At 38.4% G+C, this 72089-nt stretch overlaps 1 non-coding gene across 1 annotated transcript; it reads left to right on the top strand.

Annotated features, from left to right (window-relative positions):
• Positions 1 to 41398: 41398 nt before the first annotated feature.
• On the top strand, positions 41399 to 41500 carry LOC132541055 (U6 spliceosomal RNA). Its single transcript, XR_009552245.1, has one exon. It is a non-coding gene; the product is annotated as a U6 spliceosomal RNA (small nuclear RNA).
• Positions 41501 to 72089: the final 30589 nt, after the last annotated feature.

The raw sequence follows: 72089 nt of genomic DNA, 5'->3' as shown, positions 1-72089 counted from the left end.
AGATGAGATATTTTTACTTAGAATGATTATTTCTAATACCACCCATGTTGTAACAAAAGATATCATTTTTTCCTTAAAGCTTAGTGGTAATACAGAGTGTTTATATCATCTGTATCTATTCATCTGTTATTGGAAGCTTGAGCTATTCCCAAATCCTGTCTATTGTGAATAACACTGAAATGAACTTAGGTGTATGAATGTCTTTTCAGGCAAGCGATAGAGAAGCTGGGAATGGATAAAAAATTTTCCCACTGTGAAACTGAAAATATTCCCAGAAATAAATTAGGTCTAACGTTATAATGATGGCATGTGTTTACATATTACTTTTACTAGTTCTATGCTTTATTACTAAAACTTAACTCCACATTTAAATTGAAAATTAATTATAATTACTTTTTAGGACTGCTGAGGGGAGAAGGTTACACATTATTACTTTGTGTCTAATAAAAAATCTCTATATAGGGGCTGGGTGGTGGTACACCCAGTTAAGTGTGGATAGTACTATTCACAAGGACCTGTGCAAGGATCTGGGTTTAAGACCCCAGTTTCACATCTGCAGGGGGGGATGTTTCGTAAATGGTCTGCAGGTGTCTTTCTTTCTCCCTCTTTATCTCCCCCTTCTTTATCAGTTTCTTTCTGTCCTATCCAATAAAATGGGAAAAATAGCCAGCAGGAGTAGTGAATTCATATTGCTGGTACTAAGTTCTAGTGATAACCCTAAAGGCACACACACACACACACACACACACACACACACACACACACACATATAAACACACACATGTATATTAATTCCATTAATATATATTTCCCTTTCAAAAAAGAATGAACATGCTTGCTACATTCTGCAGGTGAAGGTGGAGTAAACTACACTTGTTAAATAATTGATCCAGAAGCACAAAGCAAGGCTTAGTACATTTGCTTTGTGCATTTCCTATTGATTCTCATATCCATTTCACTGAAATAGCTTCAACACAGCCATCTAATCTGTACAAACAATAGCTGCTAGTAGATGGTCTTTAGGTACATTAGGTACACACTTCACTTGAAAGCTAAAGAAAACTGGTTTAAAATGCAGAGACACTTTGTCATAGCTAGTAACTAAGCTATGCCTAACTCCATGAAAAGCATTTCTCCTTCATTTCTGAAACTACTATCCATGGCAGATACTTGAAGTGGGGAGCACTATATTTTCACCTCAAAACCAGTAGCCCACTAACCATTACTTTCACTTTCACCAACTCCTCATACATTATTTTAAATCAATTCAGTCTACAGTCTGTAGGTGAAGTTTCAACACAACATATTAGATGAAATGTTCTTAGTGAAATCATCTAACAAAATGCCTAATATGAAGTAAAATAGAAACTTATGATCTTTTTGAATCTTGGTAGAAGATCCAAAATGCTTATTTAAAATCATAACAATAATAATCTACATGTGTAATTTACAATACAGAAATCTATAAGGTATATTATTTTCAGTAATGCTTAGGCGTGTGGCATTTAAAGGAGGCCAGCAGACTTACGGAGAGCAAAATCATGTAGTTAAAGGACTGTTAACCAGGGATTTGTATGCAGGCCTTCTCACCCTAAATTCAATAATGCCCTTCAATCTCAGCCACTTCTTTTCAGAAGTCAAGTTTATGATTTAGTCTAACCTGATCACAAAACCACAGAATAGCATGATATAATTCATGCACTACTACCACGGTTTTAGGAAAGATCAGCTATTTTTAAAAAATGCAATGTGCTTTCACTTATCAACATAGCTCATTGAGCAGTAAGGGGAGTGTAACACCAATAGGGAGAGACAAGCTTGACAATAATTTAATAAAATTTAATAAAACATTGTTTTAGATAAACTTGCAGAACTCTGGTGAGTTTGGGAAATACCAATTATGATCTGCAGATCAAGTTCCCATTCTAATTGAAAAAATATATGCATTGTGTGGAAAATGTGATTCTTTCATTAGTATGCATGCATTTCATGCAATAAATGGTCTAGATACTGCATATAAATTTTACAAACACAAATTATTATATGCATACACTGTGACAGCTTGAGGCTTTATGCAATCAACTAAATCTGAAAACTAGGAAAAGTCCTCAGAGCTTTATGTAAAGTTCCATTTTACAAAAGAACATTCAGACTCAGAGAAATCAAGGGAATGGTCCAGGTACACAGTAATAAATTAGAATCCTAGTGTTTTGTACTGTTGCCAAGTTTTCTTCTCAACTGTGCTAAGATGAAAACAAATGAATAACAATCTTTATGATAAATCATTTAAAATAATTTGACACTTTGCATATATTTGATATTAAGGTACTTATTCTGATTCTTGATGTTATAAATTGAATTGCTTTTAAATAGCATGTACTTGCATATACAAATACATTCATCTGTATTTATTATATTCTGATTTCCACAGTAGCTATTTGCTTGTCTCAAATCATTAGATCCTCTGCAGCATGAGCTAATTTTTTTCTAATCCCCAACAGTCCCCAGCACATTTATGATATTGCCATATGCATACTGGGTATTTAATAAATATTTGTGGCTGTTGATGGAACTGCCCCTGCTGATAAAGTACTGTTGGAAAAGCCTGAGGTCTATATTAGAGAGAAGCTTTTCTCTTCTAAACTATTGATTGACTCTTGCATGACATTTAATAAAACCTTTCCATTACCAGTTGCATAACAGCAATTAAAACCCTCATCAAATCTATCTTAACTGCTTAGAGTCTTCCACTGGGGAACATTTTCCTTGGCAAACATCTGCAATAAAAGGCTATTTAATCTTCATAACTGAAACAGTCAGTTATGCTAATTCGTCGCTTTTATTGTCAGTTTACATTGGAATCACACACAGCTCTGGTCTGTTGAAAAGGTACAGAAAAAAGCACAGCTCCTCTAGGAAAAACAGCCAGTAGTGAAGACCCTGTCACTGGATTCAGTCACATATCTCACAGATGATCATTTGTCAATAACACTATAGAAAAGATTTCTCACTGGGAGTAAAGCTGGACTAATGAAGATCTATGATGCCTTCTAATTAGAAATCCTTTATATCTAGAACCTCCTAATTCAAAGAAATGCTCTAATTTACTGAACCATTTCTTCATAAGATTCTGAACTGGGGAAGCAGATCAGTGGTAAATTTACAAGGATGAAGATTTAGGTTTGGTCCAAGAAATCAGAATATAAACAAAATCCAAAACATTATTCTAGATGCTGGGACCAGCTTTCAGAGATGGGTGAAATTCTGAATTTACATATCATTTCTCCTTTCTTTCTTTCTGTCTTTCTTTCTTTCTTTCTTCCTTCTTTTTTTTCCTTTCTTTACCAGAGTACTTCTCAGTTCTGGCTTACAGTGATGCATGGGACTGAACTGAGACTCCAGACCCTCAGACATCAAGAGTCTCACTGCACAACCGTTATGCTATCTACCCCTACCCTATATATCATTTCTTTAAATTAAATGAAATTTGTTTTATTCCATAATATTCTCATTGTTGAGAATTTAAATGAAAATGAGGCAAGGTATAAAATGACATATGAGATAACTTTCAGGAGGTGTGTGTCGGGCATTAAGTCAGCCCCCCCCCATTCTGCATTGCTGATAATATGGCCTATTTGCATAATCATTGAAAGATTCCCACCCATTGATCTATCTTCTTTCTACCTCGAAACTCGCCCTGCCTGCTGGGTAACATTGATCCCACCAGTTAAAACCATCACAACAGTTGCTAAGGAAGTTCCCAGCGTGCCTTTTTCCTTTCTCCACCCCCTTTCCTAGCCATTTTTGTTTCCGACTTGCCACTTCTGGTTTTATCCTATAAAAGTCACTTCTGTTTCTGGTTTCTCCCCTTTTCCGTGTCCTGACCTGGAGGAGGGCAGGCGTGTAGACTGGGAGGTGGACACCAGCCATTGCAGTTTTTGGCTCGACCAGCAGTGTTCATGCCTGACTCTGGGGCTCCCGCATGAATAAAGGATTACCGGGAGTCAGGCTGTAGCACAGCAGGTTAAGCACAGGTGGTGCAAAGCACAAGGACCAGTAGAAAGATCCCGGTTTGGGCCCTGGCTTCCCACCTGCAGGGGAGTCACTTCACCAGAGGTGAAGCAGGACTGCAGGTGTCTATCTTTGTCTCCCCCTTTCTCTCTTCCCCCTCCTCTCTCCATTTCTCTTTGTCCTATTCAACAATGATGACTACAATAATAAAACAACAAGGGCAACAAAAGGGAATAAATAAATAAACTAAATATTAAAAAAAAAGAATTGTATTACCATTCCTGGTCTCTCTCCCACAACGCTAGCCCGCCATTCTGGCGCACCAACATGGGGCCTACCCCCCCCATCCCCCAGATAAGTATATAGCCACTTGTCTCTCTGCAGCCTAGTGTTTTACGAAGGCACTGTGGTTCTTTTTCTCCCTCTTCTTATTTTCCTGAGACCCCTCTGTCATAGGCAACCTTCCTCCTTATCAAGAGGATTCCCAAACCCTCTACTCCTTTTTTCTAGACAGTTTCTCTGTCTCTGGGACATTTTGCTCTGGACCACACTTGGTTCATCTTGACCGTGATTGTAGTGCTTGGGAGATGCGTGGGACCCCCTCCCATATCTCCCATGGAAAAGGGTGACTCTAACTTGCAGAACCTTTTCCAGAACCGTGGCACTCCCTAAGACTGGAGACACGTGGTTTGTTCCACCCTCCCAAGTCCATTCTTCCATCAATGGGAAGCAATTTTTGGGAATGGGTGCCTGCAGCAATCCCACAGGAACAGTCAGAACCAGCCTAACTGAGAGTTTGAGGCTCTTTTTGGAGTAGGTGTCCTAACCTGGAGGAGGGCAGGCATGCAGACAGGGAGGCAGATGCTGGCCATTGCGGTTTTTGGCTCCATGTGGCTTAACCTGCTGCACTTATGCCAGACTCTGGGGCTCCCGCATGAATAAAGAATTGTATTACCATGCCACCACGAGTTCCTGGTCTCTCTCCCATGACGCTAGCCCAGCAGCTTGGAGATGGAGTAACAGGGACTGATTGGCTCTCCCCCCAAAACAACAAATAAATACAAGAGACACAAACAGAAGTCACCAAGTAGAGCTGAAACACCTACAGCCTTAGGTGGGTGCTAGTGCTCAGTTGGGGAAAAAGGGGGCTCTTACTGAAAGTTCATCACAGTCAAATCAGAACTTCAGGCATTGTAGTGCTGAGCTGCACCTGTCATTTTGCGCTTATATGCAGCAAGCAGTGAGGGTAGTTCCTAGTGCTGGAGGAAAAGAGAACAGAGCTCAAAACCTCTGTCTTTGACTCAGGTTTTTTTAAACTTTCTGAACTTAATGCAAGAGCACAACAAAAAGCAGAGACCATGTGCAACAAATCAACCCCCGCTTCATCAGAGCCCATGGTTCCCCACCCACAGGGGAGTTGCGTCATAAGTGGTGAAGTAGGTCTGCAGGTGTCAATCTATCTCTCCCCCTCTCTGTCTTCCCCTCCTCTATTTCTCTCTGTCCTATCCAACAACAGCAACCAAATGGAAAAAGAAATGGCCGCCAGGAGCAATGGATTATTGTATCTGTAAGATGATCAAACTCTGACAGATCAAAATCATAGTTTTTTTTGGCCCTGTCAGTATCTAAATTACAAAGATGTTCAGATACCACTAAAATAGCACAAAGCATAGTGAGATCAAGTATATTATTATAGATGATAACCATTGGGTTATCATAGAAAACAAACCCCCAGCTTACGTGGTTATAAAATAATTAATTATTGCTATTATAAACTTTTTCTAAGACTACAAGAAACTCCTTGCATTCTCTTTAAGATCCTCATTTCTCCTAGTCCTAGAACCTCTAGGACCATGCCCATATTTCTTGATATTTTTTCTCTCTGATTCCTTACCAGCATATCACCTCTGTTGACCTCAACCAAATTGCTTCTAGTGCTTCCATCCACATCATGCCACTGGTGAATTCTTACAGTGGACTGTAACCAGAGATACCAAGCCTGAGATGTCAACCTTGCAAGTCTTCAAACCTAGTAAGATCTTTCACAACACATGGGACTACCTTCATCCACATTAGACAGCACATTATTCAAAAAGCTACAGATACTAGATATAGGTAGAGTTTAGGGTACTGGGTAAAGGTGTACATATATCCATAAGCAAGGGGAGATCATATAATTCAAAGTAAAATTCACTCAATAGTCTTCGATGATTAGTCTTAGACCTAATAAAACCTAGAATCCTAGTTGAAGTGCCTAAAGGAGGCAACATAAATTCTCTAATGGATTAGACTTAGACCAAATTAGTTTGACAGTCTAGGAGAAAGGCCTAAAGAAGACAGATCCCAAAAAACTAATTCTGGTTGGGTTCAAAAAATGACACTCAGTGCTTAAACAACTAAGAGAAATTCTAAAGTCATTAAAGAGAAGACTATAAAAATTAGATAAAATAAAGACACTGCTTACTTAATAATTCTGGTCAATATCAAACCACCTCACATCTGGGGCCCTAGTTAGGAAGCCCTTCAATTCCCACACACATATACATGATGGGCCTAGACCTCTAATGGACTCCTCTTTGCACCACAACTGGTCACTTCCATCAAGAATGTCATCATAAGTCCTCTTGTGGGCCTTCCTAGGATCTTGCCCTCAACATAAAGCAGTAATGGTAGGGACTTCCCCAGTCTCCGAAGGGAGGCTGGGTTATCTTGTCCTGACACTTGGGTAAGATTGGTTCTGAAATGAGTGCAGCCTGCAATAAGCTTATGTGACCATAAACTGGGAGCTTAGACCAGTAGAACCTTAGATATTACACAGGCTCTGGTGCTAAATACATATATATATATAAATAAACAGGCCCTGGGTCAGGTGGATAAGGGAAATAGTTAATTTTTAATTTTATCCAAATAATTTTTTCAGGAATGGGAACTACTCATTACCTTAATCCAAGTTTTTAGCCCTTTTCTCTAATTTGACACCATTATCTCAGACAATATTTTTATCCAACTTCAGGATAGCTGTCAAACTCAAGCAAAAGCTAACATAGTTGTGGGTCCCTAGAAATATGCCTAAAATGGACTTCCTAGCTTTCTTCTACCATAGTCCCTAATCTCACCTGCTCTATTCCTGCTTTTTGGTTTCTGTTCATTAACCATGTTATCTCACTTTATGTCCTGCCATCTTCCAGACATCAAGTTTCAGAAGCTACCATGATTCCATCCTGACTTCTCTGGGCAGATAGGTTGACCTCACCAATGTGTCCTGGAACCTCACTGCTCCAGGGCTCTGGGCCACTACAGAAAGATGGAAACAGGTTGGGAGTGTGTATTATTTCTAGGATCTGCCAACACCTACATTCAGCAAAGTAGCAATATAGAAGCCAAAACTACTACCTTCTGCACCTCAAGAACAGTCTTGATCCATACTCCCAGTGGGAGAAAAGTGAAAAGGACGAAGAACATGAGACCCCTGAACTCTAGCTCCATCAGGACCTGCAGAGAGAGGAGGAATGAGGGAGGAACATTTGGATGTAGTAATAGGGCCATAAATTACTTTTTCTGGGGGGGGAAGAGAGGACTGAACCTGGAAGAAAAGGGGGCAATATGTACAAATGTAGACAGACAGTTGTAGAGATGATAGTTAGCCCATGTTTGCAACCTTGGGAGAATCGTGGTGGTTTATAATAGAGGTATTGAGTATTCAGAAGTCTGGTGATGGGAATCGTATAGAATTATATCCCTGTTGACATGCAACTTTGTAAATTAATATTAAAATTACTAATAAAATATAAAATTCAATATGCAATACAGTTTATAGTAATGGTAAGAGTGTACATATATTGAACATGGACTATTGAACACAGTGCTGGGGCCTCTGACTACTTGTCCATCCACACATTATCATACATGTGCCACTGAATCTTTACAATCCTGGAATAAGTGACATTTAAGTAATTTTTAAATATTTGTATGTACTTACATATATAAGTTTATTCATGTATACATGTGTATTTATCTACATATATGCATGTATGTGTATATACATATACTGGGATTGGCGACTAAATTGGGATTGTATTCATCCTTGTTGAACATGATATTTATTTTCCATTGTGTGTCTTTATGCATACTTATTTATCTCAGTTTATTGATCTATTCACCCATCCATAAATTTCAGTTCCATAGCTTGGAATCAGTTTGTCTCCATATTTGGATATTGTAGCAACTCTTCAGAAGGAGTACTTTATCAGGAGAAAATTGTGGCACCACTTCTTCCCAGTGGTAGGCTCAGGCCTTAGTCACACCTTCCTATTACTACATATTAATGAAAGGATTGGCAGTCCCTTTAGGGTCCAGTAGCTACAAGCCTTCTCTAGTGCAAATGTGGTGCTGCACCTCCATCCCCAAAGTTTCATAGCTTACACAAATAGGGAGATCATACAACAGTCCCCACAGTATTGTTCTTCTCTACTTGGAGATGCCCAACCTTGCTCCAGCTCTACCTTTATGTTTGCAAGGTCTTCTCACAATAGTTGACTGTTTGCTAACTCTGCAGACTCGCTGGAGTGACTTACTAGCTTTCCTTGGTCATAATTTCATAATTTCAGTCATAGTCTCACTTCCAGTTACTCACTCCCAAGTAAATAAGCTGGTACAGCCCTAGACATGATTATCATAGCCCAAACTCTACACCATTCAAAGATGGTGTGACCCCAACCAGATGGCTCCAAGAAGCAGTCTCCCACCCCTCTCCAAATTGTTTTTTATTGCCACCAGGGTTATTTTTGGGGCTAGTTGTCTGCACACCTGGAGGTCATTTTTTGCTTCTCCCACCCCTTATTTCTATTTTATTAGATAGGATTAAGAGAAATTGAGAAGGGAGAATTATATATAAATAAAGAGAAAAAGATAGACACCTGCAGATGTGCTTCACTGCTCATGAAGTGTGCTTCCTGCAGGTGGGAAGGATAGGGTGATGCCTTCAACTCAAGTTTTTGAGCATGGTAATGTGTATGCTCATAATGTGTGGGTTCAACCCAATGTGCTACTACTGCCTGGCCTCTCCAAGAGGCTCTTAAACTACTTTCAGTACTACTACTTTAACAGCTTTTAGTTATTATTCTTGGGAAAACCTCATTTCTACCCAAGATTAACTCACCCTTCACAGAAAATTTATCCCTAAGTCAGTGGTCCAGAGAAGACCACCAAAAAATACCAACCATACTGTGGAGATAGAGAAAATAATCCTAAGCAATGAATCCAAGACAGAAGCCCCAAACACACTAGAAATATGTAGGCCTCTAGAGAAGACTTCAAAGTAATAGTACTGACTAAAATCAGATCAATTGAAATAAAACAACAGCAAGGAGAAAGCAAGTATGCTGGTAGGATATGGAGAGAAAAGAACCCTGTGGTAATGTAAAATAGTTAAATTCCCATGAACACCAGTAATTTTCTCAAAATATCAAAAATAAACAGATATCTACCAATTCATTTCTTAGATATTATTCCAAAGGACATTAAAAAAAAGTTCTTATGGACATTAGACCAAAAACCATCAAGTACATAGAATAAAATATTGGCAGAACACTTCATGATCTATGCTTCAGAAATATCTTCAAATCCTCAAGTCCAACAGCAATTAAAACAAAAACAAATCAATGGGAATACAACAAACTAAAAAGTTTCTGCACAGCAAAGGAAACCATCACCAAAAGAGAAAGACATTCTATAGACTCTGATATATTCATACACCATCATCATATATGAGATAAAGGATTAATAATCAAAATATGAAGAAAACCTCACTAAAATTGTCAATTAAAATATTTAAAATGAGGAGAGAACAAGGACAGACTCTTCAAAGAGATCCAGAAGTTCAACATACATACAAAAAAAATGCTCAAAGTCACTGATTATCAGAGAAGTGCAAATAAAGAAACTAGAAGATAATCACTTTACACCTGTGAGAATGTCTTACATTAGAAAAGAAAGACACCCTTCTGCATTGTTGTGGGGCTGCAAATTGGTATAACCTCTGTGGAAAACAGCCTGGGATGTCCTCAGAATACGAGAAATGGACCTAGACTATGACCCAGCAATTTCTCACCTGGGGATTTATTCAAGAGCAGGGGTACACCTATACAAAGAGATTTATGGACATCTATGCTCATAGCAACATAGTAGCCCAACATTGAGAGCAACCCAGAAGTTCAACAACAGGTGAGTGACTAAGAAAGTTGTGGTATACATACACAATGGAATGTTACTCTTCAGTTTAAAATGACGATGTCTCTTTACCTCATTTTTGAGAAACTTGAAGGAATCATGCTAAGTGAGATAAGCCAAAAAGACAAGGATAAATGCTGGATGGTATCACTTACAAGTGGAATTTAACAAATTAGGACAGAAAGAGAAAATACAAAGTGAAACTTGAACTGGGTGTGGTGTACTGAATGAAAGTAAACGATTTTGGAGGGGAAGTGAAGGGGTGGAAAGGTATTGGGGCCTTGGGGCATGATGGTGGAAATAGACCTAACTTGGAGGTGAGAGTGTATTACTGACACCTATCACAGGGAGATGTGAAATAGTCATGTGTCAACAACTGTATTGTAAATAATTAATACCCCAATAAAATAATAAAAAAAATCACCTTATCAGAAAAGACATATGTACACCTACATTTATCTCAGCACTATACAAATAGCCAAGTTTGGAGCAACTCAAGTGCCTAATGGCAGAGAAAGGGATAAAGAAATGTGCTCTATATATTTAATAGACTATTATTCAGTTGAAAGACAAAAATGAGATCTTGTTTTCTTACAACATGATAGAACTGGAGGACATTATGCTAAGTGGAATAAGACAAAAGGAAAAATACAAATACCGGATTATCATGTTTCTGTGTGGTATTTAAGAAACAAATCCAAGGGAAAAAATAAGATAAAACACTAATATTATTCTGTGATGATGAAAGTAATGAGAATAAGACAACACTGGAAGATGGGGAGGGGGAGGAAGAACTCTGTTAAACTTCTGGTGGGAATGCAAATTGCACAGTCATTATGGAAAACAATATGGGGAATTCTTAAATCAACAAAAATGAAAATACCTATGGTTCAACAATACCTTTCTTAGGCATTTAACTGAAAGAGCTGAAAACACTACTTTGAAAGAACATATGCCCTTCCATGTTCATAGCTACATTATTCACAGTAGCCAAAGAGTGGAAATAGCCTAAGTGCCCACTGACAAACAAGCAGATAAAATATATTTTTATCTTATTTTTAAAATAAAAAAAAAATTATTTATATTTATTTTTCCCTTTTTGTTGCCCTTGTTTTATTGTTGTAGTTATTGTTAGTTATTGTTGTCTGTCTTTGTTGTTGGATATGACAGAGAGAAATGGAGAGAGGAGGGGAAGACAGAGGGGGAGAGAAAGAGAGACACCTGCAGACCTACTTCACTGCTTGTGAAGTGACTTCCCTGCAGGTGGGGAGCTGGGGGCTCGAACTGGGATCCTTATGCCTGTCCTTGTGCTTTGCGCCACATGCGCTTAACCTGCTGCGCTACTGCCTAACTCCCTAGATAAAAGATCTTATGAGGCACTATTCTACAATTAAAAGATGTTACTGTGTCTTTTTGAACAACATGGATGGATCTGGAAGTTATTCTACTTGATGGTTTCACTGATACATTGAATATAAAAAGTTGAGATCCACTGCAGCCTATAATAGAACATTAGAGAAGATCACCTAAGACCGCAACAAGACGTGACTAGGACTACTTTGGGAACCCACCAAGTCACCAGTGAGTAAATACACGTGTGGCTCTGGGCAGAGCCTAAGGAGAGATTCCTGGGGGTAAAGCCCGTATCTATTCCCAAGCAGCTAGTAATAGTCCAGCAGTTTGCCAGTTGAGGAGCCACCTCCAATCTGGTTCACCAGCAAAAAGACCACTGAAAGAAGGAGAGAATTTCCCTAAGGCTGACCAAATGCAACTGCGAGTCTCCACTGCTACTGGCCAGGGAAGTAGCTCCTCTTGTAGTGCAAATGTTTGTATGTGTGGGGCCTCAGGTTAAATCCCGGAACCACATATGACAAATGATTCTCTGGTCTTTCAGTATCTCTATATATATGTTTATTTCATAAAATAAATACATCTTTAAAAATCTATTACAGAAAGAAACACTTTCCTAAAGAAATCCACATCTTTAAGTATTAGTTGAATAAAATTTTAATGGCAAGAATTTATTGAAACTGCTTGGATAATTTGACAGTTAACTTGACATTGTAATACATACAATAGATAATGCACGTAGTATTACTGAAAAAAATCCCAAAGACATCCTAAAAATGTAAGAATACATAATGATGTCATTTATATGAAATTTAAAGCAGGGCTAAAAATTTATATAGTAACAGATTACCAAACAAGATAAAACTGCTGATTTAACTAAATGAGAAGGTGAACACTGAATTCTACTTCACTTTCTATTGATCTATGTGATAGAAGGAAGATAGTCTTATTTCACTGTATGCCTTCTCAGATGTAACTAGATCATCTTTTTATCCTTTTGGTCTTATTTACATTCTCATAACTGAACTGTCCCACCTCATTTTTCTCTCTTAACTAATTAAAACCTGTACAAAGAAAACTAGCATGTATATCACATGACTAGTGTGTTGTTTTTCTGAGGAGTTCCAGATAAGCTTTCCTTGTCCTTTTTTCCTTCCCATCACTTGATATTTAAAATTGAAAGTCAATTCTTAACAAACCTCAAACTCTAGATATAGACCGGGGCCCTTGAGATAGGGCATATGTACATGTATTTATAAGTTAGGGGAAAACATATAACTTAAAGCAAAAGCGCACAATAGTTTGCAGTGAGTCAATAAATGTAGCAAGCAAGCAGAAAGACCTAAAAAGACATCATAAAGAACGTAGTGAATTAGTTTCTACTTAGTCCTACATACCCTCCTCACCTAACTCCTATTTCACATACCTTAATCAGTCCAAAGCTAACCTTGTCAAACAAAGTAAGGACTACAAAAGCTTAATAAGGGAGAGGGACTAGTAAACTTTAATGATGACTCTTTAGTCACTACCAGGCCACCCAATCACCTAGGGCCCAGGTCAGGGAGTCCTGGGGTTCCCACACAGACATGGTGGGCCTAGACCTCTACTGGATCCATCTCACCACTGTCACTGGTAATCTCCATCAGGAGCAACATAATGGACCCCTTTGTGGGCCCCTATAGGACCTTGCCCTCAGTGTGGATCAAGAAGGGTAGGGAACATTTTATTCTCTGAAAGGAGATTGGATAATATACTCTGAGGATAATGGATCCTGTAATTAGTGCAGCCTGGAATGTTCCTGGCTGTGACCACAGAATACCAGCTTAGACTTACAGAGACGCAGAGGTTACCACAGGCTCCTGTGTTAACTATGGGCCCAAGATCAAATCGATGGAATTTACAGTTAATTATATTTATATACTTTTCCCCTATTTGGTAGCTACTCTCTACCCTGATCCATCTTTCTAGTACCTTTTCCAACTATGATACTATCTCCCCAGACAATAATCTAGGTCACTTGCATGTTAGATGTCAAGCTAAGGCAAAAACTAGTAAGGTCATGGGCCCCTTGGACTATACCTAAAATAGACCTACTAGCTTTTTCCAAAATGGAGATCCCAAATCTTCATATGCAATATTCTTGTCTTCATGATTAGTCAACAATTTGTTCTGATTTATATCTGAATTATTTTTCAGCCACCAGGTTCCAGATGCTATCATGATGCCAACCTGACTTTGCTGGGCAGATAGCCCCACCAATGTGTCCTGGAATCCCACCTCCCCAGATCCATACCCCACTAGGGAAAGAGAGAGACAGGCTGGGAGTATGGAACGACCTGTCAATGCCCATTTTCAGCAGGGAAGCAATTACAGAAGCCAGACCTTCCACCTTCTGCACCCCATAATGATTCTGGGTCCTTACTCCCAGAGGGATAAAGAATAAGAAAACTATCAAGGGAGTGGATTGGATAAGGAGTTCTGGTGATGGGAATTGTATCCCTCTTATCCTATGGTCTTGTCAATACTTCCATTTCATAAATGAAAAATAAAAAAAAAAGATGACTTACAAAAAATTGAAAGTCAAACAGCTTCATAGATGAGATCTAGGTAGTGCTTAACAATAAATAAATTAATTAAGGAGATTCGAAGAAAAGAGTGAGACTATGTTACTAATGTTTTTATATAGATAAGAAAAATCAAAATGGTTTTACACTTTAAATAATGCACTGAATGTTTCTGTACTGTAAACCCTTCATAGCAGATCAATACCATTTACAACACTTACTAGCAGCAAGCAGTAAATGTCTTTCACCTCACCTGTTTCTAAGCATTTAGTATTGTTAAAAAGATGGCTAGAAACATCAATTGAGGTGATTTCTCTTAAACTGAAAATGGGTCAATTAGTCTTGGTGACATTCACTGCATGAAAACAGAACCTACAGAACAGAAGAAACAGAGAAGGGAAAAAAATCACACAATGAATGGAAATACATTCATTTTCCAAGTTCATAAAAAGTTAAGCTGGCCTTCAGGGTTCAGGAACACATGCTGGAAAAAGGGGGCAGGACATATATGTGCACAATATTCCTAATTTGTTTGATACATTTGTATTATGGATTGCCTAAAATATCGACTATGCTATAAGTATGTCAAATTAAACAACTTTGAACCTCTAGCCCTGGACATTTGTCATGTCAAATCTCCTCAGCAGCAGTGGAAATTGGTGATCAATGCCATTTAAAAAAGAACAGATATTCATTATTAATAAACATGGCAAGGCTAAAATGAGGTAATTAAGTAGAAATAAATTAGGTTCTACTCTATTCCAGAGAAAAACCTGCCAGGATTGATTACTACATTCATTTAATTAACATTTTAGTAGAATGACTGAGGAGTTGCATATGCTGTATAAAGTTCCAAAAAGGAAATGGGAATATTTTAGGATTAAAAAATGGCTTCTTTGTGAAGCTTTATATTACTTTCATTAATTGCTGAACTTTGATAAGTTGTCTGAGTAGACTTTATTCTCTGCAGCCCCGAACCCATTTCTACTGTGTAACTTGGCTAAAGGAAGGAGTGAAACCTTAATTTTTTTATCTAAGTAAATTATGAGCAAGTTCATTTATGGTTTAGTTTGTGAATGTTTTCAGTTTTTTGGACACCAAATAGAAAATTTGCTGAATAATAAAATAAAATATTTGTATAATGGTAGCTTAACTTAGCAATTAAACATCACTGCTTATTCCACTGCATCTAAATCTATCTATCTATCTGTCTGTCTGTCTGTCTGTCTGTCTATCTATCTATCTATCTATCTTTCTCTCTTTAACATTCATAGATTTTTTTTCCCTATTTTATTTAAAAGGACACAGAGAAACTGAGATGGGAGAGATAGAAAGGGAGAGAGAAAGATAGATACCTGCCGATCTGCTTCATTGTCCATCATGTGTCCACCCCCTACAAATGGGAAGCCGGGGAGTTGAACCTGGATCCTTGAGCATGGTAATGTGTGCACTGAACTAGGTTTGCCCCTACTCGGCCCACCACATCTAACATTTCTAAAGTTGGAAAATAGGAGTCCAATAATTTACAAACAGATTTAGTGATTAAAGTAGATTTTCAGCAAATCTTTGAAAGATTCCAATTTTACTCTCATAAATAAATTTTAAAAATCCAAAATTTTATTAATATGTGAAAAGTTTGTAGCTGAAAAAGTCTTCTTTGGGACAAAGATACTGCTTGGCCTTAATTCTCTGTTTTTCGATGATTAATGTGCCTACTTTCTTTTGCTAAAACCCTTCATTCTTTGAATACAGACTTGTTTCTCTTTTCTTTTTCAGACTCCTCTAGCTGATATATCAGTAGTATAATAACTGGAATTCTCTTTATATTATTAAATCTATTTTTCTTATTTTGATATATACTTCATCCAGATATGAGCACCATCTTGGATACAGTGGTAAGATTACAAATATAAGAATCTTCCTTGCCTTGATCATTCTAAACATAAAATGACACCTACTATCTCATAAAGAGCACACAAGGGGGCTAGATGGTGGTGCTCCTGGTTAAGTGCACACATTAGAGTGTGCAAAAACTTGGTTTCAAGCCCCCAGTCCCTACTTACAGGGGGAGAGCTTCACAAGTGGTAAAGCAGGTCTGTAGATGTCTCTCTCCCTCCATATCTTTCCCTTCCCATCTAAATTTCTCTCTGTTCTATCAAACAAAACAAAAAGTTAAAAAAAGTACAGATAACAATCAACATGAACATATTTTGTTGCATATTAAAACTGTCTCTGTCTTGACAATAATAGCCAGAGTAGTGGTATTCTAAGGGTGAGAGTAAAGGCAAAGAAGAATTCAGAAAGACGATCTAGGACATGAAGCATTCAATGGGATTAAGGAAAATATGGCAGAAGAGAAACAGTGAACATATGAATCAGAGAAAATGAAATATTTACAAAGGGATATAAGTAAGAGGAGACAACTGGAATGTGAAGTATGACTAGCTGGTAAAAGTCTTATCACTAAATACCAGTGTAATTAGAATTATTCTTTTAAGAGTCTAGCGAATTTACAGCCATTAACTTACTTAAAATGCATTTATTGTACATTAATATTATCCAGTAATTGTATTTATGATGAACAAAATGGACATGACTGTCTTGTAAAGTGTTTTCCTAAGAGTCAAAAGTCCAACAAAAATAAAATCAAAAGTCATAATGGAGAAGTAATTATATAATATGACTGGATTATACCAATGTAATTAAACTAAAAATCATTTCTAATTCAAAGGGAAATTTGAAAAACATATTCATCATAGAGACAGTATTTTCTTTATACACACACATATATATATATAAATTATTGTTTTCTCTTTTTATGGTTCAGGAGCACTGCTTAGCTCTTTTTAAAAATTTATTTTATTTTATTTTTATTACTGTATAGAAACAGAGAGAACTTGAGAGGGGCTGGGGAGACAGAAAAAGAGACAGAGAGACAACTATAGCCCTGCTTCCCCACTTGCAAAGCTTTCCCCCTGCAGGTGGTGGGACCAAGGGATTGAACCTGGGTCCTTGTGCACTGTAATGTGTATGCTTAACCAGATGTGCCACCACCTGGCTCCAAGACAGTATTTTCAAAGCCCTTACATATTCCTATAACCATCTTTGTTGCCCACTGTGGTAATAATGGATGTTTTGGGATAATGGGAGGTATTTCTTGCTTTGTCAAGTATGTGGCCCAGATCTGAGCCCTCAGTACATCACATGGAAATATTATTGCACTGAAGGAAATTTTGGTGTTGTAGTGTCTCTACACCATAGATAATATTATATACCACATCTATATATTATGTACATATATGTTATGTTCTTTTTTATTGATTTATTTTTGCCTCCAGGGTTATTGCGGAGGTTCGGTCCATTTTTGTTTCCCTTGTTGTTTATCATTATTATTATTATTTTTGTCACTGCTGTCATTGTTGTTGGGTAGGATAGAGAGAAATCGAGAGAGGAGGGGAAAACAGAGGGGGAGAGAAAGAGAGACACCTGCAGACCTGCTTCACTGCCTGTGAAGTGACTCCCATGCAGGTGGGGAGTAAGGGGCTCTTACTGAGATCCTTATGCCGGTCCTTGTGCTTAACCCACTGTGCTATTGCCCAGCTTTTTGTTTTGTTTTGTTTTTGCCTCTAAGGTTATCACAGGGGTTTGGTGCCTGCACTATGAATCTAAGGTGCCTGGCAGCCATTTTTCCATTTTTGGTGTTGTTGTTGGGTAGGACAGAAAGAAATTGAGAGAAGAGGGGAAGATAGAGAGGGGGAGAAAAAGATAAACACCTGCAGACCTGCTTCACCACTTGTGAAGTGACCTTCCTGCAAGTGGGGAGCCAGGGCTCAAACCAGATCCTTGTGCAGGTCATTGTGCTTCATACTATGTGTGCTTAACCTGGTGAGCTACTGCTCACCCCCTATATGTTATGTTAATCAATACTCTTGCTTACACGAAACAAAAGTAACAGTTTAATTATAAAAAGTATTGATCATTAAATCATCCGAGTTTTGCAGCTTGCATTTCCAGAAGCAGATAGCAAGACAGAACTTGGCATATAGGAAATATAATAGTGTTCATTACCTGTGAAAACAATAGGGCAGCTGTAGAAATGATCAGAGAGGGAAAATGAAGAATGTGAGCATGAAAGAAAAACCTTTCGAACTCACAGTAGACTATAGGATGTGTGCATAGCCTCTGAGAATTTCCTTTTCATGATCCTAAGTGATTGTGACTTTATCCTCCTCTGTGATCAGAAATGCATGTGTCTTCCTACTAAGGTGAAATTTTGGGATAAGGCAGCTATCTGCAGTTGAAACAAAACCTGAAGGAGCTGCCAGCATGCTCAGAAGTTATGGAAAAGTCCTTTCTTGAAAGGTGAGGTAGCTATCATATGACTACTGTACTAAGTCCTCTTATGTCCCCCAAGAAAACAGAATATTCAGATCTCCTTGAAAGTGGAGGACTAGGGCAACTCTGGACCACAGTACCATTGTGTGAACATTGCTTCTACATCTCTGCCTTTTAAATTCTAGTCCCCAAAGGAGAATCTTATTGATTTAAGTCTGATCAGGTGACCAATCATGATCCAGTATTTTTCAATCAAGCTCCAATTGTACAAATATGGCTTTCAGAATGTCATTTACCCATGTACATAGTGGTATTGGCAGGAAGGTGGTCTTAAGGGAATGACCTACATCAAAAATGACAGAAACATGCTGATGAAGATATGGCAAGCAAGAAAGCCTTTACATGGGGGTCAGGTGGTAGCACAGCAGGTTAAGTGCAGGCAACACAAAGCACAAGGACCGTCATATGGATACCAGTTCGAGCCCCCCGGCTCCCCACCTGAAGGGGGGTCACTTCACAGACAGTGAAGTAGGTCTGTAGGTGTCTATCTTTCTCTCCCTCTCTCTGTCTTCCCCTCCTCTCTCCATTTCTCTCTGTCCTATCCAACAATGAAAACATCAATAACAACAATAATAACTACAACAATAAAAAATAACAAGGGCAACAAAAGGGAAAATAAATAAATAAAAAAGAAAGCCTTTACAATATTGGTAGGTGTAAATTGATCCAACCATGACTCAGAAACTTCTCTCCTAATGACCTATCCAAATAACATGATAACACTTCTTATTTGAAGAGATGTATGCATATCTATGTAAATGACAACCATATTTATAATAGCCAAAATATAGAAACAACTCATGTGTCCAACAACAGTTGAGTGACTAAGGAAATTGTGAGACATGTGTGTGTGTGTGTGTGTGTGTGTGTGTGTGTGTGCACATGTGTGTGTTACACTGCTATAAGAAATTAGAGGTTTGAGTGGTGATGCACCTAGTAGAGCAGGCATGGTATAATGTGCAACAATAACATGTTCAAGCCCTCAATACCCACATTCAGGGTGGGAAACTTCACAAGTGGCAAAGCAATGCAGGTCTCCCTTTCTCTCTCCCTTCCCTCTAAATTTTTCTCTAACAAAAAATAAATATGTAAAATAAAAATAAATATAAAAGAAATTACAGAACCTTGTTTGCTACAAAAAATCAGTGAATCTGAGGGAATCACACTGAATGAAGTGACAGAGTGAAAAGAAATACTGGATGACTTTACTCATAGATGAAACCTAAGAAACAAAGCAAGGGGTAACTATAGTAAAATCTCAAGAGATTGTGCCTATTGCAACGGATATGGGGACTCATAATGGGAGTGGGGGGTGCTATCAGGGGACTTATTGGAGGATGTTCTAGAGAAGAATGATGAGTTGACCACAGCTTGGCAAATTGACACCTATCTTGTGGAAATACTGAAATATACCCATGAGATGACAATAATTCTTCAAAGCATCATAATTCTGCAATAAAGTGATATTGAAGATGAAAAACAAATTAGTAGTTCTCAAAGCAGCTTCCCAAGCTATTCCTCGTGGGAGACGTGCTAACTATATGCCTTGACTTGATGCTGAATGTGAGCAACTACTAAAGCAGTATGATGAGTCAGGCGACCCAGATGTGGCCGACCATCTCATTGCCTCCCTGGATGCAGCACGCCAAGCCCGCTGGCAACAACTCACGGAAAGTCTGAACTTCACCCACTCAAGTAGGAAGGCCTGGAAACTTCTTCATATTCTGGGTGCCGGTAGCCAACCCTCTCCCATCTCCCATCCTCCCGTATCTCCAAACTCAGTGGCCAGTCACCTAACTCAAGTTGGACGCGCTAAGATCGACCCACTCTGGAAAAGAGAAATTTCCCATGAGTGGTCATCCCACTTCCGTTTATCTTGTCCATCTCCAAAACTCTCTCCCTTTACACTGTCTGAACTGGAAGACGCTTTGAAGAGGGTTAAACCGGGAACGGCTGCTGGCTATGACAACATCAACCAGGAACTCATTCTTAACTTGGGCCCAGCGGCAAAGAAGTGGCTCACTACATTCCTGTCCCACATCTTGGAATCCGAATCTATGCCCAAAATTTGGCGTCATGCGAAGATAATAGCAGTTTTGAAATCAAAGAAAGACCCAACACTGGCCACCAGCTATAGACCAATTTCCTCTCCGTGTGTTACAAACTCCTTGAGAGGCTGCTTCTGTCACGTATTTCTCCTCTTACAGAGAAATTTCTATCACCCGCCCAAGCTGGTTTCCGCCCAGGAAGATCTACCTGCGAACAAGTCCTGGCCCTCTCAACTTACATTGAAAATGGATTCCAGAAGAACTTAAAGACGGGTGCTGTCTTTGTTGATCTCACAGCAGCCTATGACACGGTCTGGCACCGTGGTCTCCTAGTCAAGATCTCAAGATGCCTGCCTCCATGGGTGGCCAACACTATATCATTTCTTCTCCAAAACAGAAGATTCCAGGTGCATCTGGGTGACAAGTCTAGCAGATGGAGACTTGTCTCAAGTGGCCTCCCCCAGGGCTCTGTTCTGGCTCCTACGCTATTTAATATTTACATCAATGACCTCCCAGAAACTTCTTCAAGGAAGTTCATCTACACTGATGACATCTGCTGTGCAACTCAGGCATCCAAGTTTGACATCCTCGAGGAAACACTCATGAAAGACATGTCTCTGATATCTGATTACTGTAAAAAATGGCGACTAATCCCTAGCACTGCAAAAATGGTATCATCTGTTTTCCATCTACACTATGCCTTGGCCTCGTGTGAGCTTAATGTGCAGCTTGACGATACGAGAATCCGGCATGAAGCCCAGACAGTCTATCTTGGCGTTACTCTTGATCGCACTCTGTCATTTCATGAACATCTCATAAAAACTGCAGCAAAGGTGGGCACGAGGAATAACATCATTGCCAGACTGGCCAGCTCCTCATGGGACGCGAGCGCTTCCACACTATGATCATCATCTCTGGCATTATGCTATTCCACTGCAGAATACTGTGCCCCAGTATGGTTCCGTAGCCCTAATGTCCACTCGGTCGATTCCAAATTATATTCCTCCATGAGGATAATTTCTGGAACCATCCATTCCACCCCAGTTCCATGGCTGCCAGTTCTTAGTAACATTGCCCCGCCAGATATTCGTCGGGATGCGGCGTCATCTAAGTTCATTTCCCATGTCTACGCTTGACCGGACCTGCCAATATACGCGGATATCTTCGCTCACCCTGCCCAACGCCTTGGCTTTCTGCAGCCTCATGTTTACGAAGGCACTGTGATTCTTTTTTTCCCTCTTCTTATTTTACTGAGACCCCTCTGTCATGGGTAAACTTCCTCCTTGTCAAGATGAATCCCAAATCCTCTACTCTTTTATTGCTTAACAGGTTATCTATCTCTGGCACATTTTGCTCTGGGCTGCACCTTGGTTTCTCTTGATCATGGTCGCAGCTTTTAGGAGATATGCAGGGCCCCCTCCCAAAAGGACCGAGGGCAACTCTAATTCAGGAAACAGCCCCAGTTTCAGGGACCTTGAGGTTGTGATCCAAGAGTTAAAGGAGATGGTCATTCTGATTACCCAGCACCATACATGCTTTCTAGAGAAAGTAAAGCCTGCCCCGATTGTGACCAACACTAAGCCCTCTGCATTTCGTCCAGAGGCTCCCATTTTGGCAGACATATCTCTGGCTGCTGCTGCCACTTCTGTGGCTCCACCCCCCGCCGCTATGCTATCAGACACAGAATATCATTGCTGGCTTCGTGACACAGCGTTTCCTCTGGAACAAGTCCACACATTCCGGTAAACATTAGCCCCAATAGACAGAGACCTAAGGTGCGGTACCCATATTCCTCCACAGATCTTAAAAAACTTCACCAAGCAATTAAGGAGGACGGAGTTCATGCTCCATGGACCAGATCCATTTTGCATGGCCTTCTCCAGAACCTTAATACCCCCCAAGACTAGAGGGACACAGCTCATGCTATGCTCCCAGGCCTGCTCTTCCTTCAAGTGGAAGCATCTTTTCAGGGAGGAATGCCTGCAGCAATCCCACAGGAACAGTCAGAACCAGCATAACTGGGAATTTGAGGCCCTTTTTAGGGTGGGATGCTGGGAGACAGGACTTCAGCAAGCAGATGGGAATTACACCCGGTATTTTAATCAGGTATGCACCTCTGTGCGTTACAAGCATGAGAGAGATTAAACCCCCCATGGGAGAGGCCTCAGCTCCCATTCTCTCCCTTCACCAAGAACCTGATGAAGCCCTAGCTAAACTCAACACCAGGGTCCAATCAGGTTGAGAAAGAAAAAATTCTGGCCCAGACGCCCACCAATTTTTATTAAAATCTATTGTCTTGGATGGCCTGACTTCCATCAGGCATGCATTGGTCTTAAAAACAAACACCAGACTCCTGGATTATACTGACACAGGAGATTGGATCACGCTCTTGTCAGGCAGCTATTATGATGCAAGCCTTTGCAGCTGCCCTAGAAAAGAAAAAGGGGCTTGCTTCCAGTGTGGATGGCAAGGGCATTGACATAACCAATGTTCAGAAAAAAAACTGTGACCCTGCTTCCAGTCAAGGAACCAGAGGCCCTGAACACCTTGTTCTAGATGCCAGAAAGGTTTTCATTTGAGGAAAGATTATTGGTCTAAGTTTCATAAAAATGGCATGCCCATGCCAAATATAGATTTAAACAGGGATTTAAACTAGGCGTGGGGCATCCCTCAGCCTCGCCTTCTAGAGGGAGTCAAGCAGGTTGCCCCCTTAGTGCTGAGCCTTTTTTCTGTAAACAAGAGCCCAGCCCAGGACCCAACCCGTCGCTCCACCCACCACACCATGTAACAATAGCAGAGGGTGAGCAGGAGGAGGAGTGCGAGGTGTGTGGGAATTCCCAGCATAAAAATGGCCAGCTGGAGCAAGAAAACGGTGTGGATTCAGAGCCTGAGATTTTGTGGACCACCCCTGTTTTAGAAAGGGGTCACCCTACTATGACAGTAAGGACTGGTAAAATTCCTTTTAAGTGTTTGATTGATAACAGAGCAGACAAGACTATTTTAAGGCAAGCAGAGGTTCCCCAGAGTTGGGAACTCCTTCCAGGACCACATATACATGGTGTGGGAGGCTTGACACAAGATTTCCTCACACGAGATTCACTTGTGTGGGAAGACCCAGAAGGGACAACCAGATGCTTTTGTTCTTTGATAGCTGATATTAGCACCAATTTACTAGGCAGAGACTCTCTGGAAGTTCTTGATGTGGTAATATCCTCAGACACCTTTGCAGGGTGTCTCTCACTCCCTTGAGACTTCTAGATCTGACCAGCACCCCCAATACTAACAGCCACTGTTCATAACGAAACTCCCTGCTTAGATTGGCTTTCTAACAAGCCTGTCTGGGTGGAGCATTGGCCTTTGCCTAGGGAGAAGCTAGAAATTTTAAAAGAGCTCGTCCAAGAGCAGTTGTCCTTGGGACACATTCGCCAATCCAGAAGCCCATGGAATACTCCTGTCTTTGTGATTAAAAAGTGCTCGGGAAAATGGCGCCTCCTCCAAGATCTCTGTGTGGTTAATAAAACCATGCAGGTTTGGAGCTACTCCCGAAGGGGTTTGCCTCTTGCTTTGGCAATTCCCATGGGAATTCCAATCATAGCTATCAATATAAAAGATTTTTTTTCTCTATTCCCTTGCACACACAAGATTGTAAATGTTTTGCCTTCTCTGTTCCTTCTATTAATAACGCCAACCCTGCCGATAGATTTGAGTGGGTGATACAGACCCAGGGCATGGCCAATAGTCCTACTATTTGTCAAGAGGCTGTTAAATCTGCTCCTTTTCCATAATTCATAAGGGCCTTAAGATTTTCCACTATATGGATGATGTCTTAATATTGGGAAAATTAGATACAGATCTCTCTGCCCTACATGATTTTCTTATTCCTGCCTTAAAGAAAAACAGCCATAATGTAGCTCCTGAGAAGGTACAGCTAATTCCTCCAATATCTTTCTTAGGCTCAGAGATTTCTCTAACACAGATTTATCCCTTAAAACCTTCTGTTACTATTCCTTCTAATCTCAGTCTTGCTTCTTTACAAAGTTTTCTTGGAAATTTAAATTGGTTTAGGCAATATTGTTATCTCCCCACTAGCTGCAACCACTGTTTGATCTGTAAACAGTAAAAGGAGACAAACAGCCCTCCTCAAAGTGTACTATAACCGCCAAAGCCTCCTTAGTGCTAGAAAGGGTTAATCAGGCTCTCTAGGACATGCACCTCTTTAGGTTCTCCCCCTCCTCTCCCATAAATCTTTTGATGCTTACCTCCTCCCCTACCATGGTGGGGCCTATATAGCAGAGTCACGGTGTTCTCAAATGGCTTCATATGCCATTAGCTCCAAGACTTCTTACTGAGATTGATTCCTTAGCATCTATGATTTGCCAAGGAAGAAACAGATCAATTCAGGTCTTAGGAAGGGAACAAGATTCAATTATTCTTCCTTTTTCTCTCACAGATACAGAGTGGCTCATAAGCCACCATTCTCGTTTTGGCATAAATTTAATGGGTTTTCCAGGACAATTAGATACTCATATTCTTTCTAATAAATTTACAGCCTTTTTACCTCTTTTGCCTCTACTAGTACCTAGACTTTTCTCTCAAGATCCCATTCCCTCTGCTCCCACAATTTTACTGATGGTGGCAAGAAGGAAGCTGCTGCCTTTATATATTATCCAGATAAACAATGTCCCATGTCTCTCTTTACTGAGCTTTCTGATAACTCCCCTCAGTACAAAGAACTCTATGCTGTTCTCCTAGCCTTAAAAGCTGTACCAGAACCCTACAACCTTCTTTCTGACAGTGTGTATACTGTTAACTTACTTCCATGGCTTGCTCATTCTTATATGAGAATTGATGACAACTCACTTTCTCCTCTCTTAATGCAACTTGCCTCTATGCTCTGTTCTCGAACTCAACCACTATATGTTCAACACCTTCATTCCCACAGCACTTTTCCTGGTCCCTTGTCTTAAGGGAATGCTTCAGCCTACCACCTCGCCTCCACAGGAATTCTCCTAGCTTCTGTCTCTAATCCTGCTAATTTTCTTTCCTTGACCCATGTTAATCTTAACATGGGTCAAGGAAAGAACCCATGTTAATCTTAAAGGCCTTCGACCTCGCTTTCCTGATGGCACAGTTGAAATGTATTCTTGCTATATACTCCTCCTGTGCACATCTAATCAAGACATCTGTTGTTAACCCCTGAGGCTTAAAAGCCAACACTCTTTGGCAAATTGATGTCACCCACTTACCCAACTTTGGCAAACAATAATATGTGTTTGTCTCAATTGATACCTTTTCTAAATTTATATGGGCGACAGCTCAGATAGGAGAAAGCTCAAAAAAGCTTATAAGCCATATGCTCTCCTGTTTTGTTGTAATGGGAATTCCTCTTGAACTTAAAATGGACAATGGGAATGCTTTTACCCGCAAACAATTTAAAGACTTTTGTTCCCTCTGGAACATTATTCACACTACAGGCATTCCTTATAATCCACAGGGGCAAGGCATTGTCGAGAGGGCCCATCAAACTCTCAAGGCTCAATTAAATAAACAAAAAGGGGAATTATACCCCCAAATATCCAGCTGGAAAATGCATTAACTACATTAAATCTCTTTAATATTTACAAAAACTCAGACCAACCTCCTATTATTCTTCATTAGCAAACACCATCCACCCTCCCAGCTATTAAGGTTAAATGGAAAGACCAACTCTATATAATTTGGAAAGGACCTGGCCCCCCTATTGACCATGGGGAGGGGTTTTACATGCGTGTTTCTGCAGGATTACTTAAAATCTGTCTGGCTTCCTGCCTGCCATATCCAGCAATACCCGCATGATGGTGCTGCTATCCCTGAGGAAGAAGAAATACTGCAAGAGGACTGGATGCAGGATGCACCCCAGGACCCATAATATGACATGGCGGGATCTGAAAAATCTGGTTCACAGAGCCCTTTCTTCCCGCCCCCTTTCTCTGAATATCTTATGCTATGACTGGCCAGTTGTGTTTTGTGAGTGAGTGTATGAACCATTTTGTATGAACCATTTTGCTCAGAGTACTCTGAAACTTAACTTACTTTATATAAAAATGCTGGACACAGCCATGGTTTCTGGAGATGTCCAGAAACAGTCAAAAAATTGTTTTTTCCTCTTTTGATTTTTTAAAAAATCTTGGTATAAATGTGAAACGCTTAATCTTGAAAACTGTGTGAGTAAAGATGGTTCAAATAAGACAGATAAGTTTCTGGTTTCTCTCCCATGTCACTGAGTAAGCAGCAGCCCAGATTGGCTCCGGTCGATTTCTCTCCAACCCAGAGAGCATGTGCCTGGGAAGAAACACCCTCACGCTAGCCCTTTAAGAACTCCTACCTTCTGTACCTCAAGAAAAAATCCATACTACCAGTGAAGGGAAGTGATAGGACAGGAGCATAAGAAAGCTTTGAATTCCAGCTCCATCAGGACCGGGAGAGAGAAAGGAAAAAGAAGGACATATGGATGAAGTAATAGAGTGGTTTGGAGGGGAAGAGAGGACTGGACCTGGAAAAAAGGGGGCAATATGTACAAATGTAGACAGATAGTTGTAGAGATGATGGTTGGCCATGTCTAAAACTTTAGGGGAACTGTGGTGGCTTGCAGTGGGGATACTGAAGATTCAGAACTCTGGTGGTGAAATGGTGTAGAATTATACCTCTGTTGACATGTAATTTTGTAAATAAATATTAAATCACTAATAAAATTTTTAAAAAATCAGCAAGTTAGGCAATAAACATCAGGATATCATATGTGAGTTAAAATAAAGGGAAAATTATTTAATGATAGAAAATTAATATATAACAGTGATAACTCTAAGCCAGGTAATGGGGTACTTGGTAGAGTGCAAGTGACACCATGTATAATGATCCAGGGCCCTTGGTCCCAACCTGTAGGGTGGGAAACTTCATGAGTGATAAAGCAGTGCTCCAGGTCTCTCTTCCTTTCTCTCTCTCCCTCATGTACATGCATTTTTTACTATTAATTTCTTTGTATCAAAAAATAAAAAGAAGAAAACATGTCTGCTAGGATTTGGTGGATTCGTGGAGTAAGCACTGACCCTAAGCAAAAATGCTATTTGTTATTGTTCTTTATTTCTCTGAAGATTTTAATGATACATTTTAGAAATTTTTCACCTAGCTTATCTTGTAGTCATTTTTTTTCTTTCAAATTGCAAGTTATTTGTTTTTTTTTTCTGTATGTTTTGGACTTTATAATTTATATTGGAGGTTTTCCTTGGGTATCCAAGACTCCTCACATGTATATTAATAATCAAGACTTACCTGAAAGTTAAAAAAAAAGTCCATCTGTTTAAAAAACATATTCAAATACAGAGTAGGCTACATTAGATTTATTATTCACTATATTTGTAATTACTGAAAAGCAAGAGAAGGATTGTTTGTTTCATCAAGGGAACCTTTGAGCATTCGTAGTGACTGGGACATAGTAAGCAGCAGCTAAACAGTTGTACCCATGATCAGTGGGGAAACAATTACAGAAGTCAGATCTTCCACCTTCTGCATGCCACAGTGACCTTGGGTCCATACTCCCAGAGGAATAAAGACTAGGAAAGCTATCAGGGGAGGGGATGGTATACGGAGATCTGGTGATGGGAATTGTGTGGAGTTGTACCCCTCTTATCCTATGGTTTTGTTAATGTCTACTTTTTTAAATAAATAAAAAGTTAAAAAATAAATAAATGAATGGGAGAAAGATGGAATTGGAAATTTGTATCTACTGGAATACATAAAACTAAGTTACCAAATTTTAATTTATGGACTTATATTTGAAGTGATTGAAGGTTTAGGTCAATTTGTATCAATTTAAAATAATTAATAAGAGAAAATATCAATTATTATTTGTTCATATGATAAGAAAAATAACAATAAAGCTTGTTTGACCATTAATGCCACCAGCAGAATTTGTTTACTAATATTTAAAAAGCTTTCATAGTTGAGGTACTATTCAAATAAACATTTAAATTATGCAATATTATAATTATAATGTTTTTAGCATATTTATATGATTATGCTGATCTTATTTTGGTGTAGTGTGTCATTGCTAAAGAGGAGCTCATCCTGTTATCTGTATCTCATCATTCTGCAACCCCTTGTCACACCCTTAGCTCTAAGCAGCCACTAATCTATTTTGTTTCTCAAGAATTTACCATTCTGTTAATTTTATATGAATGTATAAAAGTTTATTTATTTGTATAACTCCTTGACAATACCATTCATCATTCACCTCCAAATCTCCATGTTATATACCAAAATGCATCTTTTATACCTGTTAACATTTTAGAAGTAAAATAAATAGTTTGGAAAAAATGAGTGAATGATTTGCTCCTATTAGTAATTAGATAATACTCTTCTTTGGGAACTTACAACACATATTTTTGTCATTTTCACTGCATAAATAATTGTCTCAAACTATTATTCAATCATGAAATGAATTTTTTTTTTTTTTTGTCAAAAAAGCTAAGCATGGACAGGGAAACAGAGCACCTGGTTTTTATGTTTGAGACTCAGAGGTGGCAGGTTTAATCCCAGACACCACAGTAAGTCAGAGTTAAGCAGTTGTCTGACTTCTCTCTCTCTTTGTCTCCCTCTCTCTCTCTAAAACAAACAAACAAACAAACAAATAAATCATGAAAAACAACCAAGCAATCCCAGAGGAAATAAATTAAAAAATTGCATGTGCCAGACTTGGCTCTGCAAACAAGACCACTAAGAAATAAAAATGTGGCACATGCTGACATCAGGGGAGATGTCTACACCTCCGGGAGGCATGCCTATGGTGTAGCAGCTACCGGATCAGACTCTTCCCCAAAACAACAAATATGCACAATTATTGAATTTAACAATTCACTAACTACAGCTGAGACATCTGCAAAAGCATCAGGTGGGTGATCACCAGCACATGACTGGGATGAGAGGGGGCATGGGACTGAAGGCAAACAGAAACAGTTACCATTTTCCCTCTATACACAGCAAACCATCAAGGCAACATACAGTGCTGGCAGTCAGACAAGAGAATTTATGACCTTTTAATCCATGACATCAGGGTACATTAGCACTGAATTTCAGGCAAGGACACACTATAAAAAGCAGAGGGCATTTGTGCCCAAAAGAAGTCTGATCTGTTGCCAAAACATAAAGGTAATTTGTAGCAGCTGGTAGCAGCTGCTTCTATGAACATGGCCACAGTTCTGACCCCCGAGGCTTTGCTTCAGACTGAAATCACACAGAGAAACCATACACATGCACCATATGGAGCACAAAACAGCTCAAAGAAACAACAACAACAACAATAAAAATCTAACCCTAACTCACACCTCTGCACGATACAAAACATAAATAAAGTGAAGCCCAGAGACCACGACACTAATGCTGCAGAAATCACCACAAATCAGAGCTGAGAAGTGCTCTTCCAAAAAAAAAGGAAATGAAACATAAGAAAATAGAGGGACTGCAGGGTTGGGCGGTAGCACAGCAGGTTAAGTTAAGCACACATGACTTAAAGAGCAAGGACTGGTATAAGGATTCCAGTTCGAGCCCCTGGCTGCTTACCTGCAGGGCGGTCACTTCATGGGCAGTGAAGCAGGTCTGCAGGTGTCTGTCTTTCTCCCCCCATTTCTGTCTCCCCTCCTCTCTCTCTTTCTCTCTGTCCTATCCAACAACGACAAAAACAACAATAATAACAACAACAAAATGATAAACCACAAGGGCAAGAAAAGGGAAAAATGGCCTCCAGGAATAGTCAATTTGTAGTGCAGGCACAAAGACCCAGCAATAACCCTGGAGGCAAAAAAAAAAAAAAAAATAGAGGGACTATCAGAGAAAGGCTACAGAAATCTCATTATGAAGACTCTTTAAGAATCCAAGTATGGAGAAGTATATTCAAGAGTTGAAAGAATATTCCATTAAGGAATTAGGAAACACAAAAGAAAAGCTTTGAAAAAAGTTCTCTAAGCAGTTAGAAAATATGAATGAAGAATGTCAATCAGAGTTCACCAAGTAATTAAGAAGCATGAAAGAAAAATTGCAAATAGAATTACAGGGAGTGAGAAACACTGAGTGCAGTTCAAGCTCAGGTAGAAGGTTTAGGAAGTAGACTCATTCAAGTAGAAGACAAAATATTTAACATAGAAGATACAATTAGCCTACTTTTTACATTTAAAGATGAGGGATTGGAAAGGTTTAGAAAGAATTAACCAACTGTGAAATTTCAGACTCCATCAAGGGGTCAAATGTAAGAGTGATAGGAATTCCTGTGGAAAAGGTCAAGGTGAAAGGAACAGAGACCATATTCAGGGAAATTGTGGTGGAGTATTTTCCTTATTTAGGTAATTCTGAGAACATAGTCATTCAAGAGGTAAAGAATATACCTAGGTAAATGAATGCAAAATGACCAGCACCAAGGCACATCATTGTAAGGTCGCAGTAAACCACTTTACTAAATTGTGTAAAGAAAGAAAAAGGAAAGTGTGGTGTAAGAGGTGAATTATCTAATTTGAGGAAAAAGTTCACCTACCATTTTGCAAATAATATAAAAGTATAAGAAAAATATGAATTTCATAATGACATATATGATACTTTTCATGACTGATAATAAATTGCAAATTATTAAACTAATGCCCCTTGACCGCACATTCATTATTTTCTGCTTTTGTTAATATTAAGGCTTAACTTTTGAAGACTAAATTTCACCTTTGACAGCTGTTATAGTTTATCAGTAGAAAATTATTGGTCACTATCAGGCAGATCATCAAATAGGAAAAGAAAGAAGACACTCCTTCCTGTTTGATTTCTGATCCTTACTATAGAAATTGTTGGTTACAATAGTGTTTCTATACTTACAGAATAGCTTATATGCTGTTCCAAGTTATCGATACTAGTGGATAAAGAGTGTAGCACTCTTCTTGCAAGCTCAGAATCTCTACTATCAGATAATCAATATCATGTCTAGGAGATTTGAGTCCTGCAATTACTGCCTCCATGATTCCTTGTAGATGTACTTTAAAAAATATTAATTAGAGACAGCTGAAAATCAAGAGTGAAGGGGTAGGTAGAGAGGGAGAGAGACACCTGCAGTACTGTTTCACCACTTGCAAGGCTTTCCCCCTGCAGGTGGAGACCAGGGGCTTGAACCTGTGTCCCTGTGCATTATAATATGTATGCTCAACCAGGTGCACCATCACCCAGCCTCTATAGTTCTATTTTTAAAGTCTCAGTTCTTCAATGATCTATTAACATCTTTTATATTAAATTCCCTCTGTTGGTATGGTTTCTATTTCCTGTCTAGATCCTTCTGGATAAGTGAGTGGAATGCCTCATTAAAAAAAAGTTAAACCAACTATTTTCACTTATTTTAATCTTAAGAAAAGGTGGCCAAATACCCAAAGATAAAAGTAACTTCAGGAGAGAAATTCTTGGGGAAAGTATGTAAGGAACAGAAGGAAGCCCCAGGTTTCTTTGTTTCCTGACCGTGAGGAATGAAAAAATAAGGTATCACTGACTTCTGCTTTTGCTCCCTGGATCTCTAAAACAACAATTGAAATCTTGATTTTCATGATCTTACTACCAAAAATAAATTAGTAGTTGATATCAAGTATAGGAAAAAAAAGATATTAGCACTAACATGAAAAAATTTCCTTTTTTTAGAGCTACTGCTCTCATATTCCAACTATTTAAGAATGAAACTGCAACAAGCAGGAGCATTTGCTTTATATTCATTGCACTTAACTAAGTGCAATGAATACCTATGGAAATTGACTTATTTTAGTCTTTTTTTCTGTACATAATATTAAGCATGTGGCTTTCAGTTCTGCACCATATTTTAAGCAAAACACATATATGGAACATCAGAACTATTCCGTTCCTAAGAACTGATCAGAATCATGTGATTCCACTCCATATAGGGGAAGGGTTGTGTGATTGTAAGGAGAAATGGCAATTGGAGAGGCTATCAATTCAGACTTTCCTGAAAACCCTGAGGTATTGAGCTAGTGACTGCTGTAGTATACAGCAAACCATTTTCCCAGATAAGAGGTTACAAGGCCATTTCACATATTTCAGAGGTTTAATGGATGGCATAGTTAAAAGTGACTGAGAATAATTCCTGTTTTGTAGTAGATTTTTCAATTTGAAAGAATATTATTTTTCATCATATCATTAGTTTGTTTCACTTGTAAAGGTATATTCTTCCTGTATTTGTGTTCTCATGTTGTGACAATTGTCAGGTAAAATTTAGAATACAATTTGGTAAAGTAAGATGGAACTTCTAGCACATAAGTGAAATAAAGTTGAAGAGAAAGAGATCAAAGCAACTCTTAATAAATAAGTTAGGCATATTTCGATGTATGTGATTGAGCACAAATAAATATATAAATAAAAAGTATTTTTGAGAATTTGAAATATCAAGTATCAAATAGAAAATGTAAATGTTGAGACACTATGCATAGCTATTAGGTTTTTTGTTTGTTTTTGTTTTGATCGTCACAGGTTCTTCACCACTCTGAGTGGACATTTTTCTGAGATTGAGATAGAAAGATAAAGAGAAAGTCACCAAAATTTCCCCAGTATGGGGGAGCTTGGCTGGAACCTGGGTCATGCACATGATAAAGCAGCATGAAAAAGTCACTGAACTATCCAGACAAGCTATCTTGCCACCTTATTTAGTTTGTTTTTAAGGAATTCTTGAGTGAGCATTTAGGCTGTCCTAGAAGACGATCAGTTTTAGTCTCTAATAAATATACAAGTATGGAGTACTGGACCTGACCTTTGTTTTGATGTCAGTGGTATATTTATGCTGTGGAGAAACTTCCATCTTAAAGTGCAAACAGAACTGTCTTTCAACACTGTGACCCTCCTGGGTGAGATATTTATCAACCCACTAGATTCTTGGAGGATGTCAAATTTGCTTCAACATGAACAGTAATAGCAAATGAAGAAAATAAATTCTCTTGATAGACATTTTATTGAGTTTAGTAAGTAGATTTATGATGACCATGTCGTTTCATCTTCTGTTCTATGATACTCTGCATGTTTCTGTTCCCCCATCTCCGAATTCACTTGCTAGAGTCCTAACATTTGATACAATAGTTTGTTATTTATTTATTTTTATTGGGAAGGGTAGATGGCTTACATCAGTCTTTAGTACTTACATCAGTACTTAGGTACAACAGCTCATCTCCCCTTGACTGGGGGTTAGGAGACACAACAGGATGACACACAATGCCTCTTCACCCTGTCCCTTTCCTTCCTTCTCCATAGTCTTTTGTCTTGATGTAAACTAGATACAATGGTAAGGCCTTGGGGAACAGGAATGCAACAAAATAAAATACCTCAGATTGACTCTCACAAAGGAGGTGAAGGGCATTTACAAGGAAAATTCTAAGGCATTGTTAAAAGAGCCAGAGTCTTAACAATGCATGATATTACTGCTCCAGGATGCTTCTTTATTCAGAGACAGAGATGCTTAGATAGAAAGAAAGAGAGGGACAGAGACCACACACAAGCTTCTTCCTCTGCCAAATAATCTCCAACATGGTGCTGGGCCTCAAATCTGGATCCGTGGCTTGGCATTGAATTCTCCTGAGTACACATGTTATAATGTGCAAGGAGCCAGGTTCAAGTCTCCAGTCCCCACCTGTAGGGGGAAGCTTCACAAGTGGTGAAGCAGGGCTGCAGGTGTCTCTCTGTTTCTCTCCCTCTCTGTCTCCCCATACCTCTTGACTTCTGGCTGTCTCTATCCAATAAGTAAAGATAATATAGTAATAAAAAAAAAAGAAATTCAAACCATGATGTAGACTGAGAGAGTTACTGGTTGCTGTAATAGGGGAAAGCACAACATGAAGTGAGAGCCCAAGAATGGGATATGTGGATGTTTCAGTGGAGTAAGATAAAAAGAATTAATAACATAAGAACATAAGAGATCCTAAAAAAAAAAAAAAAAGATGTCTGAACTGAAGGTTAGAAGATGAGAGTTGAGACCAAAAGAATAAATAGCAGCTTGTAGAGTTTAGAAATTACTCTCAATTTTGCCCTGTCAAAATTTTCTAGTTCTATACTTCGTAGTAACTGACTTAATAAACAACTTCTTTTTTTATTTGTTGGGGGATTAATGTTTTATAATCAACAGTAAATACAAACGCCTGTACATGCATAACATTTCATAGTTTTCTACTTAACAATGCAAGCTCCACTAGGTCCTCTGCCATCATGTTCCAGGACCTGAACCCTCCCCCACCCTACCAATCTAAGAGTCGTTTACTTTAGTGCAATATACCAATTTCATTCCATGTTCTGCTTAGTGTCTTCTCTTCTGATCTTGTTTTTCAGCTTCTTCCTGTGATTAAGATCATCTCATATTCATCCTTTTATTTCTGACTTATTTTACTTAACATGATTTCTTCAAGCTCCATCCAAGATGGGCTAAAAATGGTGAAACCACCATTTTTAATACCTGAGTAGTACTCCATTGAATACACAACTTCTTTATATTCTTTTCTTCCTACATGTCCATATTTTGACCTGAAATAAGAGTTCTTTTTTTGCCCAGTAAAGGGCCATGCCCACACATCACTACCTTCTCAGACAAAGCCTTTGGAAAAATGGCAAAATACTAATGAGTGAAGTTTGTTGTAGTAGTTCACAAAAAAATATTTTACAGGTGTTTCTTGAGACTGGTTACATCACAAATAGACATATATCCTTAGACTCAGTGATTTTCCTTTTATGAATATATCCTCGGTGACTCGGAGAAAATGCATGGCCTGAGCTCTGCAAGGAGGCTGCTTCAAAGTGGGAAGTTTGGGTGAGGGTAGGAATTCTGGGTCAGTATTGCCATAGGGGTGCACTGGGTGGTCAGACAAGAACTAAAGAAGAGTCCTATAAGAGGCCAAAAAGGGAGAAGAATCAGGGAGATTGGCTGGGAGTTTTCTGTTTTGCTAGTTCCCAACCCCCACACCAGCTACTCCTGGTGGGACTTCTGTGGAAAGAATTTCTTTAGCAAGATTCTTGTATCAGCAGTGGTGCCTTTCAAATGCGTGTCATTCAAAAGACATTGAAGGTAGTAGGAACTCTTATCTGTGTGACAGAATACCTGACCAATCAAGGCCTTGGTCTTGCTTTGGTACCTGTGTTTTCTGCTAATGCCTGAGTTTGCCTGATAGCTACCTCTTAGAATTATTTATTTTTAGCCTGGTTTAGGAAAGAGATGAAGCTGTGTGGAGCCAGTCAGTACTGGTTCAAAATGCAGACTGTTAGGGAATTTTATTTAATTTTATTCTATTATCATTATTACTTGTACTTGTCTCTTTTCCCCCCTATCCAACTTGAGCAAAAGTAACCATTGCTGCTTCTTCCATTGATAGGTGATTTGGTGTGCTACACATTCTGGGAGGGATTTCTCTCTCTCTCTCTCTCTCTCTCTCTTTTCTACTTCTCTTTTTCTTTCTTTAAAGCTGATCTGAAAAAATCTTTCCTTTAACTGGTTTTTTCTTTCTTTTTTATTCACTGGCACTCATTTGTGAATTATCTTGTAGAAGAAGTCTGACTGAGAGTAGATTATTTCTTCTCTCTCTCTCTCCCCCTGTGTCTCTTTCCTCTTTCCTTCTCTCTTTTCACACTATCTCTAGAATTTATAGTTGACAGCTTATTTTCATACTTGTTTATTCTTACTTTTCCTTGCTTCTTTTCTTTCCTTTCTTTCTTTCCTTTTTTTCCTTTCCTTTTTCTTTCCCTTTGTATTGTTGGTTTTTGTTTTTAGAGTGGAGGCGCTGCTTGACTATCTGGTTTTGGTTGAACTGTATTAATCTTTGCTTTGGCTGCTATTGTACTTTCTGAGGTTTGTGATTTCATCTGAGAAAAGACTCCACTGTGGCCTATACTCACACAACACAACTGAAGAGCAACAGGACAGAAAAATACAAACTACACCAACTAAAAAAAAAAATGATCAAATTGAGAGCAAATAAAACTACTAGCACAATGAATGAGGACAAGACCCCAGAAGAAACTCAAAATAAGTCAAAAGCAAGTATAGATAAGAGAACTATCCAAACAGTAATGGAACTATTAGTTACAGAAATGATGACAACTATTGAGAAAAGGGCTATTAGAATTAGGAAAACAATAGATGAGATACTCAAGGAAAATACCAGCTACCTTGAGGTAATTAGAGAACTGAACGCTGACATAGCTGAGCTAAAAGGAAAACTAGCAGAATAAACTAATTCTGTAACTGAATTGAAGAAGGAAGCTGAGGGAAGGGAAATCAGATTAACAGAAGCAGAAAACAGAATTAGTCAGACAGAGGATGAGCTAGAGAAAACTAAGAAGGAAGTAAAAGAGCTAAAAAAGAGATTGAGAGACACTGTAAACAACTACAGGGACATATGGGATGATCTCAAAAGAAGTAACATTTGCATAATTGGCCTGCCAGTGGAAGAGAGGTAGGGCAAGTAAACATCCTAGAGGAAATAATAGAAGAAAACTGCCCATCCATAAATAAGAGAAAGGACTTGAAGATGAATGTATCCCATATAAATTGCATGCAATCACAAATACCACCACTGTATGTATAGTATTTTTCTACTGAAAACTTCTAATATTGACATCTCTCCATATTCCTCATCTTATATTTCATTAATGCCATCTTTTTCAGAAGAATTCTTTGGATTTTAATGTGACGCAATATAAAGGTTGAGAGTATTGTAAGAAGAAACATGTAGAAAGCCTCAAACTCTTACTAGAGCAGAGAAAGTACTTTAGAGGGAGAATTAATTATGAAAAACATTTTTATAATAAAAACAATTATGTCTATCTACTTATGCATCAATAGATTTATAGCTGAGTCAACTCATATACACATACTTTTAATTATGTATATTCATAAAATGCATATACATATACCTTCCACACTATTAACCTTCATTTTAAGGGATGAATTGGATTGAGGTAGGGGAGCGACTGTCACATTTTATATTGTACTCATTTTGAAATAAGTATACACTAATAATAGTTTAATAGAATCAATAAGGAATTTTTACAGAAAGGCACAGATTCACAGTACAAAAAAAAAAAAAAAAAAAAACCTCTATGGCATTAATTCTGCCTCTACAAAAAAAAAAAATCATAGATGCCTAGAGCTGAAAGGAGCCCAAGAGACAACCCAGCCCAGACAGAACTGTGTCTAGCCCATCCAGCAGATGGTTACATATTCTTTCCTTTATGTTCCCCAGGAATGGAGAGAGTCCCATGACAGTCTATTCTTGGGTTCAATTATCCTTCCTCACTTGAAATTTTCACTTCTGAAGAAGTCAATTCCCAAAGCTAAGAGACATTGTTAGTAAAGGATTATTTTTAGTTATTATTCAGAAGTATATGGGTTGAAAGATGAAGGGTAAAAAAAAAAAATCAAATACCTGATACCTGTGCCAAACAGAAATTATTTGTTCAAGTATTTCTACTTGCCCCAGTATAACAAAGGATCTGATACTTTAGCAAGTCCCATGGGAAAGCGTATAAGTAAACTGGAAAGGCTTCTAACTGTGAATGAAATACGGAAGTCTACAGAGCCTTTGTTTGGCTTTATCACGTTTTGGATGCCTGGACATTCCAGTATAAACCTTCACACATTGTAACTAAAGACAACCACTAGTTTTAATCTGTCTAATTGCATAGGTTAGGTTTTTTGTTTTTTGTTTTTTTTTAAAGAATCTCATAATCGCCGCAGGAGCCTATGTAATCTCTGCTTCCCTGTAGGTCTGAGCTAGCATTCCGTGGTCATGGCTAGGAATGTTCTAGGCTGCACTAATTTCAAGACCCATCTTCGTAGAGTGGTAGAGTATGTTGGCCCAACCTTCCTTCAGAGAATGAAGCTGTCTCTACTATTGTCGATCCTTATAGGGGAAAGTTCCTATAGGGGCCCACCTAGGGGTACACTATGTTGTTCCTGATGGAGATGTCCAGTGACAGTGGAGAGAGGGATCTGTTAGAGGTCTGGGACCATTATGTCTATATGGAAATCTCAGGACTTCTTGACTAGGGCTTTAAATGATAGGGTGGCCTGGTAGTAACCAAAAGAGCCATCTTAAGAGTATGCCAGTCTCTTGCCCTTATCCAGCTTTTGTAGTCCTTATGCTGTCTGACAAGGTTAGCCTTGGAGTGATTGAGGGAAGTGAAACAGAAGTAGGTGAGGAGGATATTAGATCTAAGTAGAAACTATTTGATTCAGTACTTTATGGAATCTTTTTTAGGTCTTTCTATTTGCTTGAGTCACTATAAACTATTGTGCACTTTTGCTTTAAGATATATATTTTCTCCTAACTTATGGATACATGTGCACATGTACTTTATCTCATGGGCCGTGGTCTATATGTAGGTTTTGGGACTCTGTTAGGAAGTATACCACCTGAAATGGAATTAAGGAGTCCTATAAACTAGGAAAGGTTTCACCAGAGTATAGAAGCTGAAGGGTTGACTTTCCATGACTGATGTCTCTAGACACAGGCTGAAATGAAACATACTGAGGCAGGACTGGTTGCATTGATTAGGTTGAGATCTGCAGATGCAGTATCAATTGGTATGAATTGAGAAAAGCATGCCAGAAAGCAAAACCCACCCCAGAGATTCCAGGACTTGGAGAAATATGAGTTTTATAGAGAATGGGGATGGTTCCTGTTCTCTTAGGGTTTAAGGAGGCAATAGATAGCTATTCTTTTTTAATTTTTTTATATTTATTTATTTCCCCTTTCATTGTCCTTATTGTTTTTTAATTGTTACTGTAGTTATTATTGTTGTTATTGATGCTGTCATTGTTAGATAGGACAGAGAGAAATGGAGAGAGGGGAAAACAGAGGGAAGAGAAAGACAGACATCTGCAGACCTGCTTCACCACTTGTGAAGCGACTCTTCTGCAGGTGGGGAGCTGGGGGCTCGAAGTGGGATCTTTATGCTGGTCCTTGCGCTTTGCACCACATGCACTTAACCCACTGCAAGATAGTTATTCTTACAACCAAATTATTTGGAAATTTGGTTTACTTTAAAAGTTCCATTTTTAGGATTTGTTGTATTATACAAGACCTAACCATAATTTATGTCCTTTAATGCTTTCAACCTAAGCTCATATCTGAAGTTCTTCCCATCCTATTCATTCTCCAAAAATGAATCCCAATGATGCAGTGAGGCTTAAAGACAGAGTAAGAATGCTTTTGTTCAGTACAGCCTAGAATGTTCCTAGCCATGACAACAGAATCCAACCTCAGACCTACAGAGAAGTAAAGGTTATACAGGTTCCTGCAATGAATATGGGCCCCAGATCAAGTCAATGAAGTTTAAAGTTAACATTATTTATATACTTTTTCCGTATTTGAGAGCTCCTCTCTGCCCTTTCTAGTCCTATATCCAATTCTGACACCATACCTTTGGTCCACCTGTATGTTAACTGTTGGGCTCAGGCAAAAATTAGTAAAGTCATGGACCCCTTGGAATGTAACTAAAATAGGCCTACTAGATTTTTCCAAAGTGGAGACCCCAAATCATCTGCAATATTCTTGCCTTTAGGTTCCTGATTATTTAACAATTTGTTCTAGTTTATATCTTAATGCTTCTTCAGCCATCAAGTTCAGATACTACCATGACACCAATCAGACTTCCCTGGGCAGATGCAGTCACCCATGTGTCCTGGAGCCCCACCTCACCTGAGTCCTGCCCCACAAGGGAAAGAGAGAGGCAGGCTAGGTGTATGGATTGACCTGCCAATGCCCGTGCTCAGCGGAGAAGCAATTACAGAAGCCAGACCTCCTACCTTCTGTACTGTATAATGATTCTGGGTCCATGCTCCCAGAGGGTTAAAGAATGGGAAAGCTTTAAAGGTAGGGGATGGGATATAGAGTTTTGGTGTTGGGAATTTTGTGGAATTGTACCCCTCTTTTCCTATAGTCTTGTCCATATTTCATATATATACCAGAAACCTACTTTTTGGGAATTCAACTGGAAAACTGATCAAATCCCCTTAATGCACTCCTGAAGAATTCCAGGGTTTGTTTCTACTTTGTTCTCTATCCAAAAAGTATTCCTGCTCAGATGTTAAGTATGTCAAGAAAGCATTACCTAATGAGAATGCTGCCTTAGTCAAGGAGGAAATGACGGTTTAAAGATGAAACTAAATCTCTAAATATTGGGTACATTTTAAAGTTTATACCTGCTCTATATTTTTTAATTATTCTTTTAAAAAACAGTTGTGCTAGAGAGGAGCTATTATTGTACTACTTATTCATTTTACAACAAAAGATAGTTTCTAAAGTTGCGAATCACATTAGTATAAAGAATAGATAACTTGCTAGTATTATAAAACACTGAGAAGCATTTTATGAAGGTTGCTATTGTCATACTTGGCTACTAGCTCTCACAACCCTTGTGACCTAACATATAAGAAACAGTTTTACTTTCATTCCAATATTTATCCATTTATAATGATGGATCAATATTATTCAACAGACTTTTCACTGAATGGAGATATTGCTTTATATTCTGAGGACAGAAATAAAGACACAGGCCTTATGGTTTAGTACAGAAATCATAACTGACATTTGAAGTTAGAGGACTCAGATGTTTCAGTTTCTTATTTTACATATCCAGATACCATTCAGACCAAGAGGTGGGCAGTGAGGTCAAACGATAAGACACTTAAAATCTTTCAAGTGTTGCTTGAGAAGCACTATCAAGATCCCCTCTACCACTTTTTATTTCATGTACAACTACTCTATTCATGTACTTGCTTTGGCGTCACATACACTGAAATTGGAATGATACAGAGACAATTAGCATGACCCCTGTGTAAGGATGACACTGAAATTTGTAAAACTATTCTTTGCAGATGGAATAGTCTTTTATGTTTCTTTATTATCTTTATTTATTTATTGGATAGAGACAGCCAGAAATTGAGAGAGAAGGGGACGATAAGGAAAGAGACAGAGAGACACCTGCAGCACTGCTTCACCGCTGTCAAGGCTTTCCCTCTGAAAATCAGAACCAAGGACTCAAACCTGGGTCCTTGTGCACTGTAACATGCTCCATCAAGCAGATGCACCACCACTTTTCCCCTTGTTATTTCTTTTAATTATTATTTTTGATAGGACAGAGAGAAATTGAGAGGAAAGAGAGAGAAAGATATACATCTGCAGCCCTGCTTCACTGCTTGTGAAGCTCCCTGCCTCCCTACCCCAATTCTGCAAGTAGAGAAGAGGGACTTGAACCCAAGTCCTTGTATATGGTAATGTATGTGCTCAACCAACGGTGCCACCACCTGGCCTCCACAGATGGAAAAATCTTTCTCCTCATTCCCTTGTCAAGGTTAGGGAATCAGAATGTTTGGAAACAGCTTTCACAGTTGGGGTAGGTAGGTGCAACTGACATTTATAGCATAAAGACTATGGATGATCCTAACCATCTTACAGTACACTGGACAATCACCCACACCAAAGAATTATCCCTTTCAAAATGCTAATAATGTTCAGGTTGAACTCCCCTTTATTACTTTTCTACCTTTCTAGTCTTTACAAAACTCATGACCATTCCATTGGATGCTTCCTGTCCACTGGAAGACTCATACCCCAAATCTTCACGTTGTACCTGTTCTCAGTCTAAATATCATTCATCACAGGGCTTCATCCCTGATATACTCCAGATTTCACACTTTAATTCTCATTTCAGCCACTCTACCATATCATCTATATTTCATTTTCTTCATGTAATATACCATTCATTCTCGTTTGCTTCTACATCTCCTGTTACAAGAACAATGTTGCCATCTAACCTAATAGGCTTTCAATAAATACCTATACTAAGCGTGACTCTCTCTCTATATATATACATATATATGTATATATATTCACATTAATTCATATTCACACACAGTATTTGGTAAGCCTTTATCTGGGAGTAATACCTTTTTCCAATATTTATTGTGCACTTGCTGTGGGATAAACACTCCAACAGCTTTGCATGGATTAGCTCATTTAATCCTCGCAACAACTCAATCAGGTAGGCATGTTAACAATTTCTATTTTCATCATGAGAAAACTAAGGATAAAGTAACTTACTAAGGTCAAATAGTCAGTACATAAATATGTAGCTCCTACCCAGGTAATGTCTGTGCTCTGAACCAGGAAGTCTATGTAAGCTCCTTTATTTGTGAAATGTGAGCTAAAAATTCATAGATGAATTTTCATGTTGGTTACAGAAGCCTTAATCATATGATTATTTTTGTTCAATGCAAATCCATCCAAGAGAAATATATCGCTTATGTAAGGTCCCAGTGTTATCTATGTTTCATCTACTCTGTATGTGAAAATAATATACCCTAAGCATTTTCTGGCATTTAATAATCCATTATGGTAAGTGTTGTCAGAGTCTTATTATATATATATATATATATATATATATATATATATATATATATATATATATATATAATGACCAAACAGAAAAGTCTTGCTCCTCCATTATTTTTTAAATGATATGAGCATACAGAAGACACACGTATTATGTATGGGTTGATAAAAACAGCTGATATATAATATAGCAATCTGGCTAGGGGGATAGCTCAATTGGTAGTGCATCTGGCCTGCATTCCTGAGGCAGCTGGTTTGATCTCTGGTGCCTTATATTCTGGTTTCTCTCTTTGTCTGTCATAGGAAACTCTCTCTCCCTCTCTCTCTCTCTCTCTTGCTCCTGCTCCCCCCCGTATCTCCATCAGATGTAATAAATATAATAGAGTAATTTGAAGTGCTAAAAGAGCAGAAGTTGTACTAGAGAATGCTGCCCATGTCACCAGTCCCTTATACTTTTTAAATTAAGAAACTTCTCTCTCTTAACCTCTTAAAAATACAGTTCACAATTATATTGAATAAACCCACAGGCTGTTATTTGGAAACATAAAACAGGCACATGAACAAATTCTCAACAGGGTGACAATTTTCTTTTTCTTTTAACCTCTTGCAAATGCCAACTTGCCATTCCTCAAATTACTCTTTGGAGAAAATAAAGGCAATACAGTTAAAACAGCTGTCTCTGAATTCCTAAGTGTGCTGTCAGGAGCAAAGCATAAACTTTGTTGTTTTCTTTTATTGTTAAGGAATAAAACTACTTTGAGGTTCTTTGCCTTCACCCATAAAATACAGATGTTCAGAAAAGAAACTATTTTCCTGACCACAAGGAACATTCTTTCCCCCCAATCCCTCAAAAATAAAATAAAATAAAGAATCCTATACAAGGACTGCTGACAATTATCAAGTATTTGAGACGTGTAATAGTGTCCCCTTTGATACGGCACACATTTCAAGATTCTGCATTAGTCTTGTCTAATGGAAACCCTACATCTATTTACTGTACAGAACTTTGCATGCTGTGTTTTCAGATGCATTCATATCTATACTAAAGTTTGATTTGGTAAGATATTAACTGTAATAACTATTAACCAAATTGAACAACTAAACAAAACACCACAATAAGCACTATGTTATTGCAGCCTTCCTCAAAATATCACATTGTACTGCACTATTGTGATGTGTGCTTCCTCCTATTATGTGATGACGCAATACCTCCATGATCAGATGAAATGAGGTGTCTGATACAGGCATTATATGACCTATGAGAATATTAGCTTACTATGTACAATTATATTGTGAATTTATATATCACAAGTTGAACAAAGGGGGACTTCACAAGACATTATCAGGCCTACTAAGATGGTGGAACAAGTAAAGTTTAGGAATTGTTTATTTCTGGAATTCATTATTTAACATTTTTAGACTGAAGCTGCAGGAAGCTAAATAGTGGGTGGATGGGTAATTGAGAAATGTATTACCAAACTTTTTTCTTCTCTCTCATTTCAAATATGAGAAATAAATGATTCACTTTGAATCTCACACATATACTTTGTTAATATTGCATATTTTTTATCAAAGACCAGTTAACCTTTCTTCCTTTTCAAGAAACAAGTTATACTATTAGCTTTTTCTTCTTAAAATTTCTTTCTGGCAAAATATTCTTTAACATAGTTTTATTGGCATCTTCCCCTTCCCCATCCTACTCAGTATCAAACACCTATTAATATCAGAGAGGTAATTCTTTTGTCAAAGTAAATTATCTTAATACTCAATGCAGATTTCTGTCTTAAGTATATACAAAAGTATATATTTCTGTCATCCAAGCTTATAGCATAAGCTTATAGTAGTGAAATTTACTGTAGTATTTTAGATGTTTACAGATGACTTTTATATACGATGTCTCATTTGAAAGTCAAAATACCTTGTCTCATTTTAGACAAAAGAAAATTGACACTCTCAGAGGAGAATGTCAAAAAGCTACCATGCAGTAAAATCAGAACTTAACTAGAGTTATGCTGGCTTTTTCTTCCCCCTTTAGGGAAAAAAAAGAAACTTCCTTCCGTCCTTTCTTTCTTTTTCCTTTTATTGGTAAAACAATGATTTACAGGACAGTTGTGGACCCCAAGATAGGAGTCTACACTGTCAGTTGATTTAATGGGCAATATAATGCTGCCATTTTCTCATTTCCTGAGGTTCTCTTTTGACAATTCACCAAATATTATTTTATATTATCTTATTTCATATAGAAATTATTTCAGACACTTTGAAGATAATGAGTGAGGAATTCCTAAAATTCAGAATTCTCAATATGTGCATTTGGGAGCAGCTCACAATACAGTAGAGTTATAAAGTGAGTTGTATTAGTAAACTATTTTCTACTATTAAATAACCACACATTTTAGCAGAATACATGAGTCTTGGGATCTCATTCCCTTACTCACCTCAGAAATGAAAACGGAGAATTTTCTGTTCATGAAATGTGAGATGTGAGAGTGAACTAGGATCCCCTCTGAACCAATTTCTTGGACCTGATGCCAGTCAATGAAGACCTGTAAAAAATTGTTGAATTTTATTATGCTTTGAAGAGATGGAAGCCTGAAGAAAATGAACTTAACCAAAGTCACACAAAGAGAAGACTAAAGGTTTTTTTGTTATTTATTTTTTATTTTTTTAATTTATTTTTTATTTAAGAAAGGATAAATTAACAAAACCATAGGGTAGGAGGGGTACAACTCCACACAATTCCCACCACCCAATCTCCATATCCCCTCCCCTCCCCTCCCCTGATAGCTTTCCCATTCTCTATCCCTCTGGAATACTATACAGCTATCAAGAACAATGAACCCACCCACCTTCTCTGAACCATCTTGGACAGAGCTAGAAGGAATTATGTTAAGTGAGCTAAGTCAGAAAGATAAAGATGAGTATGGGATGATCCCACTCATCAACAGAAGTTGAGAAAGAAGATCTGAAAGGGAAAATAAAAGCAGGCTCTGACTAAACTGAAAGTAGGGCACCAAAGTAAAAACCCTGTGGTGAAGGGTAGACATGCAGCTTCCTGGGCCGGTGGGGGCAGGTGGTGGGTGGGTGGGATGGGACAGTCTTTTGGTGGTAGGAATGGTGTTTATGTACACTCCTAGTAAAGTGTAGTCATATAAATCACTAGTTAATTAATATGAGAAGGGGAAAATTAATTGTATGTCTTGAAGTTTTTTAAAACACAGACTGAGTCTTTTTTTTTATATATTTATTTATTTTTCCCTTTTGTTGCCCTTGTTTTTTTTTATTGTTGTATTTATTATTGTTGTTGTTGTTGTTGGATAGGACAGAGAGAAATGGAGAGAGGGAGGGGAAGACAGAGAGGAGGAGAGAAAGATAGACACCTGCAGACCTGCTTCACCGCCTGTGAAGCGACTCCCCTGCAGGTGGGGAGCCGGGGTTCGAACCGGGATCCTTATGCCGGTCTTTGTGCTTTGCGCCACCTGCGCTTAGCCCGCTGTACTACAGCCCGGCTCCCCAGACTGAGTCTTTTTAATATATAGGATGTATATTTGATATGCGGACTCTCTCAAAAGCCTAGACCAAGTAGATCAGAAGCAACCAATGGCACAACTACATACAAGATACTAGGTACTATACAGCAAACTCTAACAAAAGGACTTTTCAAAGTTAACCCAATTACCAAATAATGTGATGATAACATTAACTATCCATTGTCTTTTTGAACCCTAAGACAATAGGAACCTCACATCTCCACTATAGAGATAATATTTCCTCCAGTCCTGGAACCTTAGGATAGGGCCCACTTTCCTGCATGCCTCTCCCAATCCATATCAAATAATATTGCATCTACTGATCGCAACCTAATCAATGCAACGATTGACACTTCAACGTGCCTCAGCTCAGACTGTGTCCAGAGACTTCACATGTGGAATGACAACCCTTCAGCTTCACTACTCGGGTGAGACCTTTCCTTTCATAGTATTCTCTAATTCCATCCCAGGTGGTTCACTTTTTTGCTTATTTTATTTTATTTTATTTTTTTGCTTCCTAGTTTTTGTATTATGGTTATATCACTTGATCACTGAATAATGCTTCTTTTAAAAATCCAACATTGTTCATCAATCCATCAAATGTCCTAAGTTTAGATAGCCATTCTTTAAATTGCATTGGGTGTGTTACTTCTCTGTCTTGTTCATTAGTTGTCTATAATAGACTTCCCAATGCTTACTCAGACTACAACTTTTTGTTGACATATGTAAACTCAAATTCAAGTCATTTCTCCACACCTAGTAACAATAAATCCAAGACTGGTTGCTCCTTCTCCAGAGACAAGAAAGACTTAAAGAACTATTTAAATTATTTTAGAAGTTTATTATGAGAGGAGAGAAAAAAGCAAAACAAAACAAAACTCTTAAGAGATAGTGTTATCAACAAAAGATATTAGGCTAAACTTATTAGAATTTCCAGCATAACCATATATGCATTCCACAGTATTGTGTTGTTTTTCTCCAATTCACCTATTCATCCATTTTTTCATTTCACCCAACAATTACTGTAGCAGTAAGAAGACCAGTTCAGATTTGTTGCTTTCCTTCAATTTAATTTCGGGCAAGTTATTAACCAATTCTAAACTTCATTTTCCTAATATGTAAAATTAGGAATATTAATGTTACCTAATAAAAAGTTGTAAGGAGGCTTCCCGAGGAAGATGGCGGCCTGAGAAGTCGCTAACAGCGAGTGCTCTGATCGCATCGTCGGCAACGGTAGGATTTTCTGCCTTTAGCAGGCCAGTCAATAAGGGGAGACACCAAAGAAGTGATTACAATTTAATTTGGGTTAAGAATTAGAGTAAAGGTGACACGGACTAGCGGGGCGCCAGAATTCCCAGGGCGCCGGGCAAGGCGAGTGCGCCGGGCATTGTCCTCCGCCAGCCCAGGAAGGCGGCTCCTCGGCCGGTTGCAGAGCGCGGCGGGCAGAGGACCCGGAGAGAGCACTTTAGCTCGGGGGCTTCCTCTTGGGAGTCTCCAGGGTCCACTGTGACCCTGAGGGCGGATCCAAAGACTTCTTGAGTATAGCTCTCATTGGATCAAAGGACTTGGAGCTAGTTTTCATTTTTGAGAAATCCTTTAAAAAAGTCGGGAGGGGGGGTTTCCCGGAAGATGGTGGACTGAGAAGCGGCTAGCCTTGGAGCTCCGGACACATCTCTTGTAAACAATAGGATTTTCTGCCTTTAGCAGGCCAGCCAATAAGGGGCCATAGTGGTAACAACAAGGAGGTGTCTATAACTTAATTTGGGTTAAGAATTAGAGTAGGGGAAAAAATTCTATTTTCTTCCTTTTAATTTTCAAGCATACATCCTTCCCGCCGCCCCCCACACCCCCATAAGCAGTGCCTGGGACCAGCTACTAGCAGGATACCCCATACCACCAAACAGGGTGTTTTTTTTTTTTAAATTCACTGATACACATTTGGGAAGTTCCTCGCACTGCTCTTTAATTACAACTCTTCTTCTTATCTTCTCCCTTTTCTCTCTCTTATCTCTCTCTATCTCTCTCTTTTTTTTTTTAATCTTGTCATACACTTCTTCCCTCTTTGCCTTTCTGAATTTGTGAATTACTTTGGGGAAGAAATCTGACCCAGAGTGGACTCTCTCTGTGTGTATCTCTGCTCTAGTTCCCTTTACACTCTTGTTACCCCTAGAATATACACTGGATAGTAGATTTGCATAACTGTCTATTCTTGCTATCCTCTCTTTCTTTTCTCTTTCTTCACTGGGATTTGGTTACTATTTTTTCACGGTCTGGAGAAATTGTTTGGCTAACTGGTAACGATTAAACTCCTTCAATACTTACTTCAGTTGCTACTGTTATTGCGGAGGTTGGTGAATGCAATTGTCATAAAGGTATTTAGTACAGTGTTACTTGTGCTCAAAACACAACAACTGAGGAACAACAGAGCATAAAAAAAAAAGAGAAACACATAAAAAAATGGGTAGATTAAAAACAAATAAAACTGCTACCCCAATGAATGAAGACAAGAGCCCAGAAGAAACCACAAATCAGTCAGAAGTAACCATAGATAAGAAAAGTATGCAAGCAATAATAAACTTATTAATCACAGAAATGAAAACAACATTGGAGGAAAGGAATGGCAGTATTAGGGAAACAACAGTTGAGACCCCCAAGGAAAATACTGATTATCTTGAGACAATTAGAGAACTAAAAGCTGAAATAGCTGTAATGAAGAAAGAAGCTGAGGCAAGGGAAAGCAGACTAACAGAAGCAGAAAACAGAATTAGTCAGACAGAGGATGAGTTAGAGAAAACTAAGAAAGAGGTGAAAGAGCTTAAAAAGAGATTGAGAGACACTGAAAACAACAACAGAGACATATGGGATGATCTCAAAAGAAGTAACATTTGTATAATTGGCCTGCCAGAGGAAGAAAGAGAGGAAGAGGAAGCAAACATTCTAGAGGAAATAATACAAGAAAACTTCACAGACCTGAATAACAGAAAGGATATCAAGGTTCAAGAGGCCCAGAGAGTACCAAACAGAATCAACCCAGACCTGAAGACACCAAGACACATCATAGTCACAATGAGAAGAAGTAAGGATAAAGAAAGGATCCTAAAGGCTGCAAGAGAGAAACAAAAAGTCACATACAGGGGAAAACCCATAAGACTATCTGCATATTTCTCAACTCAAACTCTAAAAGCCAGAAGGGAGTGGCAAGATATCTATCGAGCCCTGAATGAAAAAGGGTTTCAACCAAGGATAATATATCCTGCTAGACTTTCATTCAAGCTAGATGGAGGGATCAAAACCTTCTTAGACAAACAACAGTTAAAGGAGGCAACTATCACCAAGCCAGCCCTGAAAGAGGTACTAAAAGACCTCTTATAAACAAGAACATCACTATAATACTTGCAATATATCAGAGTAAACAAACTGTTTATTAGAACAATGGCACTACAATACAATAAATCCATAATGTCAATAAATGTCAATGGCTTAAACTCACCCATCAAAAGGCACAGGGTGGGGGGATGGATCAGAAAACATAACCCAACCATATGCTGCTTGCAAGAATCCCATCTGTCACAACAAGATAAACACAGACTTAAAGTGAAAGGATGGAAAACTATCATACAGGCTAACGGACCACAAAAAAGGGCAGGAACAGCCATTCAAATCTCAGAAACGATAGATTTTAAATTAAATAAAGTAATAAAAGATAGGCAAGGACATTACATAATGAATAGAGGATCAATCAGCCAAGAAGACTTAACAATTATTAACATCTATGCACCCAACGAGGGACCATCTAAATACATTAAGCATCTACTGAAAGAATTTCAAAAATACATCAATAGTAATACAATAATAGTGGGAGACTTCAATACCCCACTCTCACACTTAGACAGATCAACAAAGCAGAGAACCAATAAAGATACAAGAGAATTGAATGAAGAGATTGACAGACTAGACCTCTTGGACATTTTCAGACTCCTCCACCCCAAAAAACTGGAATACACCTTCTTTTCAAATCCACATAACACATACTCAAGGATAGACCACATGTTAGGCCACAAAGACAGCATCAATAAATTCAAGAGCATTGAAATCATCCCAAGTATCTTCTCAGACCACAGTGGAGTAAAACTAACATTTAACAACAAACGGAAGATTATTAAAAGACATAGAATTTGGAAATTAAACAACATGCTCCTTAAGAACCACTGGGTCAGAGACTCACTCAAACAGGAAATTCAAATGTTCCTGGAAACTAATGAAAATGAAGACACAACCTATCAAAATATTTGGGACACAGTGAAAGCAGTACTGAGAGGGAAACTTATAGCCATACAATCACATATTAAACACTAAGAAGAAGCCCAAATGAACGACCTTACTACACACCTCAAGGACTTAGAGGAAGAGGAACAAAGGAACCCTAAAGCAACCAGAAGGACAGAAATCACTAAAGTTAGAGCAGAAATAAACAACATCGAAAATAAAAGAACCATACAAAAGATCAATAAAGCCAAATGTTGGTTCTTTGAAAGATTAAACAAAATTGACAAACACCTAGCCAGACTCACCAAACAAAAAAGAGAGAAGACTCAAATTAATAGAATTGTAAACGCTACAGGAGATATCACAACTGACACCACAGAAATCCAGAGAATTCTGCGAAACTTCTATAAAGAACTATATGCCACCAAGCTAGAGAATCTGGAAGAAATGGAACAATTCCTAGAAACCTATGCACTTCCAAAACTGAACCAAGAAGAACTACAAAATCTAAATGCACCAATCACAGACAAAGAAATTGAAACCGTTATTAAGAATCTCCCCAACAACAAAAGTCCTGGACCAGATGGCTTCACAAACGAATTCTACAAAACTTTCAGGAAACAGTTAATACCCATACTTCTTAAGCTATTCCATAAGATTGAAGAAACAGGAATACTCCCTTCCACCTTTTATGAAGCCAACATCACCTTGATACCAAAAGATGATAGGGACAGAACAAAAAAGGAAAACTACAGACAAATATCTCTGATGAACATAGATGCCAAAATATTAAACAAGATCTTGGCCAACCGGATACAGCAACACATCAAAAAGATTGTTCATCATGACCAAGTGGGATTCATCCCAGGAATGCAAGGCTGGTTCAACATCCGTAAATCAATCAATGTCATTCATCACATCAATAAAAGCAAAGCCAAAAACCACATGATTATCTCAATAGATGCAGAGAAAGCCTTTGACAAAATCCAACACACATTCATGCTCAAAACTGTAAAAAAAATGGGAATAGATGGGAAATTCCTCAAAATAGTGGAGTCTATATATAGCAAACCTACAGCCAACATCATACTCAATGGACAGAAGCTGAAAGCATTCCCCCTCAGATCGGGGACTAGACAGGGCTGTCCACTGTCACCGTTACTCTTCAACATAGTATTGGAAGTTCTTGCCATAGCAATCAGGCAAGAGAAAGAAATCAAAGGGATACAGATTGGTAGGGAAGAAGTCAAGCTCTCACTATTTGCAGATGATATGATAGTATACATAGAAAGACCTAAAGAATCCAGTAGAAAATTACTGGAAGTTGTTAGGCAGTATAGCAAGGTATCAGGCTACAAAATCAATGTACAAAAATCAGTGGCATTTCTTTATGCAAACACTAAATCTGAAGAAGAAGACATCCAGAAATCACTCCCATTTACTGTTTCAGCAAAATCAATCAAATACCTAGGAATGAAGCTGACCAGAGAAGTGAAAGACTTGTATGCTGAAAACTATGAGTCGCTACTCAAGGAGATAGAAACTGATACCAAGAAATGGAAATATATCCCATGCTCATGGATTGGAAGAATAAATATCATCAAAATGAATATTCTCCCCAGAGCCATATACAAATTTAATGCAATACCCATCAAAGTTCCACCAGGCTTCTTTAAGAGAATAGAACAAACACTACAATCATTTATCTGGAACCTGAAAACACCTAGATTGCCAAAACCATCTTAAGGAAAAGAAACAGAAATGGAGGCATCACACTCCCAGACCTTAAACTATATTATAAAGCCATCATCATCAAAACAGCATGGTACTGGAACAAAAATAGGCACACAGACCAGTGGAACAGAATTGAAAGCCCAGAAGTAAATCCCAACACCTATGGGCATCTAATCTTTGATAAGGGGGCCCAAAGGATTAAATGGAAAAAGGAGGCTCTCTTCAACAAATGGTGCTGGGAAAACTGGGTTGAAACATGCAGAAGAATGAAATTGAACCACTTTATCTCACCAGAAACAAAAATCAACTCCAAATGGATCAAAGACCTAGATGTCAGACCAGAAACAATCAAATACTTAGAGGAAAACATTGATAAAACACTTTCCCACATACACCTCAAGGACATCTTTGATGAATCAAACCCAATTGCAAGGAAGACCAAAGCAGAAACAAACCAATGGGACTACATCAAATTGAAAAGCTTCTGCACATCCAAAGAAACTATTAAACAAACAGAGAGACCCCTCACAGAATGGGAGAAGATCTTCACATGCCAGACATCAGACAAGAAACTAATCACCAAAATATATAAAGAGCTCAGCAAATTTAGCACCAAAAAAGCAAATGACCCCATCCAAAAATGGGCAGAGGATATGAACAAAACATTCACCACAGAGGAGATCCAAAAGACTAACAAACATATGAAAAACTGCTCTAGGTCACTGATTGTCAGAGAAATGCAAATTAAGACAACACTAAGATACCACCTCACTCCTGTAAGAATGGCATACATCAAAAAGGACAGCAACAACAAATGCTGGAGAGGATGTGGGGACAGAGGAACCCTTTTACATTGCTGGTGGGAATGTAAATTGGTACAGCCTCTGTAGAGAGCAGTCTGGAAAACTCTCAGAAGGCTAGACATGGACCTTCCATATGACCCAATAATTCCTCTCCTGGGGTTATACCCCAAGGACTCCATAACACCCAACCAAAAAGAGGTGTGTACTCCTATGTTCATAGCAGCACAATTCATAATAGCTAAAACCTGGAAGCAACCCAGTTTTCCAACACCAGATGAGTGGCTGAGAAAGCTGTGGTGTATATATACACAATGGAATACTATGCAGCTATCAAGAACAGTGAACCCACCTTCTCTGACCCATCTTGGACAGAGCTAGAAGGAATTATGTTAAGTGAACTAAGTCAGAAAGATAAAGATGAGTATGGGATGATCCCACTCATCAACAGAAGCTGACTTAGAAGATCTGAAAGGGAAACTAAAAGCAGGACCTGATCAAATTGTAAGTAGGGCACCAAAGTAAAAACCCAGTGGTGAGGGGTAGACATGTAGCTTCCTGGGCCAGTGGGGGGTGGGAGTGGGCGGGAGGGATGGGTCACAGTCCTTTGGTGGTGGGAATGGTGTTTATGTACACTCCTAGCAAAATGTAGACATATAAATAAATCAGTAGTTAATTAATATGAGAGGGGGAAATCAATTGTATGTCTCAAAGTTTCTCAAAAGACAAACTGAATCTTTTTAATATATAGGCTACGTATTTGATATGCGGACTCTCTCAAAAGCCTAGACCAAGTAGATTAGAAACTTCCAATAGCACAGCTATATACAAGATACTGGACACTGTACAGCAAACCATAACAAAGGGAGTTTTCAAAGTTAACCCAATTAACAAATAATGTGATAATAATATTAACTATTGATTGTCTTTTTGAACCCTAAGACAGCAGGAACCTCACATCTCCACTATAGAGCCCCTACTTCCCCCAGTCCTGGCACTCTTGGATAGGGGCCACTTTCCCGTATGCATCTCCCAATCCAAACCAAATAATATTGCATCCGCCGATCACAACCTAACTAAAGCAACGATTGCCATCTCAACATGCTTCACCTCAGACTGTATCCAGAGACTTCACGTGTGGAATGACAACCCTTCAGCTTCATTACTCGGGTGAGACCTTTCCTTTAATAGTACACTCTAATTTCATCTCAGGTAGTTCACTTTCTAACAAAGTCCCATAACCTAGATATACACCAGTTTCTGTGAGAGAGAGCTTATGTGCACACGTATCCATAAACTACTGCAAAATATATACCTGAAAGCAGGATTACACTAGAGTTTGCAGTGAGTACCTCCCTAACACTTCCTCTCCACTATTCCAAGCTTGGGATCCATGATTGCTCAACAAATTGTTTGGCTTCATATGTTAACTCTCTTTTCAATCACCAGGTTCCAGATGCCACCAGGATGCTGGCTAGGCTTCCCTGGATTGAAGACCTCACCAATGTGTCCTGGAGCTCAGCTTCCCCAGAGACACACCCTACTAGGGAAAGAGAGAGGCAGACTGGGGGTATGGACCGACCAGTCAACGCCCATGTTCAGCGGGGAAGCAATTACAGAAGCCAGACCTTCTACCTTCTGCAACCCTCAACGACCCTGAGTCCATGCTCCCAGAGGGATAGAGAATGGGAAAGCTACCATGGGAGGGGGTGGGTTATGGGGATTGGGTGGTGGGAATTGTGTGGAGTTGTACCCCTCCTACCTTATGCTTTTGTTCACTAATCCTTTCTTAAATAAAAAATTTTTTAAAAAAAAGTTGTAAGAAAAACAGATGGAGGAAATACTAAACAAAACAACTTTTCATAGTAAATATTCAGTATATAGTGGATATTTTATAAAAAATATCAATTAAAAGTAATATCAAAAATTCTATAAGTCAGGTGTTGTGCTAGACATTTATGATATAAATGTGGACAATGTGGATAATATTTCTTTTCTACCTTGGAGGAAATCACATTCTAAGAGCAAGACAGATGTGTAGTCAAGTGACTGTAACAAAGAGATATAAATCCAATGACCATATAATAAAGAGATATATAAATCCAATGAGAAAGGTGGTATCAGGTCCCAGAGTGACTTAAAGAGGGCTGTGTCCCTATTGCCTGTAGAGCAGTCAGAGAAATCTTTAAAGGAAAGTACATGGGTCACAAATAAGAAATTGTGGCACTATCAGATTGGCATTGGAGTGATGGAGTTCTGACCGTGCTTTGGACTTTTATAAAGATTCTGACTTTTATTTCCAAAAACTGTAAATCAAGATGGGGAAAACAAAACAAAATACATTTTTAAAAAGACAATTCTAAAGCAAGCAATGTAACTCATGTGGGATAGTGCCTGTTTTGTCATGCTCATGACCTAGTTTCATATCTTGTTTCCACTGCAGTGGGGGAAGCTTGGTGTTGTGGTGTCTTTTTCTCTCTCCCTCTGTCCTGAAAAAGTCAGCTCAAAGTGATGAAACACTAGAAATAATATGTATATGTATTACATTATATTATTTTAAAATTTTATTTTTAAAGATGATTCTTTTGGATAGAAAACTCTACAAGGGGGTGTTGGGCGGTAGCGCAGCAGGTTAAGCGCACATGGCACAAAGCGAAAGGACCGGCATAAGGATCCCGGTTCGAGCCCCTGGCTTCCCACATGCAGGGGAGTCACTTCACAAGTGGTGAAGCAGGTCTGCAGGTGTCAATCTTTCTCTCCCCCTCTCTGTCTTCCCCTCCTCTCTCCATTTCTCTTTGCCCTAGCCAACAACAAGGACATCAATCATAACTACAACAATAAAAAACAGCAAGGGCAACAAAAGGGAATAAATAAATAAATATTTAAAAAAAAAGAAAACTCTACAAGGATTTTTTTTCCTTGAGTAGTGTACCACTTAGCTCTGGCTATCAGTATTGCCTGGGATATGATTGTGATGCCTGGCATGCAAATCTTGTGTGCTACTGCTACCCAATCTCCCTGAACCTACACTACAATTCTACAGATGACAGGGAAAGAAAAAGACAGATAACAGAGAAAGCAGTTCAGATGCTTTGTGATAGTTCAGACACGAGTTTGGTGGCTTAGGCAGTAGCAGTAGTGTTGGCTATGAGTGTAGACTGTAGCTCATAACAAGGAGCTTTCAGGTCCTGGTGCATGATGGTGGAGGAGGACCTAGATTCAGGGTGAGAGTGTTTTACATAAAATTGAGAAATTTATCCATGTATTAACAACTGTATTTAATGTAAACAACTAATCCCCCAATTAAAACATTTAAAATTCTTTAATGGTGGTAAAGTTAAAATAAAACAAAATATCTGGAATACTTTTAAAAATAAAACGACTAATTTAGGTGGTCTATTCCCTGACTGTTCTAAAAGTAAAAAATAGAAAAACCTGTGTATATTTCTATATTTTTATGATACAGGGAGAGAAAGAGAGAAGCACTTGACTTATTTCCATTTATTACTCAGAGTAAATATGGTTCTTCTTATATTCCTATATTGCTCTGAACTCAGTGTAGCGGCTATCACATGTTTAGTTTATTATCAATGGAATTACCTTTTCCATTCAAGTTTAAGCCATATGAGGGTGAGAACAGGAGTGGCCTGCTGCTCAATATTGCACTTCCATGCTAGCATACAGAATTGTTTTTATAAATAAACATGGGATGAATGAATGAATGAATGAACTGGGAAGCAAAATATTCACTGGGGAGATATGAGAAATATTGTGTTGGATAAAGGTCTTGGGTACAATAATTTTCTTTCATCTTGCATAAATATATAGGTTTCTCATTACCATATGAGTGGCAGAGACAACGAATTTAGACTACATATTCAAACAGTCTCAGATTTGGGGCCAGGTGGTGATGCCTCTGATTAAGTACACACAGTACAGTGCACAAGGACCCAGATTCAAGCCCCTGATTCTCACCTACAGGGGGAAAATGTCACAAGTGGTGAAGCAAGACTGTAGGTGTCTGTCTCTCCCTCTCTGTATCTCCCTCCCTCTCAATTTCTCTGTCTATATCCAATAATAAATAAACACTAAAAAGGGAAAAACAGTCTCAGATCATCTATTATTATAGCTAAAAGAATGTAGTTTATGGAGTCAATTTTATCTGGTTTTTTTGCTTGTTTGTTTGTTTTATTTGTTTTTGCCTCCAGGGTTATCACTGGGGCTTGGTGCCTGCACAATAAATCTACTACTCTTGTGGCCATTTCTTCCGCTTCTTCCTCTTCTGCTTCCTCACCTTTTTTTTTTCTTCTCCTTCTTCCATCTCTTCTTCCACGTCTTCTTCTTCTTCCTCTTCTCCCTCTCCCCCCCATCCTCCTCCTTCTCTTCCTTCTTTGGATAGGACAGAGAGAAATTGAGAGAGGAGGAGAAGATAGAGTGCTTGTGAAGGGAACCCCTTGCAGTTTGGGAGCTAGGGGCTGGAACCTGGATCTTTGAGTAGGTCCTTGCACTTTGTATTATGTGCGCATAACCCTGTGAGCCACTGTCTTGACCTTCTTCTTCTCCTTCTCCTTCTCCTTCTCCTTCTCCTTCTCCTTCTCCTTCTCCTTCTCCTTCTCCTTCTCCTTCTCCTTCTTCTTCTTCTTCTTCTTCTAGCGTTTGCCCTTCTTCCGTAGCCAGTCAACAGGTCAGGTTGAAAGCTGTCAGGAGCTGCTTGTTGCTGGCTTTGAAAGTGACTGGGATCCATGTGGATTCAGTCGGCTAGGAAGGGTCGTCAGTTTCCCCAATAAATGGGTACTCACGGGATGCACCACGAGAAGGTCGATCCAATGCATCCCAATTGACCTTGAGTCAATTCTATCTGTACTTAAATTCTACCCTGGCACCTCTACAGGACCTTGCCCTCAATGTAGAACAATAATGATAGAAACTGCCCCACTTTCCAAAGGGAGGCTGGGTCAACATACTTGGCCACTAGAGGAAGACTGATCCTGAAGTGAGTGCAGCCTAGAATGTTCCTAGCTATGACCATGGAATACAAGTCCAGACTGGCAGGAATGTAGAGATTGCACAGGCTCCTGTATGAATAGACGAGTCCTGGGTTAGATTGATGGGGTTCACAGTTAGCAGTGTTTATATATTTTCCCATATTTGGGAGCTACTCTCTGTCCTGATCCAGCTTTATAGTCCTATTTCCAATTCTGACACCATCTTCCTAGATAATACTTTTGGCCCACCTGCAGGCTAGCTGTGGGGCTCCGGCAAAAATTAGTGAAGTCGTGGTCCCCTTGGAATATTACCTAAAATAGCCTTCCTAGCTTCTTCCAGCATGAAGATCCCAAATCTCATCTGCTATATTCTTACCTTCAGGTTCCTGATTACTAAACAATTAGTTTTGCTTTGTATCTTAATGCTTTTCAGTCACCAAATTGCAGATGTTACTGTGACACAAAGCTGACTTCCTGAGCAGATGACCTCAGCAGTGAGTCCTGGAACTCCACCTTCCCAGAGCCCTACCTCACTAGGGAAAGATAGGAACAGGCTGCACATACTGATAAGTAAAGCAATTATAGAAGCCAGACCTCCCACCTTCTGCACTCCACAAAGATCTTTGGTTCATACTCCCAGAGGAATAAAGAATAGGAAAGCTTTCAATGGAGGGGATGCTTGTATCCCTCTTATACCACAATCTTGTTGATCATTATTAAGTCACTAATAAAAAAATAAACAAATTCTACCCTGGCCAGATATTATTATATCTGAAACTTGAGACTCAGTTTTCTCATCTACAATATACAGACAAATAAAAAAGTACATCCAGGATCAATGAATAACATAATTGTGTTAGATAATATGATATGTTGCAGATGATGTACACATGATAGATATTGTTACTAGGAACATCTTAATAGTTTCCCTATGCTAAGAAATTTGAAGGTATTGAAAAGACTAAAAGGTCACAATTGGTTACAATATCCTTCTAAAGAATGAGGAAATTTAATCTGTGAAATCAAATGTTTAAATGAATTTGTTATTTTGTTTTAATCAAAATTGCTCCACACACCTAACAAGTCAGGTAACTGAAAGAAAAATATTTCTCAGCAATGCTTCATTACTAGCCACTGAAACTTATAAGTTAAAAATATTCAGAATTTAATTCTGGCTTGAAGAATTTTTTTTGAATGATGAATGTCCAATAGTATCAATTTGAGTCATATTTAACAGTTCACATATAGAAGGTATAAAGTCAGTTCTACTGACTAAAAATTAATAACAATTAATGACAAACAAGTACTCTGAATTCAGTAATGTCTTTTAGTGGGTAATTAATTCTCTGAATGTTTGAAACCATTCTCCGAATGTTTGAAAATTATAATATTTTTCATATTAGCAATATTATGTAGGCATATGAGATTGCAGATACTTCAATAGATGAAAATTTCAGACTTCTGATAAGTGGAAGGTCACTGATAAATAGTAAATAAACAGTGAAAGAATTCAAAACACATTTAAGTATAAATATCTACTTCTATATGTCAAATATTTTAATTAAAAAAACTTTTTGTTACCTAAACTAGAAGAGCACAAAATAATAAAACAATTTAAGTACCTTTCCTTAATTGATCAGCTCTTCTTCTTACTCTACTTTGTATATTATATATCATATTAAGATTTTTATGATCTGCCACCACATAATTTTATAGGCCTATAAGCACCTACCTATACATATATTTATACTTTTCTATAAAATAATATTCTGTTTATTATGAGTTCATTTCAACAACAAAGTTGTAAGTTCTTTGTGGCTAAAAAGAGTAATTTTTTTTAACTTATTTTACTAAATTTGCTTCGGTAGTGTTTGGATTAATAAATCATAGTTAGTTGATAGTCTAGTTCCTCTGGGAACTAAAGATCCTCTGGGAGTTCTAGATCAACATGAAGTTAGTGCTATTTTAGAATGGAAGAGGAATAAAAACAGAGAATTTATTCATGAACTGTGCCTGAGCTTTGAGGCACTAGACAAAGCACTATGATGGATGTGGGGCACTGGGTCCATGTGTCCTGTAGTCAGCATGGTATCTCTGTCTTCCATGCTGATAGCTGCCAAATTTGCCTCTCTCTAGTAATGATCCCCAAGTTAGCTTTAGTTAATGAACTGAAAGGAGCTGCAGGTACTTCTGGCCATTAACTGCTTTTCTCTGTGGCTCTGTGAGCTTGCAAGCTTTCTCTGTCCTAGAATCCAATGGCAGCCATCTAAGGGGCCTGCTGTGAGGCAGACTGCGGTTAGATAAATCCGTGTGAGGCAGGTTCTCATTTGTGTGTTTTTGCCAGAGTTAAGAAGTTCATGCCTTAAGTTTTTAATTAAAGACAAACTGAACCAGTCTTTCTGGAAAAGTTTGAGACTCCTAACTGGGAAAGCAGTCCTATCCTCTGTGTTGCTGGAGTTATCCTGGGCACATGTCCATCTGCATAGTGGAATACAGAGGGCAGTATAACTACCAAACCTAAAGAAAAGAGATGTCAATCTGGTCTCCAAAGAAACGTGATAGCATAAAATTGATAAAAGCATAACAAGTGTTAGGGAAGCACAGAGTTATTCCTTAAGCAGATATAGACAAATACAGAAGTGAAAACTTCTAGAGTATAAAAATATATAGTGTGAAAATACCAATAGAAAACTGTCCTTTTAAATAAAAAGCATTTCATTGCCTAGAGATGCAAATTGGAATTTATAATCATAGAAAAGAACTTTTCAGATATATTACTGTACTAGACTGTGAACTTAAACCCACCATCACAATCAGTTTTACATACCCCAATGGTAGTCAGGGAGGTTTCTGGGTAGAAAATAAGACTTGCATGTATGAAAACAAGGATTTGATGCCTGGAACCACATACACCTGAGTGGTTCTCTGGCCTCAAATCTTTCTCAGAAAATAAATGAGTCTTAAAAATAAAATAAAATAGTGGTTCCAGGAAAAGAGCACAGGATTTGAAAGCAGGAGGCTCTCAGTTTGATCCAGAGCACTGCATTTGCCAGAGTGATATTCCGGTTCTCTCTCATTGAAAAGTAAGTAAATATGAATATAGTATAACTAAACTTTCCCACGGCATTTATATGACTGCAATTGCATTATCCACAAGGTCCACTGTACCTCAGATTCAGTTACTTTATGGTATGACTCACTTATTTTGGTCCATGTTCTCTCCTCAAACATGAACTCTTTGCTCCAGACAATCTATTGATCCTTAAACTCATCATCCTAAATAAATGTTGCCTGTACCCTGTCACTGATAGTTTCTGAGGGATTGTCATGATTAATTTAGATTTCCTTTGTTGATGGTTTAACTGTTTCTTTGGCAATGGTCTTCCCTCAGCAATAGCTGCATTCCTTCATAAATAAAAGTGCAGGTTTTCCTGGGCACTTGAGGAATGCATAGAAGTGAGTTAGTCAGATGCAGTAACTCTTTCAGGAGAGTCTACAGATTTTTCATCCAATCACAAAGTCAGGAGTTTCCCTCCTGTAAGCTGTTCTATCCAATGATAGTTCAGATGCCTTTGAGTCTACGTGAAATTACTGTGTTCTTGATGGAAGAACTGTGGCACATACAAGCACTTGCCTTTAACAGAATTCTTTCCTTTGGCACAGTATTGCAAGATCCAGGCATACAAGCATATACATAAAAAAAAAAAGACAATACTTTCTGTGGGGTGGTTGTGAAGATTAAAGGTCAACTTAGAGGTAACTGGTTAAATGCCAGACACAAACTATGCATTAAAATGGAAGCAACAGGAGCAGGGAGATAACAGTAGTGTTACTGCAACACACTATCATGCCCAAGGCACTGGAGGTCTTAGCTTCAGTCCCCAATACTACCATAAGACAGAGCTCAGAAATCTTGAAGAGAAGGAGGAGGAGGATGAGAAGGAGGGACAGCGGGAGGTGGAGGGTGGGTGTGGGGGGGTGGGATGGGACACAGTCTTTTGGTGGTGGGAATGGTGTTTATGTATACTCCTATTAAAGTGTAGTCATATAAATCATATAAATAAATAATATAAATAAAATCATATAAATCATATAAATAAAACTGTCATATAAATCAGGATTGGATTTATTTATATGAGAGGGGAAAAATTGATCACATGTCTTGAACTTTTTAAAACACAGACTGAGTCTTTTGAATACATAGGCTGAGTCTTTGATATGTCGACTCTCTCAAAAGCCTAGACCAGGGAGAACAGAAGCAACCGGTATCACAGCTATATACAAGATGCTGGGTATTATACAACAAACACTAAGAAAGGGATTTTCCAAAGTTAACCCAATTACCAAATAATGAGATAATAACAATAACTATTCATTGTCTTCTTGAACCCTAAGACAGCAGGAACCTCACATTTCCACTATAGAGCCTATATTTTCCCTGGAACCTTAGGTTGGGTCACACTTTCCTGCATGCTTCTCTCAATTCATACCAAATAATATTACATCTGCGAATCACAACCTAATCAATGCAATGAGTGCTTCCCCAGCATGCTTCACTTGAGACTGTGTCCAGAGACTTCAGGTGTGGAACGACAACCCTTCAACTTCGTCACTCGGGTGAGACCTTTCCTTTCATAGTATTCTCTAATTCCATCCCAGGTGGTCCACTCCCTAATAAAGTCCCTGAGATAGAGTATATGTTCACACATGCCCACAAACCAGGGAAAAATACATACCTGAAAGCAAAAGTACACAAGAGTCTGCAGGGAGCTATCCCCCACCCCCAACACTTCATCTTCACTATTCCAGCCTTTAGGTCCGTAACTGTTCAACAATTTGTTTGGCTGTGGATGTTGACTCTCTTTTCAGCCACCAGGTTCCGGATGCCAGCATGATGCCGACAAGACTTCCTAGGACTGACGACCCCACCAATGTGTCCTGGAGCTCTGCTTCCCCAAAGACCCACCCTACTAGGGAAAGAGAGAGGTAGATTAGGAGTATGGGTCGACCAGTCAAGCCAATGTTCAGCGGGGAAGCAATTACAGAAGCCAGACTTCCCACTTTCTGCAACCCACAATGACCCTGGATCCATACTCTCAGAGAGATAGAGAATGGGAAAGCTATCGGGGGAGGTGATGGGATATGGTGATCGGTTTGTGGAAATTGTGTGGAGCTATACCCCTCTTATCCTACGGTTTCGTTAATGTCTCCTTTCTTAAATAAATAATTTAAAAAATAAAGTAAACCTTCATGATTATGCCGGTGAAAATGATATGATGCCTGTGGTTTATGGTAAATGATTCATACTGGTTTATCCTAAAAGAGTAGAGAGGAGTAACCTCAGACAAGTTCAATAACATTTTATAACCAGCATTGTGTCTTTGCTATTAATGAAGGCATAAGAAACAAAGTTAAATGAATTCAAACTAAAGAAAGGCATTTATTACAAAACTCAGACACTTATATCTAGATAACACTGCTTCCAGATCAGTCTGGACATACAGGTTAATACTCTGTTTAATAAATTAATTTTATTTAGTAAAAGTAAAAATAATTAAAAGTAGAATAGAAAAGTATTTTCAAGGTAGAATTTTCAATTAACTGCTCAGTCAACGACTCATATCTGAATACCTGCCTTCTCTTTTTTAAATTTTATTTTTGCCTCCAGAGTTATCACTGAGGCTCCATGTCTGTTCTACGATGAATCCACTGCTCCTGGCAGCCATTTGTACCCTCTCCTCTTTTTTATTGGTCAGGATAGAGAGATATTGAGAGTGGAAGGGAAGATATAGAGGGGGAGGGAAAAATAGACCACTTGTGGGGTGACCTCCCAGCCCGAGGTGGGGAGCCAGAGCTTAAACCAGGATCCTTGAGCAGGTTCTTACACTTACTTAGTCCTATGTGCATTTAACCGAGTGTGATACCGCCGGACCCCCCATACCTGCTTTCTCTTGAACTTATTACCCCTTGCTTTGTCCTTTGTGCTAACAGCAAGTAGCTAATACCCATCATCTACACATCCAAAGATCTTCAGAGTAAACTATAAGAACATACAATATCCATGTGTAATGAACATACATCTACCAGAGGAAAAGAACAAATGTATTAGCTATGCTTGAGTGAAAGACTTAGTTGGAGTAAGGCAGATGAAATAACATAGATGGTAGCAGACTGTGAAGACTTCATGGTGGGATCAGTAAACCAGTGCCACTTTTTACTAACTTACAGGAAAGAGGGTCACACAAGTACCTAGTTACTAATGAGGAAGCACAGAAAGTGTGTGTAATCTAATTATTTAAGTCAATTATATTGGGTTTCTGTTATACTAACTAAAGATAGACTAAGCTAATTCATATATATATATATATATATATATATAGGAACATTTTAATGTAATTTCTTTCAACACCATTTTGTTCAATGTTATTTAGTTATATTGTTAATGAGAAGACAAACAATCCTTGCTGATGTGGAATAAAACATTACTTTCATTATATATGAGATAACATTCATTATATACCTTTTCACTTAAAGTCTCAGTTTCTAAGAAACTATTGGCAATGTTAAAGGAGGACTTACTATTATATATCAAGGTGTATGTTTATATACTCATATATGTGTGTATGCATACGCATATTACTTTAAGAATATCTTTTTTAAATTTATTTTTTATTTAAGAAAGGATAAATTAACAAAACCATAGGGTAGGAGGGGTACAACTCCACACAATTCCCACCACCCAATCTCCATATCCCATCCCCTCCCCTGATAGCTTTCCCATTCTCTATCCCTCTGGGAGCATGGACCCAGGGTCATTGTGGGTTGCAGAAGGTGGAAGGTCTGGCTTCTGTAATTGCTTCCCCGCTGAACATGGACGTTGACTGGTCGGTCCATACTCCCAGTCTGCCTCTCTCTTTCCCTAGTAGGGTGGGTCTCTGGGGGAAGCGGAGCTTAAGTCAAATAATAGGTTTATAGAAGGCTTACAGAATTTTTTGTACATAACTCATACCTAATTTTCTTGAGCTTCTCATTCCTTTTTAGTTTGTGTCTTAATGTAGATTCATCAGTAAAGATGTGGTAGTTTCTACAGCCTACCCACACTTGAGATGACCACATGCAATTCAAAAAACTGACTTATGAGTAGAGTTGATATTTTTTCTATAAGAGCCACTAGTCATAGTTTTGCTAGCGGCTGTTAAAAACTGTGCTAAAATGAAGCATCATTAAGTTTCGCATTAGACACTAAGCAAGGGAATTTTTGAGTCAGGCATTAGGTCATTATGGTAGGTCCCAGAGATCTGAGTCTAGACTCTAATTACAAAGACCAAGTCAGAAACTGAGGTCAAACTCAAACTCCTAGCAGAACTCCAAAACCACAGCAATGAATGGATTTCATCAAGATCAAAATGAGCAACTGAAAAGCATCAATACTGAAACCATCAAAATTTCTAAACAATATACCACCAGTCCAAGTTTTACTTTGTGTTTCCCCTTTCTGTTCTTGTTTGCTAAGGTCTGCCAATGAGTGAGTTAATTCTATATTCATCCTTCTCTTTCTAGCTTCTTTTACTTAACATGATTCCTTGATGGACCTAATTAGAGAGGGGGACTGTTTTACAGACACATATCTTGGTGAGAAAATAAATTGTATCCATGTGCCAACAACTGTATTGTAAACTATTAACCTCCCAATTAAAAAAAAATAAAGGGAAAAATTCTAAATAAAATGGTTGTGGTGATGGTGGTGGAGGTGACTCAGCTGGCATAGCACTGGACTTGCATGCCTAAGCTTTCCAATTTGAGCATCAGCACTGCAGATACCAAAGAGATGCTGTGGCTTCTCTCTCCTTCTGTTTCATGTTAAACTCTCAGGTATAATAAATAAAAAGGAATGTTTAAAATATGTAAATAAGAAGAGAAAAATCCCTTGACTTCTCTGTGTGAAACCACACTCTCTCTCAGGTGTAATCAACAGAAAGGTTATTTAAAAAAAAAATCTAAATAAGAAGAGACAAAGCCCTTGGAGTCTGGTATTATCTATGGTATCTCAATATAAGACTGAGAACAATAGTGAATTTAGCCTTTGCCTTAGGTAAGAAACTCCTAAAGTTCAAGTTTGGTCAGGAGGCAAATTTGGCTAATGCTGAGGTAAGTGGAAACACATGGTAACTCCCTAATAAAAAATGAGAAAAAATAAAAATAAATAAAAGGCTTTTAAAAAGAAGTATTGAAACAAATCAGGCACCAGCATGACAGAACTCCTGACCCAGTTAGAGCTGACATACAATCTTGCCATGTTCATTAGTTTCGATCTTTCTTCCTCTAGATAAGATCTAATATGGGATTTGATATTTCCATCTTCTTTTCCTGTACTAGACTGCTGACGGAGCTATTACTGAGTGTAAAATAGCCATAGGGCAGACAGCCTTAGAGAAGAATAGATGAAACAGATGGCAAGACTAATCCACAAACTGGATAAAGCCATTAAGAATCCACTCATCATCACTATTAAACATTCAAGAGGTGGTTTTTCTGCACATTAACTTGGCAGTATAATATGAGTCATAGCCTTTTTGGGTTCAGTTTCAATATCTGTAGAATGTGTAGTCTGTACTAGTTCAGTGATTATTAAAACTGCTCTGAGGAGTCATAGACTTCTAAGACAGTCCATCAGGTTTCCTCAAAGGAAAAAAAATAGTCCCAGGCCTCTATTTAACTACAGCCATGCTGTAGTTTATTCATTGATATAGAACTCATTTTTTCTGGGGTCTGGTGAGAGCAAAGAGTCCCACAATTAAAATAAAAATTGCAAATCACATGTCAAGGCAAATTCTAATGACATTTCTGTCTAACAATCTAGGACACTGTGCTGAATAGGCATAATACTCTTGTCTCTATTTTTTTTTTTCTACTTAGGTAACACTGATAAAGTTACCTTTGATAAGAGGGGAAGAAATAGTTCTTTAGCCCACTGAAAAGCAGTACCATATTTCATATATTCCTTGTAAAAAAAAAAAGCTGACTAAATTCACATGCCCCCCAGGCTAAAAACAATAACTTAAAATTGTAAAAGCAATGCATCTTTAAATTATACAAAATAGGTGATGTTTATATTTTCATCAATACCTCATTGCCAGAGGTTTGATTTACAATGTGTTAAAGTAATGATAGGCAATCTACCTGACAGAGGACAGTGGACAATTTTCTCAGACAGTATTTCTATCGAACTTCAGGCTAGCTATCAAACTCAAGCAAAACTACCATAGTTATGGACTCTAGAAACATGACTAAAATAAGACTTCCTAGCTTTCTTCCACCCTAAAATCCCTAATCTCATCTGCTCTAGTCCTACTTTTTGGTTCCTGTTCTGTTGGGTAGTTGCCATCTCCCCCTGGCTTCTGCTTAACCATATGCCTATATAGGGATTTTACTGATCCAAAGCTTTGGTCTATTTACATAAATCACCTTTACATAAAGCACTCCAGGGCATTGGTGGTTCTATGATAGGATTCTCTCCTGCTCCACCCCCTCCTTGTCACACACTGATCCCTTCTTTGTCACACTCTGATTTTCACCAGTCACTTTTCTCTCCACCCTCTCTATATCACATCCTGTTTCCACCCTACTTGGAGAGTATAAAAACAGCTGCTCTTCTGATTAAAGACACTTGGAAATTGCCTTACGGCTCCGAGAGTTCCAGAGTGTATCTCCTGCGGAAGTTGGTGCAGCACGAGTTCCTGATCCCTCTCCCACACAGCAGCCTAGATCAGCTCCAGTTGAGTTCTCTCCAACCCAGAGAGCACTAGCTCGGGAAGAAGTACCCTCAGGCTATCCCGGCACTGTTCATTAACCATTTTGTCTCACTTTTTGTCCTGCTACCTTCCAGACACCAAATTGCAGATGCTACCATGATTTCATCCTGACTTCTCTGAGCAGATAACCTCACCAATGTGTCCTGGAACCTTGCCTCTCCAGCACCCTAGCCCACTAGGGGAGATAGAAACAAGCTGGGGGTATGGATTTACCTGCCAATGCCCATGTCCAGTGGAGAAGCAATTACAGGAGCCAGAACTCCTACCTTCTGAACCCCCCAAACAACCCTGATACATACTCTCAAAAGAGAAGTGACAGGAGTAAGAGGATAAGAAGGCGCTGAACTCCAACTTCATCAGCATCCAGAGAGAAAGGAGGAGAAAGAGAGGGACATGTGGAGGCAGTAATGGTGTTATGTGTCACTTAGTGGGGAAGGGAGGACTGGAGCTGGAAGAAAAAGAGGGCAGTTATGTATGAATGTAGACAGTTGTAGAGATGATGGCTGGTCCATGTGGGCAAGCTTAGGAGAACTGCGGGGGCTTACAGTAGAGAGATTAGGGAGTCAGAACTCTGGTGGTTGGAATAGTGTGGAAGTATATGCCTACTGACATATAATTTTGTAAATCAATATTAAATCATTAATAAAAAAAGAAATTTGGATAAGTTTGAATTTTGGAAAAAATATGGAAAATCAAGTTGAGTATGTTCATTCACTATCTATCTTACACTCTCTCCTCACACCAAAGATCCCTAGAACCTTGCTTTAGCATTTGTGAGAGCTGCTGGTTTTGGACACAAGTTAAAGACAAAGATTTCATTAAATTGTGGTGCGTTTATGCTTACAATGCATTTATACATGCATAGTCCATTAGTCCATTCAATATATACATATATATACCAACTGAATATATATATATCAAATGAAAATATTTTGGATTCTATAAGTAACAAGCTTATTTTATTTTATTTTACTTTGCCATGAGTGCTACTGCCAAAGCTTTGTACTTTCATGATTCGACCACTGCTGTGGATTTCTTTAAAATCTTATATTTTTAGGTAGAGAGAGAGAGAAGGAGAAACAGGGAGAGAGACAGAGAGACACCATAGTACTGTTCCACCCGTCATGCAGCTTTCTTGTGTGCATGCTCCCAAGTGGTTGCCAGAGGCTTGAAATATTGGCTGAGCCATCTCACATACCCCATAAACTCATTTTAAAAAATCACTTTCAAGGATGGAGAGAGAGCTCAATACGTAGGGTACATTTCTTGTTATAAGTACACATCTTACCACGCACAAGGTCCATGTTTGAGTTCAGGCACCATAGGAGGTTCTATGGCACAAGAAGCAGCTCTGGTGCTGTGGTGTTTCTCCTCCCTCTTTAATTCTCTCTATATCTGAATTAAAAAGTAGCCAGGGAGGTATGAAATCACCTGTGTGGGGTTCCAGCTACACACACACACACACAAAGTTAAAAATAAATAAATAAAGGGCTGGGTGGTGAGGCACCCAGTTCAAGCTACCAGTCCCCACCTACAAGGGGGGAAGCTTCATAAGTGATGAAGCAGTGAGATGCAGGTGTCCCCCCATCTCTCTCTCTCTCTGTCTCACCCTTACTTCTCAATTTCTCTGTCTCTAACCAAGATAAATATTTTTTAAATTAAAAAATATTTAATAAATAAAATTTTAAAATTCATTATTGACAACAATAAAGGAACATGTTCAGTTGTTGAGTATATTCTACTTTCAGAGATAATCTATTAAGATAGGAATACAGACATTATTTTAAATGACAGGTTTGCTCTTCCTTTCAACCTATCAATTCACATGGCTTGATTGTTCATTCTAACAGTCAATTTGTTCCATTGCATTTTCCATGCTAACTGCAAAATCTCCCTTTCCAGCATCTGATACACTCTCCTCTACTTTGATTAGATCTTCAGCACTTACTGCTTATCTCAGTACATATATACTTGTTTGTTATATGAGAATAATATGTAGAACCACCACATAAATGAGTTCAGGAGGCTAGAAGAAAGTACTCATATGCATGCAATCAATAAACTACAGAACTCAACATGTCTTGCATCTTTAAAGAAAGTGGTGCTTCTTCCTTGCCCCAGTACAAAGAAGGAGGGGGTTCCTCTATGTTCATCAATAGTTCAGTCAAGGAGAGAATGTCATAAAACAATAGACATATAAAGTCACTGCACATCAAATGCCTAGTTTTATGTGATGAACAACTTGGCTATAATAGTCCCTCTAAAATCTATGTAAGTTGGCTCTGAATTTTGCTCTGGGATCATAGTGAGAGTTCCCCATTGAGATTGCACTTTCCAAATTACTGTTGTTTCTGAATAAATCAATTAAAATAATTATTTTATTTGACAGGACAGAGATAAATTGAGAAGAGAAGGGTGAACAGAGAAGGGTCAACCACCAATGATGCTTGCCCCCTACAGGTGAGATTTGGGGGCTTGGACCCTAGTGCTTGTGCATGATAATGTGCTCAACTAGATGTGCTACACCCCTGCCCTAATGAATAAGTCAATTTTTTAATATTTATTATCTTTATTTATTTAGTGGATAGAGATGGCCAGAAATTGAAAGGGAGATGGAAAAGAAGAGAGACAGAGAGATACCTGTAGCACCCTTTCACCCCTTGCAAAGCTTTCCCCTTGCAGGTGAGGACCGGGGGCCTGAACTCAGGTTCTTGCATGCTGTAACATGTACACTGAATCAGGTGCGTCACTACCTGACTCTTCACCTTTCTCTGTTTTATAAGCTTAGCCCCTTAGTTATATATAGATGGATTAATAGTCTAGTTCATTATCAGCAATACGAATGTCACAGGTTTCTGTGTATTGATTCTATAATATACTACTTTTATTATAGTGGTTTATTACTTCTAAATTTTTTTTGGCCTCCATGGTTATCACTGGGGTTTGGTGCCTGCAGAATAAGTCAATTTTAATGATTAAATAACTAGCTGATGTTTTTGTTTGAATTCAGTTGTTATCTCGCAGTACTAAAATATAATAATTCCGATACGCAAGTATTTTGTTTATTCATTGTTGTATCCCCAATATTTAGAACTTGGTTGATCATATGACAGAATATATATATATAATGGAATGACAGTAAGAAGCAATTGAGCAATTGTTCTATTTAGATAAGGAATGCATTCTTTCACATGCCTTCCTTCCTGTCTGGCTCTATATGAGCCTATGACCATGGATTTAATTATCACCCTTAAGTTCAAATGTAAACTAAAATTATAGGAAATATTTAGCGTAGGTAACTGTTGGCTTAAGGTGAGACACTAAAATGCTAAGAAAAAAAGGTGTAGGTAAAGAACTTTCAGTTGTTATGCATCAGATAAATCACAATCATGATGTGTTTCCTTCTTTTTGAGTTACAAAGAAAATTATGCCACTATCACATTCTCTGATCTTAACTCAGTTTGGTACTTGATACACAACAAATGTGTTGTAATCTGTTTAATATGTTTTTCTTCTCTCAGCAAGGGTCTGAATAAGTTTTTCTATAGTACAGCACTGATCAAAAGTGACAAACATCATTATTCTTGGCAGATTACCAGGAGTTCTGCAATTAACAGCAACATGAATAAAACTAGTTTATGGACTTTTAAGTAAATGTAGCTTGATGAAGGGAAAATATATTCATCTTGCCACAAATTAACCTAGTGTTACAACTGTTTTCACTGAATATATTTCTAGGGTTACTGAAAACTGCTGTGGAAAGGAAAACAAATAAAAATAAGACATAAAATAAACTGTCATCTTGTAAGCTCTACCTTCATAAATTCATGAGTAAACAGTATTTATTCAGTACTCCCCATACACAGAGCTGGGCTCTCAGGGGTGTAAGTAAAGAAAGAGAGGATTTGTCCTTTAGCACCTATATAATACAGGAAATTATTT

The sequence above is a fragment of the Erinaceus europaeus genome, chromosome 10 (assembly GCF_950295315.1).
Source record: "Erinaceus europaeus chromosome 10, mEriEur2.1, whole genome shotgun sequence".
NCBI lineage: Eukaryota > Metazoa > Chordata > Mammalia > Eulipotyphla > Erinaceidae > Erinaceus > Erinaceus europaeus.
The sequence above is the reverse complement of the archived record's forward strand: the minus strand, read 5'-3'. Positions and strand labels throughout refer to the sequence as shown.